The sequence below is a fragment of the Fulmarus glacialis genome, unplaced genomic scaffold, assembly GCF_000690835.1.
Source record: "Fulmarus glacialis isolate BGI_N327 unplaced genomic scaffold, ASM69083v1 scaffold6220, whole genome shotgun sequence".
NCBI lineage: Eukaryota > Metazoa > Chordata > Aves > Procellariiformes > Procellariidae > Fulmarus > Fulmarus glacialis.
The window spans coordinates 1-61,072 of NW_009189449.1; the positions used below are offsets into that span (position 1 = coordinate 1).

The window sequence follows — 61,072 nt, forward strand, 5'->3', positions numbered from 1 at the left end:
CGGGCCGGGGTGGCGCTGAGCCTCTGCCCGCGCTGTTTGAGGGGCAGGGCCGCGCAGAAACCGCCTCCCTCCAGCTCACCGCTCCCTCTCACCCCTCCTCGTCCTCCTGAGGGCCCGGGGCTGCCTTCGTACCCCCACCTCCCGCCTTCCCCGTGGCCCTGCGCCTCGGGGCGAGAGGGGTGTCGGGCCGAGGCCACTCCCGGAGCAGGGCGGCTGGGGGAGGCTGTGATGAGCCCTACCTGTCCTTTGCTGTAGCTGGACAGGGACAGAGGGCTGGTGGCTTGAGGCGAGGGGTCCCAGACTGTCTTTGCCTCCTTTTTGGTGATGGAGAGGCACCTCGGAGGGGGTGAGGACACAGCTCAGCCCGGGGGCTGTCGATGACACTCTTCTGCCCCGCCAGGTAAGGTGCCAGCTCTCTCCCGTTCCTCTGCTTGAACCTGGAGGAGCTACCAGAGTTCCTTTGCCCACAGGTGTGGGCTAACAGCTTGTACAAGGCATATGGCAGCAGGAAAGTAACAGCACAAATACACACATGCAAATACAGGATACAGCATACAAATGATACACACGTAAAGTGCAAGAAAGGGTGCTGCTGGCTGAATCTTATGTGTTAAATGTTGAATGCAAATTTGCTGCAAAGGTTTGTTTACTATTTGGTTTTAGCCCAGGAGTTACATTTGTCTCTCAGGTCTTTCCAGATGCCTTAAGTACAGATTCACTAACGATCAAAGAAACTTCATCCTGTGGGAATTCATCCCTGAGCTGTAGGTTTGACACGTAGCTCAGGAATTCGCTGTTCCTCTGCACAGCTACATCACCTCATAGTCCCAGATGCAACCCTTTGCTTCCAGCCACACTGGCTACCCCTTTCCATCCCATTTTTATAACCCAGAAAGGCCAGACTGGAGTTCTATAGGCCCCTCACCAACAAAAATAGCTTCGTCACTACTCCAAGGACGGCCCTACAGCTGAAAAGTTTCTGCAGTGACCATTCAGAGGGCAGCCTTGCCAAATGCAGTTTAGGAAAGTGAGGAAACATCAGGCTGCTCAGACCATCTGTGAACCCACTTCCTAACATTGCAGAGTCCTCTGAGCTAGTATGGATGTCAGCACCAGCTGGAGTAGATTTAGGATACTGGAGTTACAAACCCTCTCTAGGCATTAACCTGAGAAGGATTCAGCAAAATTCAGGACTTTTTGCTTCCACAGCTGAATTCTCAGCTGCTTGAATGAGCAGATAATTAGGGCTGAAGCAGATGATTTCTAACATGTGAGGCTTTATTAGCTGTGAGCCAGATGCTTTGTATTGTCTAAGTATCAGAAGCGAAGGGAAGAAAATGAATTAACTCCCTTTACTGGATGTGGCTAAAATAATCCCTATTTACATGGGCTTTTATTCTTTACTCAAGTTTCTTGTGAAGAGAAGACACGTTCCCTGCCAGGATGTGCCATAGATTATATGAAACCCCAGACACTGGACCAACTGATCTTTAGCACTCAAATCCAGCTCCCTTTGTTGTCAGTCCACGACTAGTCCACTCCCCTTTTCCACTCAGCTCATACCCAGCTGACTGATATATCTAAGGGAATCCCCACTGAAGGGAAATACCTAACTGCTTTAGTTCCTCTTTTATGGGTTTTTCCAGTGGGGGGTAGGGAGGAGTGCAAAGAAGGGGGTAAACCCTAAGTCAAAGAAAGCAAAGAAGGCTAGCAAAGGAGAGAAGATATTCTACTTGAGCTAACATGGATTTAAAGTACTCTTCTGGGTTATGGAGGCATCTGGGAAACTGAAGGCTGCAAAAAACGATTTAAGCAGTGAAAAGCAACAAATCCTTTTCAGTGCTCTTTAATTGTAGATCTACAGATTGCTGAGTCTTGTTTTAAACCCCAAGGAACGTGCAGCATGGACAGAAATTTCAGGGTGTTCAAGACTTTCTTACCAGTCTGGAATGCAGACTGCATCTCCAAGGTTAAGTCTGCTCCTATTGAGTGTTGTGCAATGGAGAAGTCTGCAGGAGAGCCTGAAATCTATGTGTAACCACCCCAATAGAGACAAAACTCCAAAACGAAACAAAGGCACTGATGTTCTGACGCTTCTGTTTCACAGAATCTGTCTCTTTCCATCTTCTATTCCCTGAGTAGCATATTTAACTCTTCTAGACAATTTTCTTTCGGTCAAGTATTGGCTGAAATTATGAAAGCACAGTTTTCTTGCTTTAGAGCCACTTGCTCTTCTGATTAGTTTGTGTGAGTTCCTGCCCTTCATGCATTTATTTGAAGCCAATGGAAGCTTTGGCTGCCTTAAGGATTATGGGTTAAGGCCCTACATTTGTACTGTTGTACGCCACTGTATGACCTAAATGAGATTAGAATAATAAATCCTGATTTATTATGAGGGCTTTATTTAGACATGTTTTGAGTATGAGGTCTGTCTCAGGATTAATAGTGAAATCTAATATGCCCAGGCACAGAGAAAGCCCAACAATGAAAGGACATTTTTTCCCTTGAGAAAACTGGTTCCCAGCCCTCTGTTTGGCTTTTGCCAGAGTTGCTAAGTGTTGAATGGCACAGAGACGCTGGATCCCAAAGATGGTGACGTAGTCCATGACTTGGAGATGAGCCCCACACCCAGTGAAGGGCGGAAGTATCCCATCAGCAGTATTTTCCAAGGCTAAGTACTCATGCTCTGCAATGCATTTGCATTCAAGAAGCTTCAAATATAAAGTTTTCAGAATCCAAAGACAAATGAGAAATTACAGTTTCAGGATTTACTGGTTAATTCATCCATCAGTTTGAGCAGGCACTACTTTAAGTGCCTGCCCTGTAGTTAAATCAGATTCCTGAACCTGTTCCAAGGGATTGTTCATTCTTTTCAGCATCCCGGCCACCAACTCTCACCATCAGAAAACCTGACATCTTGTCATGTAATGCACCAAATTGGAATGGCCTAAGTATTAGACGCAGAAGGTGTGTGCTTACACCACATAGTTAAATTTCTCTATTCTAATAGCCACATTACTAAAGGCTTCAGAGGAATTTGCCTTTCCAAAAAATTAAATTCAATTGAAATGAATGGACTGCAAGGATGTGAGCTGGTATTTCTGCAGGACACAAAATGAAGAAAGAGGATGTGTAAGTGCTGTGACAAATTCAGGTGAATTAAATCGTCCTGAATTCCACGGTATCTCTACCTTTTGTCTAATTCAGAGAGTCTTAATACTCCCACTCTCCACCAGCTAGTTGATGGATCTTGTTCAACAGCAGATTTCTGTCCCACTTATTTTTTGAGTAGAAATAGCAAGAATTATTTCCTTCAAAATGTTGTTGTTGATATTTGTAATCATAGGCCTCATGGAGTGTGGAGCAAAAGAAAATGTTGACCCCAAATACCATTTTCTTTTTCTTTGGTTTGGCAAGAGGCCTGCCTATCTGGCAACCTCTCCTGGTATGTCTCAGCTGGGGTGGAACTGGATGGACTGGCCTCTCACTTCAGATAACTTTAGGGAAAAGCAACTTTTGAAGAAGGACAGCCTTTAAGGTCCAGATATGATACTTTACTCAGTACTTGAGGTTTCAACCATGAAAGCCAGGTATTTGTAAGAAACATAATCCAAGAAATCAGGAAACCTCAAAAGAATGAAAAACCTGCCAGTGTAACTGAGGACAAACTCTCTGGACTACCACAGTATAAAATCAAAGATGAAGATGGTTCAGTATCTAACAAAATCTTAAATTACTTTACTTTCTTCACTTCCTAGAAGTGCTCCTTTCTGCAAAGCCTTTTCTAAAAGACTTTTTGAACTACACACTAGTGGGAGTCATTAAGCGCAGAGTGCTTTAGTGCACAGTGATTCGCTAACAGTCTTGCCAGCAAATTCATTAGCTGCAAGTGACATCAAAGATGAGAACTCTAGACCTCCCTGCTCAGGAGCAGGGCAGCAGTTCAACTTGCAGAATGTTATCTAGTTTTGTTCATTTCAAGACAAATAGCAGTGGGACAGCCTAGCTAAGAAACTTTTTGAACCCTCGAGCTTCACTCAAGTTTATTCCTTTGGACGATGACCCTTAGAAAGAAAACAGTAACACAAACAAATCGCCTGGAATTGCCCAACATCCCTAGACAGCAGCAGGAGTGTGCTGAAGACCAAGCAGTGGCTGAACTTCTTAAGCACTGGAGAGCTGGACGGGAAGTTTGGTCTATTAAGAAGTTTCTTGTAATGCTGCAATGCAGAGTTTCCCAACCAACTTTTGCTCGCCTACTGGCAAGGGCACACGTCTGCGATGCAGCCTGTGCAACCACTGTTCTTTGCTGTCCCTTGGCAACACCTGACCAAGGGAGCAGCAGCTTGCTTTGGCTGTTTACAACATTCTGCCCACGAAGCGTGAGTTGGCAATCACATCCACAGGGGCACTGAAGGAAACCAGCAGTTTGTTGAGTAGAAATGGATTCCTGCTTCTCTGTACATTTTATAGTATACTTCAGGCATGTGGCAGTCTTAAAATCCTGGTGTTTTTCCTGATGGCATGCCATGGAAGCCTTTACCCTCATTTAGCAGGTTAAAGTCTTATAGCACAAGCTGTGAAGAATTGTTATAGGTCACTGATAAAAAGCAATATAGTGCTTATGGCCATTGTGGGTTAATGTTAGCCACAAGCATAATCAGAAAGTTTGTGCTGAGAGCAGAGAGGTGGTGTGTAACCCACTGAATTTATTATCACTGTACTCTGGCCTCTAGATAGTGCATGTGTGCACTGGGGTTGTGGCGACCAAGAGATGTATGAGGCAGGCCTATTAGTGGAACTGGGAAAGGCTAGGTTTTCCTTGTCTGCTAGAAGGAAGTATGTATCAATCTAGGGGAGGTGTTTTCCTGATCTCGGAGACGGAGCCTTCTGTAGTATGTATTGAAATATATTTTGTTGTATCTATTCTATTTGTTATACATATTGTCTAAACTCCTGTCCAGGCCCTTTATCTTGCCCATCTTTGCCTAATGAATGTGATGGCCTGAGTTCAGACAGCTTCTCTAACAAACTTGCTTCAGTAACTGCTCAGTTTTCCATGTTCTACCCTTGTATCGAGTCAATTTTACTTTTTTCCAGGAAATATGCAGGGTCTAGGAGCAGGTGCTAATTTAAAACTAAGTCCAAGTTTATTTATGTTGAAGCCATAAGATTTTCTTTCTGTGCAAGCTATAACATACCTCTGTACACATACATGATTTTTAGTGCTTGGACATTTCTTATCCTCTCTCCTCTTTCCCATCATTCATTGTATGTTCTGTGTATTTCTATACGTAGTCAAATCGACACAGCCACTTGGTGCTGTGTATCACCCTGGTTCTGTGAACTGTTTATCCAGGATTTCTAAAGCTGACTGCTCCTGGTAAGGGTCTTAAAATCATATCTAGACACCTTAATAGAAGTGACCTGATTTACAGAAGCACTGAGAACCCACAGATCCCTTTCCAGTCAATGGGAGCTCAGTTTGCTTAGCACCTTTAAAATCAAACTGCTTATGTTTCAATACCTAAACATGGATTTTGGAACATAGCTTTAAGTGTTCAGTGTGGGTATTTTTCAGGCAGGATGGGCTTCACTTAGAGATCTTTTTAAAGAACTATCCAAATTTATGTATGCTGTATTTATATTAATAAGCACGATTATAATAATTGTCTTCTTCAACAAAATAGTAGTTCTGAACTCCTCTTGGGGTGAAGCATTAATAATGGAAATCATTATTTTAGTTAGTACTCAGTGTCAGTATCAGTATCTGCACACCCTGAACACTGTGTTAGTTCACTACATGGACTCTTTCACTAAAGGAATCTTTTTTCACTGCTCACCAGACATGTGGGGTCCTCCCTGGGGATTATTACAGATAGCAAGCACTTCTCGTAATCAGTTTACTAAAAATGATAGAACAAAACATGGCAGTGCTCCAGCCATAACCAAGGTATCTTTTAAAAACCTTGTTATTTGATGGTATATGACGCTATACATGGCCTAGAGATATATGAAGCATTTCCACCATGCTACAAATGTCTAAACCACTCAGTTTCAGTTCTCACTTCTCACCCCCGTGAGTCAAACCCAGCAGCCTGCCATAGCACCTATTAATTTATAGATTCAATCCCAAGGGCACATCTGCACACTTGTGAGAAGGCGTGTCTGGTCAGCTGTTGCCACAGTGATGGCACAAATAGACCAACAACCAAGAAGAAAAGAACCTGTAGCTGCATGTACACTTCGGTGAATTGGGGTATTTAAGGGGTTTTATTTTTCCTGTGTACACCACGTTCGGAAGCCTTGATGTGCCTTTTCTTCCATTCTAATGAAATGTCTTATGTTAGAAGAAAAAGAAGATACTGAATGTGTTAGATTTGCTGTGCAAATAGTGTATTTCCTTACAAACACAAAGGTTTCTGCAATGCAGAGCTAAACTGTTTCAGCTTATTACAGTGGTTTGAATTTCATGAGTACTTTAAGGTGCTTAAAATTATTCCATATGAAATGCAGCTAAATAAAGTACTTGCTAAATGGGAAACAAGACAAAAAAAATCTGCAAAGATACGACGTGGCTGCCGCTGCAAAAATGTCAGGTACCTGCTTCTTGTAGAAAATAGAACATTACTTAACTAATTTAAAATCCAGATAATTTTCCTCAGGAAAAAAATCAGCAGTAAACCATTCAGGGGCTGGTGGATTTCTTTGTTTCTTAAGGATGGTAAAGATTCGTGCACAAACATCAGCAAAGGGCAGCTTTCTGAGCTGTTCCCTGCCAATTGCTGACAAAGGCAGTCCTAATGAATCATTCTGAATTGTGATCATGTGCTACCAGCCCACAGTGAGCTGCCAAAGAGGAAGTGCAGCTTGTTTTCTTTCATTTTCTTGATTCCTATGCTGTAGGAAGATGAAAGGAGAAGGAGGAGGAGGCAACAGCGGCAGCCAAACTTAATAAATAATTCTGAGGATTCCTGATATCAAATGGAGGCCCCTGAGTGGGACCCACTGAAAAATGACACCCTTCCGCCGACCCTGACGCCAGCTGTCCCTCCGTATGTGAAGTTGGGCCTGACCATTGTATATACTGTTTTTTATTCACTGCTTTTTGTGTTCATCTACGTCCAGCTCTGGCTGGTCCTTCACTACAGGCACAAGAGGTTCAGTTACCAAACTGTCTTTCTGTTTCTGTGCTTGTTTTGGGCCTCTCTTAGGACTGTGCTCTTTTCATTTTACTTCAAAGACTTTGTCACAGCAAATTCTCTCAGCCCCTTCATCTTCTGGCTTCTCTATTGCTTCCCAGTCTGCCTCCAGTTTTTCACCTTGACCCTGATGAATCTTTACTTCACACAGGTAAGCAACAGATATTTGGTTGATTAAATCTGACAGAATGGTAAAGCATTATTTTGTAAGAATCATGAGAAAAATGTAATTTCCTAATGTACCTTGGCAATGCAAAAAGCAAATTTCAGTTATTTAGTTGGGAATTTTAACTTTTGATCTATATGCAAGTGGTCAGTATTACAATGAAACTGGAGCCTGAAGTGATCATTTCAGGAATGGCAAATATTATATCTACTGTCTATTAAATGGGTGTCATTTCATTTAAAGGTTGGGGAAAAAAAATTATAGGAAAGCTTGAAAACTGGACATCCAAAACACTGTTCTGTTATTATTATTTATTATTGTTGTTACTAGACTTCATAAACCTCCTGGCTTAGCCGACCTGATCTCTGTGTGCAGTCAGAACTATAATTTCTAATTTTGCTGGCAACCTCCCACCCTAGTTTTTCATAAGTTGGCTAACATATTTCTGAGTGCGATTTCTGTTCTGTGTATCACAATCAAAACTGTTGATTGAGTCCGGCTGCGGACCCAAATTCCTGTAATTATCTGTATCACAAATAGCAGTGACTCCGGACCCCAGTAAGTGCTAAGTGCTGTACAGAGATACACCCTCTATTTCAAGGACGCTGTGATGTAAAGGTAAATTAGCTGTATAGTGGGGTAAAGGCAATAGTATCTCCATTTCAGAAAGAAGTCTTGAGAGTGTATCTGTGCTATGAACAGCTAAGAAGCCAGATGAGTTAGGCTGCACAGCACTCCAGGTTGCTGCAGTTAGACTTGCTTGCAAGTATTTAGGTGAGCTTGGGTATCTTGGCACTAGGCTGCGGGATGGGATATTGGCATGCTGAGGCAAAGAAAGGCTGCTGGGCTTGCCTAAGATCTCACAGGAAGCTTGCGGGAGGGCAGGGACTGGATTCTCTATCTCCTCAATCCCACTATGGCGCCTGGAGTGGGAAGCCAAGCCTGCACTCAGATGACCCTTGTCAAAGTCCGCTTTCCCAGTACAGGGGTAGTTGGCCAGGAGAGCACCAGCCAGTGCTGGAGCACCCCTGGCAGTGCTCAGGACGCTTTGGGTGTTGCTGTGTGCCCCACTTGGAACCAGCTCGGTGCCTGGGTCTGGGTGCTTCTGTAGTGCCTACACTGTTTAACAGTGCTCTGTAGTGATTACAGGTTTGTCAATTCTGAACAGCCTGGCTGGAGAGATCAGGCTGCTTGTGAAAGCTGCCATCCCAGACCTGAAGAAGCAGCAATGGCAAGCATGACACCTGTAAGAGGATCACTTGAGTTGTAGAGGGTATTAAATACTTAGAACCACATACACAGTTTTGTGCTTAGGTTTACTTTTCTGGATTCAGTGCCTGAAACACCTGCTAACTCACCCTGCTCCACTTCCTGGGACTTGAGATATATTAAGGGATTATGGGAACCTTTCATCTACATGCTACTCAAATCCAGCTCAGGCATGTGGTGACCTATGCTTTATCCCATAGCTATTGTGAGAGTCATTTGATAATGGTGCGGTTCCCCGGGGCAAACGTCCATCATCATACAGTCTGTCCCCAATCACAGCAGCTGGGACTAAGTCATAGCCCTAGGTCAGATTCTTCCCTCAGACACACACGTAGGGCTGCTGTGGAAGTCTGGAGGCAGAATGCAGCATCCTTGCTCTTTGCCGAGAGAAGCCGAGGCTGGCATGAGCACAGAGAGGGCACAGCAGTCTGCACTATATGCATTACAGTGCCAGCACTCGGGGGCTTAGCGTTGAGGGTAAATGATTCCCTTCATCTAAGGAAGATCTAAAAAGAGAGCATACAGAATGCACACGTATGTCCTTTTAATTTATTTTTGGCATTGCTGGCTGATATCATTCAGGAAGTACAAGTCAGTGGCTGGAAACAGAAAAAATGCTAAGGCTATTGGTTCTGCCTTTGAGACAATTTCTGCTTTGTCACCATGAGTCCTCACGATCTTCCTCTGAGCCCCTCTGTAAAAGAGTGTAATAGTTACCTGTCTTGAAGAGCTGTTGTGAGGCTTTTGAAACAATATCTGCAAGGGACTTTCAGAGTCTGTGATGTGCGTCATAATCTTTAAAGATCGTGGGCCGCTGTAGACAGGCATATTATTAGTATTGTTGTTTGCTTTAGAGCTGGTTGCTCCCAGTGAAATCTCATCTCAAATATCTCCCCAGCCAAAACAAAGCCTTAAGAAATACAAGCACAGTCACTGTAGGAATATAATATAAGACACAGAATAAGTGCACATATTTTTAATTCACTGTTATTAATTCTTTACTTCTAACTATTAAAAGGTGGTTTGGCTTGAAATTCAGCATCTTCTTGAAACTGTATATTTAATGTGCACCTAGCTTTCCACAGTAGGCAAGCAAGAACTAGTGTTAAAGGGGTGGGGAGAGAGAATTTTGTTTTCAGTAATGGCTTATAACCTCACAGACCTGTTCAGAAACAACTTTTATCCTTTTTTCTCTAGAAGGAAAGCAAGAAGGGTCTGCAGCTGTGTCTTATTGCATGAGAAACATGCTATTTAACTGGTGCTTAGCTAGAGGGAAAGAAGTGATCTATGTATAGTACAGGGACAGAGGACTGGAAGAGACCTCATGGGTCTCTGGAATTTGCAGGTGTTTATTATCTGCTGTACAGCACCCAGACATGTGGCACTGCTAGGAAAACTTTTAGACATAGCTGTGAGAAGAAAAAGTGATTCCAAAAATATTGCAAATCCTCCTGGCGAAACAAAAAAACTCATTTGGCAAGCGCCTGAGGGCATTTTTCAGAATAATAAGCACCTTTGAACTTGACAGAAAGTTAGCCACAACTATGCTCCTTTCAATAGGTATCCCAAAGCAATGGGGATGCAAATTTAGACTGTGTTTTATGTGTAGCAAGACAAGTAAGCCATGATGGCGTCAGCACAGCAGGGGTTGTTCCCAGACTTGAACATGACCATCAGCAGGTACAGCAGAAAGAGCTCTAATGCCTTGGGGCAGGTTGCTAAAGTGGGGGACCAGTGGATGAAAGAGAAGTAAAAATCAATCTAGTTTTAACTCAGAACAACTCCTGGGTGATCTTTGGATTAATAGCCAAATTCAGGGTCCTTTACTATGGTCTTGATGGCAGAATAGAAGATAAGGCTGCTGCAGATAAGGCTTATATAATATTAGCTCGTCTCAGAAATCACATACTGCAGAAAATACGTACGGTTTCTAATGAGAGCGCTAAATTTATTAGAATTTATTAATCTTGTGTCTGTATTCATTCTCTTCTAAAGAAAAAAAAAAAAGATGACCTACCCTCTCAGGATAAGCCTCTGTCTACTTAGAAGTCATTAAAATAAATCTCAAGTGAAGATGAGATCCAGTGGCACTTTCATAAAACAGTAGCCCAACACCAGCAAGTAACTGCATTGTACCAAGCCAAAGCAGCTCCCTGATCCTGATCCAAAGGATAGGGAGCTGAAACGTGTGTTTCCACCTTCAGAGACCGAAAAGCCCATGTATATGTTTGCCTCACACCTGCAGCTCCCACAGGTTTGTTTTGCTGCTTGATAAAGCTAAGACTGTAATTTGGCAAATAACGTATTTTCCACTTTAAGTGACTCCAAACAGTGAGGATCCCAGGACTCAGGCACTCTTTTATTTATGTCCTGCCTAGCCAAATCTTCCATGCCCCTGACAAGGGGAGACTGAGATGAGTCTTCAGGCTTTACAGTCAGTGCTGTGGGCAAAAGTGTAAAGAGGCTCTGGGAAATTAAATAAGAAGTTGCCTTTTTTGGTGTGTGTGAGGGGTGGGCAGAGAAGGTCTTCGCTTTGTCCTGTTTGCTTCAGACTTTACATTTCCCTGGGGAACATGGTACAAATGAAGCAGGAGGGAGGCTAGGATGGAAGGTTACAGACAAAAAACAAGGTCAGGGCCAAAGACTGTGAGCCATAGGGGATGCTGGAAATCCCAGGGCTCCGCTGTGGCCAGGCACAGCAAACCATTTGGTGGGCTGTAAGTTTAATCATCAGGTTGGGAACTTCTCCAGGACCTAGGGAACATGGTGATGAGCTAAAGAACTGTGAGGCTGTATGGGTGGAGAAGGGCTGGTAGGCAGATTTACCTCTCTTTCCTCCTCCGTAACCACCTTCCCTTTTCTCTGGCATCCAGATTGAGAAGCTTACCCTGCCTCCCAGGCAGAGCTGATAAAATCAGGGACTTTCAAATGAAGAGAAATTGTGCTGAGTAAGACAGTTTAGAGGGGAGCTGGCCGTGCTGGAAGTGCCTGGCAGGGCGGGGTAAAACCAGCACCAGGCATTCGGAGAGGTTACGTGTATCTCAGTGGAACTGGGGGATGTGTTAGCTCTAGGAAGAAGATTACGAGAACTTCTCATCCTCTAATTACTGGAGATAGCATTTCAAGAGTAATACCACCAGTGAGAGAACAGAGAGGGCTTTTTAGTTAGGAGAAATATTTATTTTTTACACCAAAATACACCATATCTTATAAAGCTTGTTATTAATTTAAAGCATGCTTTAGGTGTACATAGAACTACACAGGAGTCTAACTATGGATGGTAAAGCATGAGCAAATATGTTTGGCGTAAAACGTTGCCCTCAGTATTGGATCTATAGGAGACAAATTGCAACTGCAGACTGGCTGGCTGTCAGCATCTGACATGAAGAGTGAGGTCATTTGACTTAGAAAATAATTTGATAGGAAAGCTAGACATGCAAGTTTACTGTGGCTGCCAGCCCCGCAATGGTCCCTGTCCTTTCAGGACTATTTTTACCAATTTACACAAGGCTGAGTATGGTAGTGAGTCATGTTGCCCATGTCTGTAGGTCCTACAAACTGTGCAGAGTTTAGAAAGTGGAGAGAAAACTTGCATATTTTGGGGAATCTGATCCAAATGAAAGAATGAACATGGGAGAAAGAGCGAAAGGGGAAAGGCCTGGGACTGGAAGATATACAGCAGAGGAAAGGTGTATGTGCTGATGGTGAGGGTTACTGGGCCTGCATGAGGTTGTGGCATATTTTCAGAGTACAAAGAGAAGTTTGCATGGAGTGTGACAGAGGAGGAGAGGGGCCGTGGTGAAAGGAACTGGGAAGGAAAAGAAAGGAACTAGGAAGGAAAAGTACACGCTATGCTCCTTACAGAGCTTTTGAAATGAGAACTGGTAAATAAAGCTGAACTTCATTCCTGTGTAGAGGGCCAGCTTGAAACATATGCAAGCACTTAACACATACCTGAGGCTTTTTGGTCAGCTGAGCTGCGGCTCCTGTAGAAGTGAATTGATCAGCTAGCACTAGTCGAGGTTTGTGCCAGCCATCACGTCAGTTCAGCTAAATCAGAGCATGGACTGAAAATTGCTGCAGTGAGATTTTCTTTTTCTTTTGCTCTGGGAATATGTGACTTGGCTTTGACACCTGTTTCATTGGTAATTAACAGGGCCAGAGTGGCTCCTGATTTAACTTTCATAACCATAGCTGGAACCTCTTAAGCTACAGCAGCCTGGACTCTTTGCCTTCTCTGCTGCCCAGCAGCTCTGCAGACCTCTCTGCGGCCGAGCTGCTGATGGACTCCCATGCCATTCCCACTGCTCCTCTGCTGGGGCCTGGTAAAATGTCTTTAAGGTCAGCTGTTTACATCAGTTCCTGCAACAGAAATTTTCCTTGGCTGTATGAAGGGCTTTCTGGAGTCCTTTTGTACTGCTGCAGTTTTATAAGCCAGACATATACCGCAGGGGAGTGGAGGAGGGAGTGTGAGAATCTCATTTGAGGTTTCCAGTCCTTTGGCAAAAACAAGGAGTCAATACAGGATATTTCTCCTTTAAAGAACAAGTGAAAGTGGAAACGCTTTTAAGAAGAAAAAGTAACCCTTTAGACATTAGAAAATTAGCAAGAAATTTCACTGAGTTTTCTGTGTTGCTGTTCACCTTGGGGCTCTCTGAAAGGTCTTTTTTAAAAAGTCTGCATTCTGCTTGCTGTTTAGTCTATTCTTAGGAATAGCCTGGTTTGCTCTGGTTTGCTGGAAGACTTGCTTAGATGACTCAGATATTGACTGGAAGCTTTCTCAACACTGTTGTGGGGAGGGGCCATTGAGCAACACGTCTCTGGAGCTAAATGACTGTTAAAAGCAAAAAGCGGCACCCACACATGTAAGGTATATTGAGATCAGCTTCTGACATCCTTACTCCCACTGAACAGCCCTTTATTCTGTGACAATCACATTGCTTCCAGCAAGGCTACTCATGAAATAAGGCCCCGACAGTGTTTAAGCAAAGGCGGCAGAACTTGGCCACCTGTGTTTCTGTCTAGCAGTGAATTTGTAAGAGTGTCCATGCCTTATACTGTAGCTTTCATTCTATGTAGCATCCATTTCCTATGCAGTGTTTATTTTCTTCCTTAACAGTCGTTTTACTCTGATAAAATTCAGAAGCATTTATCGGCTGGGACAGGTCTACCAAATGTAGAATCACAGTAACAGCTGTTTCGGTGATCTCACGTCTGGAAATCCTGCTGGATCTGCATCAGGAACATCGTGTTTGGTTTTAGCTAAGTTATCCACGGAGCTTTTGCTGGGTAGGGCAGCCCCAGACTGGTTCATGTGACAGGACTGCTCTGTGACATTATAGGAATGAGTGGATCATTTTGGGGGAACCGCAGGAGATGGTATTCAGGAACTTGCGATTTTCTTGTGGACCCAACACAACTCATTGCCCACTGCAAATTGCTTGTGTTGTGCAGTTCTTTGCACAGGCTCTAAACACTTCTGTTCAGCGCTACTCCTGAAAGCTGTCAAAATTAACGGTACAATATGTGTGAGTAAGTGCTACTCAGAACAGGTGAGGATTGTGGAATGGCCCTAGAGACAAGTTTTACTTGTTTAGTTTCATTGAGGTCAGGAATCTGTTCCCGCCTGCTTGCCCACAGTGTCTTCCAGAATAAGCAGGGTAGGCAACAAGTCTTGTACAAAAAGCGTACGGGAAGTATTTTGAACCCCATCTCTTCTCTAAAAACTGACAGCCCCTCTTTGTGCACCACAGAAATGCAGAACATTCACAAGCCTCTTGTACCTCTTCTTTCAGTAGCAACTAAGTAAAACAACATAAAACTTCCTCCTGAACTCCTGTGAGAATTTATGAGCCAGGAATTTGGAGAATGAATCACAAGAATCTTCTGTAAGGGATACTGCCAGAGATGTTAACTATTTGAAAACAGTATAAATGGTTGCAGAATATGTTTAGAGATTTTTTCCCCCAACTTTTCAATTTTATTCTCAGCTGTTATTTTTCTAGGGCCTGCTGAAAAGCTCAGTGTTCTCTGCTGGTTCAGCTAGTGCTAAGTAGGCTGATGCATCACAAAAATAATTTCCATGTCAAGGCAGCTGTTTATGGTGAATAGGAGTTAAATGACAAGTTGTTCCAGGAGCGCTGGAACAAGTGAAGCCTGATTTTCTCCAGATCTATGTCTCATGCTTGACTTCGAGCTGTTTCCATAACTGGGGCATTTCTTACAATACTTTGCTATGCAGACTCTCTCATACTGGGTGATGTGTAGGATCATTATGGAGGGTTCTCCTCACAGAAGTCATGTATCAGATGCATTTATAGGATTCTTTCCTTCTGTTGGGTCACTAATTTTTAGGGGGGTGATAAAGAATCATGTCTTTGATGCTTTAAGTATTTTTCCATCAGTTCTCTGACCCGAGTATTTTAAGATTAGTGGGGGGATAGATAAACAGGCAGATACATGCCTACACATACGTAATGATCATGTAAGTCCTGTTTCCTTGGGAAAGCAGGATAATCATAGCAAATATTATGCAAACTATACTAAAGGGCATGCAAAACCCAGTGAAATGGATAAGGCAGGAGAACTTGAGGAGAAAACAATTAGGAAACAACCCAGAATAAGTCATACAGCATGTTTTTTTGTAATACTAGCAATCAATGTGCTTCGGTGTTGATTTAAATGAACATTTGTAAACTGAGTGTGTTTGGAAACCATGTTAGCTTATGAAAAAGCAGTGATGCTTCCCTGTAATTTTTTTAATAAATAAGATATAAAATATGCTAATGTATTTTTGTATAATTTCTGATGGTGGTTAAACACCTGTGACTGTTATTACCTAGCTACATTGCAGAAAATATGTCAGTATTTTGTCTTTCCTGTTACAGCAAGGTAACTACTGGGCATGAGTTATCTCTCTGTAAAAATGCATATTGTTGTATAGTGAACAGACAGTCAGCAGAAGCCAAATATACCTCAGAGTAAAACAATGAGTTTGGTTCTCGATGGCATCCTTTTGGCAATGTAACATGGATACAAACATATATATCCAATTTCAGGCCAGGGTATTATGACAGGCTCTTCATGTGAATAGAGCATCTGACCCAATATGCCGGTACGAGCTGGTCTACGTGAGAGATGTACTGTTAGGTCATATAAGAGCCTACTAATTACTTGCCTTTATGATTATACTGGCATTGGTCCTCTTGTGAATATTGATATAAAGGATCTTATTCACAAGCCAGAGTAAGTGAAAATAATGGTGTAGACAATTTGTACACAAGTACATTGTGACCGTCTGCTGAGGGGTTTTAATACTTTGCTTAGAGCTTGCCTGCCATGGATAAGCAATACATGCAAAACTTTTATCTAATGAAACCTATCATTACATTTCTTGTGACTTGTGAGGCAGGATTTCTGCGGATCACAGCGTCTTTCTTTACTTACATGTATCCTATGTTCGATGCAATATTTTTGTGTTTTGCAGGTGATTTTCAAAGCTAAGTCAAAATATTCCCCAGAGCTACTGAAATACAGGTAAGAACTATGCAAACATTCAATGTGGTAAAGAAGAATAGCCACGCTCTTTGAGAAACACTACATTTTTGATAATATGGCACTTATATCTCAGCTATTCATATTTATATACCAATGTTTTATGATGATGGGTCTGAGGCCAGCTTCTTCCTATGCCACTTAGAAGTCTGTGTCATTTCCCAACACAAGCACCATTTTTAGACATTCACATATTTTAAAGGCAAATATTTCATATGCAAGCAGAAAACACTCACCCTGATGGTTTGTTTACAGGTTCTTAACAGTTGTATTGCTAGGTGAATTCAGATCCAGTGCTTTGGTAAAGGTAGCACAGCAATGTATTTATTGTGGTAGGAATGAGTGGGACTGGGTATGTATTAATCCGTGAGGTCAGTGGTAATAAAAGACTCAAAAGTTTTGGGAAGATGAGAGAAGAGTTGTGAAGGGAACTCACCCTGATGGTTTGTTTACAGGTTCTTAACAGTTGTATTGCTAGGTGAATTCAGATCCAGTGCTTTGGTAAAGGTAGCACAGCAATGTATTTATTGTGGTAGGAATGAGTGGGACTGGGTATGTATTAATCCGTGAGGTCAGTGGTAATAAAAGACTCAAAAGTTTTGGGAAGATGAGAGAAGAGTTGTGAAGGGAAAGAGTGTTTGGGAGCTCACAGATAACCTCCCCGGACTCCATAGAGTTGAGGTTATGGTAGCTTTGCATTTAGGTGGAGGGATTTGTTTGGGATCTTGTTGAGCAGGAGGGATTGTCAGGAATTACTTGAAAGCTCCCCAAAAGGCAGTAATGTCCAGAAAGCTGAGGAAGAGCTCAATAAATTAATGTTTATTGTGACAATGCCTTAAGTCTCAGTCGCGGCAATGTTCAGACAAGGGAAGAGAGAGAGGTTGTCTCCATTCAAATTTACAATCTGAAGTCAGGACAGGAAAGCAGAGTAATTTGAAACTGAAATCTGTTATTTGCTGACTGTTCAGGAGAACACAGTACTGTATCAACAGGTCAAATATTAACATTGTCCGTGCTCTGGAAAGTTTGTTCTCCAATTATATTTTGATACAGCTGGAGAGGCGATGATCTGGAGCAAGTGCTTCAGAAACTGTGTTTGGTAGAATGGCATTACAGTGAGAGCAGGCTTGGGGTGGGCTGTTCTTGGGCTGGTGAGGGTGTGGGACACGCAGGGTGTGATGGCTGACTGAGGGATGTGGACTCCACGCTGAACTGCAGCTGATGCAGAAATTGTCAGGATGGGAACAGAGAGGCTGCATCTATTTTGGTGGCCTCAGGAATGCTTTCAAGTTAGTGGGTCTGTGTGCATACCTTGGCCACATCCCAAACCGCAAGGGGAAAGAGCTGGATGCTCCCTGGTAAACACTGTGGCATACAAATACATTCACCCGGCTTTGCTCTCTGGTTTTTGTGGGAAGGAAATCCAGGAGTATGGGCTGGCAGATAAGCACAGCACACATCAGCCAGGTCCCCAGCCAGCCCCCAATGCAAGCATGCCTGCCCCCGATGGTATGTATAGGCAAGAGGAGCAAAGAGGAAGGTTTTGCACAAAGCCTGGGCTGCAGGTTAGGATGGTATAGGGCAGGTCTGTGAACATGTTTCTGGCTGGCTTTAGGGGTGAGAGGTAGAAGCTTTGAACCTCATCTGTTACTGATGTTTGTGGCAAGATTTTATTCCTGAAAACTGCTTGAAAATGTCTTTCTTCAAGCAAAGGGAGCTTGTGATATTTAGTCAATGCCTATGAAGCACCCTGCATGTAGCTCTTGGAGTGTTCCCCAATACAAAACATGTGACTGGAATTACTCATGCACAGACCACTCTCCCCACAACAGCTCCATGTCCACCCTGACTCTTGCCTACTGCATTTCTAAAACAGATCACTCTTGGATCTGGTCTAGCCTTTTCTCTCTTATTCAGCTCTGTTGGTAAAGTGTTTTGTTTTAATATCTAGATCTCTTAGCATGAACGTGGTTAGCCTGTGTAAAAGAGCCATATAAATAAAGCTGACCTTGTTTGCTATCATTTACAGGGCAACTGGTGTAATACGTGCACATCCACAGCGGAGGTTCTGAATCTTAATTATAACAGGCTAGTGAAAGATCATAGAATCACAGGGTGGTTTGGGTTGGAAGGGACCTTTAAAGATCATCTAGTTCAAGCCCGTCCCAAGGGCAGGGACATCTTTCATTAGATCATGTTGCTCAAATCCTGATGGAGAGATGGATGATAGAAAGATCAGCCGGACAGGGGCTGGAGTCTGCACTTACTGAATTTGATTTTTCTTCACTGCTGAATGTTCACTTTTTGATTTCTTTTTCCTCATTTTCTTTAATAAGTGTCAGACCTTATTGCCTGGTATTGGCATTTCTGCAATAGATAATGGCAACATAAACAGGGCAACAGAGAGGTAGGACTGTGGTCTATGTATTGGCACAGGTCTCAGAAATCAGAATCATTTCATATAGGGAAAAAATTGATAAAATCCTATCAGAGATCCAGAATCTTAAGCAAACTTTACTCAGCACAGCCTTCATGATGTTAGTTACTGTGGCAAAAGAGCTCAAGGTGAAGCCTATGCCAGCCCAACTTCATATTTAAACAGTCCTTCTGCACGTCTCCCTGGGCTTGGGGATTTCTTACAGTCACTGGGTTTGGATGAGGCTTGCTATGCTGTGTGTGCATGTCTTGTTACACATGAGCCTTAGACACTGTATGGTTTCTAAGGAAACCACATACCAAATGCAGTAGTTTCCAACAGATTTTCCTGTTAAACAAGGCAAAACTCACAGCATTCATCTGAAGTTTTATTTTAAGCTCAAAGAAAAACTTAGGGGTGCATCCAGCCTGGCAGAGAAAGAACAGAACACCCTGGCATGTGCCTTCCCCGACCAAGCCAGATTACACACAGCTCCTTTTAAGGGACTAGCCCCCAAATGGGGATTAGGCACAATAGGCTTTTGGACAGTCACTGGTGCAATCTGGAAGCACCTCTCCTGCCCTGCCTTTCTGTTTTCTAAAAAACCCCATATGCTTATTCATGCTTTGTAGGTGCCCCTGTAGTTGAGCTGTAAGGATACATTCTGCCTTTAAGTGAGTTAGGAATGCTTTTTGCAGCTGCAGAGACCCTAAAACTGCCCTGAGAGACACAGCCTGCATCTCCATCAGTGCTTATTCAAAAGTTCAGCAACAATGCTTCTATTGTCAAAACAGCCAGCCATTTCCCCAGCCACATCATGTCAATAAGGGGGATGGAAGATCATTATGTGAAGAGCTGCACAACTGACTGGCCATGACAGGTCACCCTGGCACGTATGGGAGTGTGTGGGCATGACAGCGTGACAGTGCTTTTTTTTTGCTAAACTCGGTCAAGGAGGAGCCTGGCCTGGAAGCCTCTAAGCCTTGCTGGTTGCAAGCCGGCATCAAGGGCATGCAGGCTGTGCTGAAGCAGAAGGTCCCTCTAACTAAGCTGAGCAAAAAGAGAGCATGTACTTACTGTCCTGCAAGCAGGCAGCATGTAAGAGCATACCTTTCCTCATAAGCCCAAACCCCACAAGAATATTTTACCTGCACTACAATGGGGAAGCAGAGATGAGACTATTAAATAGGCTTTGGGAGGGGAAGGAAAGGAAGACACATGACTGTCACATAAAGACTTTTGAGATATTAATAAAAGCTGTAAGTGTACCACCACTACAACTGGGAACTGCATTCTCCAGAGGAAGCTATGTGAGAGAGGAGCTTCAGCTAAGTGCTTCCAGCATTAGGCTGTGAGGTTTAAAGGAACTACCTCTAGCTGCTTATCTTAAAAACAGAGCCCTGCCCTGGAAGGTTAAGAATGAGCACAATCTTCCCCCTGAGAGGGAATTTCCATGACTGGCAAGGAAAAGACAGCGTCCTTGCTCACTGCCAGATATAGCTGGAAAGAAGGGCACTGATTCACAAGCAGGGACTTTTAGGCTTTCAGTTCTCCCTGTTACACATTTTAAAAGTCTCAAAGGTATATCCCTTCCTTCTTGCCCTCTGAAAAACAGCCGGCTATGCTTCAGCTTTGTAGCTGCGTTGATGCTATCCCAAAAGTATATGAATGTGTGAAAGAAAAAGATCACCATTGGATAAAGTATTTTTAAACAATCAGAATTTGATTCCTCAGGGACAGTCTGGATGTTTGTTGTCAGCCAAATTCAAAGTTCCCAGCAGGCATGAAAAGCTGTGACCAAAACCTGCTGTTCAGTGACTGCAAATTATGACCCTTATCAGTAATTGCCTTGGTCAGCAATGATAATGAAGTAAGCAAACACCTGAAATGGAAACATGCTGCTTTTTTTTTCTTTTTTTTTTTTTTTTAAGTGAAAAGCTCCACAGCTGTGTGTAGGAGTAAAGAGGAATTAGAAGCAGCTTTTCTTGAGTAAGTGGTATACTTATATTGCAGGTATCAGTGCTGGGTAGGTGGGAAAAAACAGATGGAGAAAACCAGTCCAGCTTCTGGGCTTCTGTCTGTCACATTTCTGTTCCGGCTCTGCTCATGTGGTTGTGCAAATGAATCTTTTGCCTGGCATAGATGGAAAAATGCCAACCCAGAATCAATATGCATATTTAAATTTCTTTATGTTTCTTTCAGGAGGTTGCCCATGACCAAGTTATTTAGGAAAAGGGACAGACAAAGATGCTGGGGAACCAGTATCTCAGAGATTTTTCCTACTGTTAGACACTTCCCTAATTTAGTATCATAGAATCGTAGAATCATAGAATGGTTTGGATTGGAAGGGACCTTAAGGATCATCTAGTTCCAACCCCCTTGCCATGGGCAGGGACACCTTCCACTAGACCAGATTGCTCAAAGCCCCATCCAACCTGGCCTTGAACACTTCCAGGGAAGGGGCATATGAAATCTGATGGCAAACATCAGCAGTCAGTGATGCTTCTCATGGCAGTGGTGGTGTAGTAAAACCATGATCAAAACCAGTCCATTCCAGGCAACTCAACCTTTTGCAAGGTTTCTCCTATCAGTGAGTAGTCAGAGGGTTTGTGCTGTATATGAAGTACACGCTCTAAGAAAGAACATGTGTCTTTTAAGTAGTTTTTAAGAACTGTGCTGTTGTATTTCTGCTGCAAACACTCTTCCATGTTTTGCTGCGTGATATTCGTTTCTTTACTTACAGCTTATTGTGTAACTGTAAAAACAGGTTTGAAATAAGCGAAGTTAATCTCTCCAGCAATCTGGAGCACTTTGTTTTGGGCTCAGGTGACTGGTCACTCTGTCAGCTGTGGCAGCCCAACACTGCAGCTTTCATTGCTCAGAGTGCAACTTCCATCTCATGACTGACACTTGCTGAACAATGTCGCTAAAACTGTTTTCTCCTCACTCTCCCAGGTTGCCCCTCTACCTGGCTTCTCTTTTCATAAGTCTCCTCTTCCTCTTGGTGAATTTAACATGTGCAGTATTGGTGAGGACACAGAATTCAGAGAGAAAAGTCATTGTCTCTGTCCGGGTGGCAATTAATGACACGTTATTTGTGCTGTGCGCTGTTTCACTCTCCATCTGCCTGTATAAGATTTCCAAGATGTCTTTAGCCAACATTTACTTGGAGTCCAAGGTAAGGTACATTTTCAGTTCTTTTCAAGTACCTTCTGAGAGACAAAGGCAGTGTGAGGCAAAGCCACACAGTTCTTTAGATCCCCTGAGAGCTGGAGGCCTTAAACTTCACAGCTTGTGCTTGGCTGGCCATCCTGCTCAGTGTATGAATTAAATACTAAGTGCTAGCAAGGATGCTTTTGGCTAACACCAGTGACCCCAAAATATGTATTTTTGAGGCAGAGTTTACACAACTTATTGGCTGGAGTTTCTCACAGCTGTTTTTCAAGTGGATACTTCTTTCTCCAGATCCCTGTCTGAAGGCCACTTCATTTCAGTACTGCTACATAGAAGTGGCCTATATTTCGGGATCCTTCAGCTTGTCCGATTATTGACTGATTAAGTTAAATGTTTAAGGTAGCAGCATGCTGAAGATAAGCCAGATAGAGGAATATTAATCTCCCTTTATACATTTGCATACTGTCCTATAGAAAATGAGAATGTGTTTTAAATGACTTAATGCATTATAAATTCAGCCAAATGGGAAGAAGGGGGAAAAAGTCTCTCATATTACTCTAAAAAATGTTCTTTAAAGAAATATTGTTAAGTTTACAGCTTTGGACACATTCAGTGTTCAAGGTGTTGGGCGGTATCACGTAAATCTGTAGTGTTTATTATAAAATCAGTGAAGGTGGTTTATACTTACAAATAATGAAACAGGGCTTTCAGAGGTCCTTGTGTTTGCAGTAAATAGTTAAATCTTAAAATAAATTATTAGTTTAACCAATAGCACATTACTTTTACCACAACAAACCTTTCAAAAATGTAACTTTCATCTACTATTTAGAAAATCTTAGAATAAAATTCCTCTCTCCATTTATTTAATCAGATGAAAGGAGTACTTTTCCTGTTTAATCAAATCTGGCCATACCGCACAACAACTGAAAGTTCAGGGCTGATTAGAAGATTTAAAAACACAGCTTAGTTTGTTTTGTTTCTTTCCAGCCTGTCACTTGCTGACCAAAGGGCATGGGCAATGGATTATTTTTTACTAGTGAGAAAAGTTTTTCTACTGCTGCAAATCACAGGAGCGTAAATCTCTGTAACAAAGCAGTGTTAACCTAAGGGGGGTTTGGTAGATTACTTTGTTCCGTTTCCTCCTCCTGCAGGAAACTTGATCTTCTTTACTTCAAGCTATTTCACAAAAACCAAACAAACTAACATTATTGCAGACAGGAAAGGACAGAACTCTCAGCTGATGAAAGTTTGAATGTGGAAATGGAATTAAAGAGTGCTTTGCTCCTTTCTGCTGACCTGAAATGGGAGTTCCTCTGGGGACTATCCAGTAGGATTTGACTACACATACTTAGGGAAACAGATATCTGGAGCTGGCAGTGAAAAAACATCCTGGTTCAATCTGCTACTGTTGTGCTGAAAAAACTAGCTAAAGAAGGAAAATCCTTTCTCTGCAGTGATATGATAGAAGTAGTGTTGGAGGCACACGCGTGCTCTGCGGTGCATGTAGATAGGCATCGGTACTGGCAGCCTTTTATTTGCATCTCCCATCTGCTGGCACGTATCTTCTGACCACATGTGAAAACACATTCACCTCCATGACCCGGCGTGCGGGACCGGCCTGGTTTTCTGTGCCAAGGCTATGACAGCACAAGGACGTGCACAGCCCTGCCCTTAGGTGCCGACTTGGGACAGTTCTGTGCTGGCCAGAAGCATCATGTAGTGGGACATGCTGCAAACTCGGGGCTCCCCCTCTTTTCTGTAGGGGCCTGTGACTGAAAAAGGATTCCTCTGGCTTTACTTTTAGTGCTGAGCTCTCCCTTCCCCAAGCCGCTAAGTATATTTGACTGGCAGCAAAACCAGGACACTTTTACCCCCTTTTTTGTACTTGGTGGGATTGAAGTTTGTTAAATCTCTAGCATATTTAACTATTAAAGAATGACAACTACGTAGGGAAACCTATGTAGGGAAAGGGAAATAACTGACCCCATTCTGCTCTTCACTTCTGCTATCCCCAGTCTGTAAATGCCACTGAGCTGGGATATGGTATGTGCCAGTCAGCAGCTTCTCTCTGCTCTCTCACCCTCGGTTTCCATGACAGCATCACTGACTTGCTAGTACTGAAGGAGAATAGAGAAGTGCCTAGCGAACACTTCCTCTTTGTGGCGTTTCCTGCTTGCTGGTCTTGCCACAGCTTTCACCACTGCCTACTATGTATCGGGCTTCAATTCCCGTATAGCAGCAGGCTCTTGGCTCACTCCTGACATGGCTGCAGGTTATGGCCTGGTAGGCAGTGGTAGTTCCAGTGTGCTTTAAGCAGGAAGTCAGTCAGAGAGGTTGACTGCACTGGGGATTTTGTAATACTCCCAAGCCTGTCTGTTCCCTGAATGAATATTATTTTGCTGGGAAAACAGGCAAGCTAGTTTTCTGCAAGCTTTTCTGACTACTCCCTGAGCTCCTCTTTACTGACACCCATCAGAGAACACCCAGCTAGAGGAGCTTGGCTGGCAGAGCCTCAGGGACAATAGCCACCAGTGTGGGTGAGCAGCAGAGGGGCCCTGGTAGCCTCCTGAAGGCCAGGGATTCAGGACATGGTGACCTGGTGACTTTCCCTGACAGCCATTCTGTTATGTCTGTGCTGCACCTGCCACAGCGCTTTGGACCTCTGCTCCTTGGCTGCAAACCTGGAAGCGAGTAAGTGCAGGGAATAGGGTGCAGACCTTCCTGTCTCCTGCACTGGCGTAAAAGGTCCTGTGAGGGGAGGAGCAACTTCCCTCTTGGCCTCTCTCTCTCACACAGATGAAAGGAGTCCATCTTCGTGGTGTGTGTTTCTGCCAGGAGAGGGAGAGGGCAGGGCTTATGAAGCACATGACTGCCAGGTATTTTGCTCCCCTAAAAGCACACAGCGCTTTAACCCATCTTTCCTCCTGTGGCTGTGCAAAGCACTATTCCAGAGCCAACTGCACAGAGTTTACTTTGAGCTTCTTCCTTCAAAGCCAGTCCCATTTTTGTACATCTGCCTGCCTCTGTGATCAGACTCACACTGAACCCTGTAGCCATGGCTCCTGTATGCCTTCCTTTCTTGCTGCTACAACAACTCCTGTGCTGGAATCTCAGCCCCCCTCGGTGACCCTCCCCACCTGACACAGTGGTCAGGTGTCTCACTTATTCCTCACACTGGATTAGGCTCTTTCCCCTGCTCTGTCCATTCCTAGGGCTTAGGAACTGTTCTGATTTCACACTTTACAGTCTCATTCCTCCCCTTGTGCCCAAGCTCCCACTCACAGACTGCCCTGCCATGGTCACCCTGCCCCTAGGCCGTGCTTCCACTTTGTCTCCTCTGTGTTGACATTAGGTAAGGCAGGATGTTCTGTTCCTGTCTGTGCTGTGTTTAACTGCTGACTGTTGCGATCTGCTCTGTACTCAGGAAATAGGTGCACAGCAAGCAGCTGTAAAAAGATGCAAGGTTGCATCATGCTAGCTAGCCAGCATCTGATACATGATGCTCTATAGCTAACGCACAGCTGAAGGCTGAATTCTCTTGCTCCATCTGATACCAAGTGTAGTTCTTACGTGTTTTGATTGCTCTGAAAATAGCACTTGTACAATAAGTTGTAGGAATTAGTTGCAGCCCATCTTGGTAAGGGCTGGAACTGCTACCATTGCCTGGAAACCACTGTACTGATAAAATACAGGAATATATGTAGTATAGGAAACACTGATCAAAGAAGCAAAGAGAAAAGTCAGCCGCATTAGGCAGAGTAGCATGCATCCTCTAAGTTCATGCAGAGCAATGTTCTTGTCAACTGCCCTTTTGAGTAATAACCTGTGTTTAAATCTCTTCCAGGGCTCATCTGTCTGTCAGGTGACAAGTATAGGAGTGACTGTTATACTACTTTATACCTCACGAGCCTGTTACAACTTGTTCATCTTATCGTTTTCCCAAACCAAGAAAGTCAATTCTTTTGATTACGATTGGTACAACGTATCAGATCAGGCAAGTATGACAATATTTGCTAGTGAGAAAAACTCATTATGTATGTGATGGCTGATTTCCTAAATGTTATGACAAGAGGAATTAATATATTAAAATCCTATTATTTTTTTCTTTTATTCAGTGCACTGAGATTGTTTTGCTCCAGGAATACAGATTTCTGGTAATTTCAGTGTAAGGCGGAAAAAAAAAGCCCAGTGCTAAAAGAAAGAAGTAACCGCTAGCCAAATAATTTTTAAAAAAGCAATCTTTTATTTACCTTGATTTTATCGTTAAAAAAAAAATCCTTTTATTAAAAGAAGACAGGTGTTTTGTCCATTAGAAAGAATGTACTGGACTTAGAGAAGTAGAAAAACAGTACTGTTTCCACTGAAATGCTCAGTTCTAAAGTCATAATCAAATCTCCCATTGCCATCCAGGGCTGTGGAGTTATTTACCTGAATTTTGTCATTAGTGTGATACCTTTGAGGATAAGACTATGATTCTTCCGAACCTTTAATTGCAATTGACAATTAGGATTGACAACTAACAGTGATAAAAACACTAAAGGAATTCTTCGTAGAATATTATGAAATTTGGGCATCCAGCCCCTTTCCCTGCTTGGAAGCACATAGTTAGGTCCCAGTAGTTTTCCTGCTCTGTCAAGGCTGGGCAAAATGGCAGGCCTGGGTCTGGACCATGAGTACATTTTGTTTGGCCTCAAAATCGCAGACACGTGATATCTCCCCACCCTCTCAGCAAGCACCTGCAGACCAAAAGCAGTGTTCCCAGCCATGCAAGGGCCTTGTGTTGCCAGGGTGGCCAAGCAAACCTGGAGCCATTAACAATTTTCTGTTGAGCAGTAGATAAACCTGTAAATAAGAAGTAAAAAGTAGGGTAGGATTGCCCAGAGGACCTCATTACGAGTTAGTTGAGTATGGTCAAGGGACCACTAATCAACCCTGCTGCGGTGCGGAGAAGAGGAGTGCAGCCAGGTGGTGCCACTCCATGTGATTAGAAGACACAGGTTTTAAGCAGAAGGGCACTAGGTTGTGCTTCATTTCCTGAATCAAACATTTTCCCTCCTGTTGTTGGGGCCTGGAGTGTTGCTGCTGCTGCCGCCGACCCCTTGCAGGGGGCACTTCTTGTGCTGACTCCTGTAGTCTGGAGTAACGGGCTGGAACTTTATGGCCAGAATATTTGGTCCCGTTTCCCCCGTGGAGGCAGAGGTTGTTCATAGGAAGCTCAGTGGAATGCTTTAGGCCTTAGGTCACAACTACTGATTTTTGAACATCTGATCTGACTTGTGGCATTAAGGTTGCCTGGATTTTGGGGTAAATGATTTGAGCCATATGTAAAGGGCTTGGAACTAAGGAGGAGGTACTCAATTTGGTACCAGAATCAAGAGTCACTTTTAAAAGTATAGCCCAAAGTTTGTACTGTGGTACTGCCTCAGGTCACCTGTCAGAAACATTACCTTTTTCTCTCCTGTACAAAACACATGAAAGGACAGGATTTGCCCTCTGCAACTATGGTGAGTGGTGGAGGGGAAATCTAGAGAGTCATTCAAAGCTAATGCTAGAGTAACAACATGGTTATTCAAGATAACAATGTGCACCAATTTGAAGGGATCCAAGCCTTAATTTTTTAAAGCCAGATTGCCAGCAATGCCCTTGAAGACCTGGGCATTGATTGTTCCTCCACATATTATTCCCGCCTGGAAAAGGACTGGAAAAATAGTTTCTCATTACCTTGATTTGATCACTTGATCAAATGGTTGCTTGCCAGGCTCTTAGACTGGGAAGACCCCTGCATTAAACTTTTATTTTGCTGAAGGAAAGATAGGAGGAGGAGAAGGAGGGAGGAAGAAAGGTAAAAGGAAAGTACCCAACAAGATAGAATATTGATTTTTTTTTAGTATGCCTTTAATCATTAGCCGGATTAATCTAGCTTTACTGGATGGAATTTCTGGCCATGTTGTCAAGCATTTCAGCCACTTAAATTTAGGTCTTCATAAGAAGATGTGTTGCCTCCAGCACCTTCTAAATTAGCTGCTATCCTTATTTTTAAAAACTTTTCTCTTTGACTTTTCAACAGGCAGATCTGAAATGTCAATTGGGAGACGCAGGTTACATAGTGTTCGGTGTGATCCTTTTCATCTGGGAGCTCTTGCCTACTTCCTTGGTTGTGTATTTCTTCCGTGTCCGAAACCCTACAAAAGATCTAGTAAGTGGAATTTGTTAGTGTATTTGTTAATGTAAAGTTCAGGCAGGTCTGGAGGGCTCAACTTATGAGGGAGGTTTGCTTCTTCATGTTTTGACTTCTCTTCTTTCAATGTGTCCTTGGCAGAATAAAAGCAATGCAAACTTCCCACTTCTTTATACTAAGTCCTCGTGAGAGAAACTCATCATATTTACCCAGAAGGAAGACAAGGTGTTTCTCAAGCAGTTTACCTTAAAAATCAGGAAACTTCTTAAATTTAGGGACATCTTCCCTTTGGGTTAATACGGTACTTCACTGGAGTCAGTAGCAAAGGAGTTTTTGTTATCCAAAACCGGGATCTTTCATCACATAGCAGTGAAAATAGTTGTGTGCTAACTGTTCAAAGGCATGTATGAAATAATAGATTGAATTATTTCAGCCCTGTATCCATTGAATTGTTTCCAATTGCCAAAGACCAATAGCCATAATAAGCACCTGCTGACATTTTTGTTTGCTGTTTCAGCAGAGCAGAGATTAAGGTGTGATTTGTAAGGATAATTCTCTGTAAGCATCCTTAATATCTGGGTAGTTAATAGATGGACAAACATCTTTTTATAGCTGTAGGCAACGTTTCCAGGTTAGCATAGGATATGCTGGTTGACAGGCACATGGGGAATATCAGCCTTACACTAGGATTACCAGGGTAATGTCTCTGTTTTTATAGGCCAAGCCAAACCAAAGCTAATATTCCCCAAGAAGGATATGAATGGTAAATTCACAAGTAAGAGAAGCAATTAATAGAATAACTTTTTAGAGAAGGCGATGGGTTTTATTCTCACCTGCAGGTTTCAGAGACACTGATAAAGCCAAGCTGAACAAGGAAGTAACAAATCCCCACCTGTATAAAGCCCTTCTTACTGTTCACCTGTGATACCTGACATCAGACTAAAAAACCCTGTGGACCTCAGTGTCCATCACAAAAAAAATCTCAGCCCCACTCCTGCTTAGGAGTTAGACAGGACAACTGCAAAGAGAAGAAATGTTTTTAAAGTACAGTCCAGTGGTGCTGCTCTTCTAAAAAGCGACCACAGAGAGATCTCATTTTATTTAAAGTGAGTTGAGTAAGGCTGGGCCTGGTGGTCAAATTTGGATAGTGTGGGAGAAATTCACAAGAGAATGAAAATAAGGGATGTGGTCCAATCTCTCCTTTCAAAAAGCTGATCACATAAAAACTTAGAATCCTACTCAAACGAGAGCTCAAATGGAGTCAAACAGGCAGCATTCTCTTACAAGTCAAAGAGCACTGCAGTAACACGTATAACATTATATTTCTGCACTGTGATTTGCAGAAAGCCTTAAATCTCCAACTTCATAAAGATACAGTTCAGAAGAGCCAATCACTGATATCACTTATTTTATGGACACCTTTTTTAAGATAGACATTATCTTTCATAGTGGATAGGTCATATATGGATTTTTTTCTACACAAGACAAATATTTATGCTAAACAATATCATGGTAAGAGAAAAACTGGAAACAACAGTGTTAGAAAGAAACAAAAAATGAAGGCAAAACTGAACTTCAGTGCAAGCATGCCACAAGAGGGAGACCAAGGGCCACAGGACTTTAATCTAATGTGTTCAGTAGGCTAACTGTTACAGCAGTTAAGTTTAAAATGGTCCAGTGGTTGAAAATATTTGGCCAGAAAGCATGGGGTTAGAATTAAAACAAACCCTCTTTTAGTTAAAAAATCTTGACAACGACTCTGATTTAGTAAAAATCCAAAATGTTCTTTAGTTTTAATAAGGAACAATCCCAAGAAATTGTTGTTCTTTGGTTTTGCATTTCATTCAGGACTTCAGAAACAAAAAGTTTGAGTAGAGGCAGCCTGCATTCAACTCTGTTCAAATGTAAAGCTCCACTCCACAGGCGGTTATAGCCTGGAATGAGCTGTCTCCTTTGGTGCTGACACGGGGTAACTGCGGTGTGTGGTCCTTTGCCTTGCCATACCTTCAGCCAGACAAAGGTTGGAAATGGGGAGATGGCAGAGATGGACCTATTTTTACTTCATTTTTGTCAAAGTTATTTAACATCTAAAAAATAGGGGGAGATTAAACTGCCCTCCTACTTAAGGCCAAGGAGAAGGTGTCATCCTGGCTTATCCGCAGGTGCAGGGAACCCTGTTCACTGGGGATGGAAGCAGTGGATCAGTGGAAGAGGTTCAGCTGGGTCCTAGATGTCCCTCTGCACTGTTTCCAGAATCAAACTGACCTTTTGAATCTTGTGTTTTCTGTTTTGATTCATAGGGAAATAAAAGCAAAATGCTTTGTAAATGAAGGAGTTACATGTACACCCCTTTCCCTGTTTTATCAAAGGACCTTTCCTTGGGATTTGACCCTGACAGCACTGTAGGGTAGATACTGAAATTGCTCAGAGAGGTCCTAAGGGGCTTTTCAGCTGTGGTTTCATTAGGCAGGGTGCCAAGATTCAGCATGATCAGTTCCTGAGGCAAGGGACGTAACACACCAGGAGGGAGGGTTACAAATGTGGGAGGTAAAACCAAATCTCTTTAGGTGTTTTGTATCCTTCAGCTCCTCAGCTGCTTCCCTACTGCTCACCTCAAGTCAGTTAGCTAAAAGCACAAAGTGTCCAGGATGGACAGGAACTCAGCAGACAGGTTAAATGCATACTGGAGGGTGGTTTCGGAAATGGGTCGTATCTGTTAGCTATAAGGAAGGAAAAAGAAAAGCCATTAAGATCAGTAGACTATCACTACACTGGTGGAGAAGAACAGAAAATGCAAAAAAAGTTCTGTTGTCTACAGCAAATGTAAAATTGCCGGGTTTATTTTTGGAAGCCAGGAGGTAAGTCTGCAGTGACTTCTTTAAGAATTCAGGCACCAAGCAGTTTATCTATCTGTTGCGAGTACTGACCGAGGTTTCCCTTCCCTCAGGCCAACGCAGGAATGGTCCCAAGCCATGGCTTCAGTCCCAGATCTTATTTCTTTGACAACCCTCGCAGATACGACAGTGATGATGATCTAGCATGGAATATTGCACCACAGGGGGCACAGGGCAGGTGAGATACAAGAGGGAACCACTTGCTTCCTGTAACAGAAATTGGAGGAGAAAGAACTCTCACATACTGCAGAAGACTAATATAAATTGTCTAGCTCCAATTGCTGCATAAATTCCAGGGGGCGAGGGGAAGCTGAAGTGGAAAGGCAGCACCGAGTGACTGTGGGGATCCAAGGGCCCCACAGAGACTGCAAGGACACGAGAATGAAAACGGTTACATAATTTAAGAATTGTAACAGCATGCCGCTTTTTGAAAAACTCAGGTCAGATTTTTGGGTTGCATGTTTCACCCTCTGTTTCCTCCAAGAGTGGCCTAAGAAGTGCCATTTACTAGTTTAAGTGTGTGAGCAAGGCAACTTAGAAAAACAGCTGTCTCCCTGTCTTCAGGGAGAAGAAGGAAAAGCCCGATAGCGCAGGCAGCAGCTTGTGATGGTGGTAGCGAGAAGCCTCTCAACTTAGGTTGCCCTGTAACATGGCTAAATGTCTTGGGGTGTGCCTGAAATGGAGGGGGCATTTGCTTTCCCACTTGCTGAAAGCTTATGTGAATCCACCTAACTGTCGAAATCCCACACAACCCAGAACTGGCACAAAAAAACCCTGTTTTCTCTGTGTAACTGTGAGCTTTAGGTAAGGATTCCCTTCCAGGAAGGAGCAGTTCACAGCAAGAATGGTAGCACCCAACGCGGAGGAGGAAAGGCACTGCAAGGACGCTATCCTGCCCTGAAAGGAGGCTCAGTCACCTGTTACTCATTTGCTTCTTCCTGTATCTACAGTATGCTAATAGTAGATTAGTACAATCAGTCATCTTAAAAGGAAGGCTAACTTGCTAGCTGTAGCTAACATACCCAGATCTAGTTCTTGTCACTCATTTAGCTAAGATTGTGTAGTCACTGTCTCTGAGCCCAAACCATGATTCAATAAAGTTGGATATTCACTATTTACAGTTATCAGTCATCCTACCCCTGCGTTAGTTTTTCACATAGTAACTAAACCCATTGAGGATGCTGGAGGTGGGGCACCTCAGGCTGGTATCCAGCCTAGAGCTAGGGGCACCCTCCCATCCGCACAGAGGCACGAGGACACCAGCCACACCGGTAACACGGGCAAAAACCAGCCACGTGCGTTGACTCATGCTGCTCGTGGGAGAAAAGCCAGCGTGCCGGAGCTGCTAACCAAGTGCCCGTCCCTTGCACATGGACACAGGAGGTTTAGGTCTGTCTCTGACAGGCCCTTGCAGTGCTAGGATTTGGCATGGATTAGCAGCACCGTTTCTAGGGCTTTCAAACATCTTCTGGATTAGCGAAGCAGAAAGGGGAGAGTCCTTAGTGAACTAGAAGAATCAGGAAACAGTGAGTTGAGAACACTTGGGCCAAAATAATTGACAGATCAGAAAAACAAATAGCAGCCTGAACCCCTGGTTGGGGTTTTGCTTTTTTTTACTTTTGCACTTCAGTGTGAGAACTACATCTACGTAGATTGCATTTTGCCCACATTCGCTAACCAGGTATCTACACAACCAACCTGCCAGTCACTAATTCTTCTGTTTTCTTTTTAAGTTTCTCTCCAGACTACTATGACTGGGGCCATCAGAACAACAGCTTCATGGCTTACATAGGATCCCTCCAACAAGATCCAGCGCTGGACACAGACCGGCCGAGCCCTATATAACTTCAATCAATTACTGCGTTCTAGGACATTCCAATATTAAAACAAATGTTCCCAAAAACAAAGCTTAGCAATTTTTCTTCACGTTTGGGTTTTTAGAAGTGTTCCTATGCACAGATGAATGAAGAACTTGTCTTTGCCACGAGCTTTTCATAGTTCAAGGAGAAGTATAAGCTAATGATTTAAACTTTGAAGACTGTTCTAATTAATACCTTGTTCTAAGCCATGGTATTTTTGGCTTTGAATAGAGTTGTTAGAGGGTATAATTTAATCATTTTATGCTCATTTTAAAAGAGCAAATTTCATGAAGTGAAATGACATAATTATTTTCTAAGTATTTTTATTTTTACACTGTGTGTTAGGTTAGAAATACATGATTATGATGAATATACTGTAAACACATGAATGGTTGTTCAAATGCATGACAGTAGCGATTCTTACATGCACATAAAAGCCTGTAAGGGAAAAATATCAACCCGATTAAATACTGTCTTTTCAAGTTACTGCTACAATCTCAGAGCACAATTTACTCTTTGGATCATCACTGCCACTGCATCAATGTGGCAAGATGGTTGGAGGCTAAAAGTCATCTATATTCTAGTCATGATCTCAAAACACACTGCATTCTTCTAAGAAAGTAAGAAAATTGTATCTTTGCAGCAGCTATAGGGACAGTCTCAGAACGGTAGAGATGGGCATCTGCTCTGGCTGGAGCACTGTGAACTGCAAAACAGGCTGAAAATTTGTAAGTTTGAAAAATTAACGTTATGTGATCATCTCTGTCAATCAGTTCTAGGTGTATTACATAGAAGAGTAAGTCAAATACCTAGCCAGGGAGATGCATACATATAACAGTACTTCTTTCTTTATTTAATAAAAACCTAGGAAGTGCAGTCTGGGAATAGAACAAGAACCAGGAATACATAAAGCAGAAAAACCTTAAGTGGACCTAGAGGATAAATTCTGCATAACTAGCAGAAGGTCAGCAAAGCCGTGCTTCACCCTTGTATGTTCAGGAATAAATTTGGTGGTTTGCAGTGGAAATGGTAGATAAATGCCATTCTAATATGTGACATTTGCACATAGTAAGCCTAAAAATAATTAATACTAATCTACAGTGAGCAGAAGCCCTAACTCTATTTCAGGTCTTTTTATTGTACCCAATACTGACTGGTATGCTCTACCGTGAAGAACTCTGCACCCCCAGCGGTCTCTTTCTCCTTCCCCCCATGAAACAAATACTGCAATTCAATCCACATTTCCCTAGGAGAAAAACATATTTCTTATTGTAATCTTTACTTCTATAAAAGTAGTTCATTTTGAGGTGTACTACAGCATCCCCAAACAGTGGACAGGCTTGATGTTTTCCTCATATTCAACTTCAGGAAGTACAAGTAGAGAATTCTCGTATACATTTCACAGAGAATATAAAGGAAAAAAAGAAGGGATGGGGAGTAGATCTGATCAGGTCTGCTTGGAAGCCAAAAGCATAGTAGTGCCACACTCATATGCCACGTCTTCCACAGGGTCTTTGATTTTTGGGGCCTATGTGGTAAAATCAAAGCACGAGCCTTGCCTCTGGCAGAAGCACCCTGCCAATTGTTTGCCCTCCAGAGCTTCCCTCAGTTTCTTCACTTCTTCCCGAATGTTCGTTGAAGAAAAAAAGGCAATTAAACTATCAGCCAGAGATTAAAAAAGGTGCCACAGGGTTCAGAGAAGAGGATAAATTTTATTAAACCCTTTGGAGTTCTACAGTCATGTTTGTACAAAACTGCCTGAAGACCTAGTGCAAGAAAAGTTGCAGGAATTACATTTTCTTCACAGTAGATATAGCTGCACAGCAAAAATTTAATTATGAGAATTCTGCACTTAAAACAAGCTTACTCCCTATGCCACAGTATGCATGCAAAAAAGTGGAATTACAAGTGACTATAATGAATCATAGCAATTAATTAAATACTCTCAAACACAGGAGATGTAAACAACAATGTGAAAGGCAAGATCTTAAATTTAAATCACTGTAACTATCATCACCTGTGTAACAGGCACTTACCCATCTAAACTGAGGATGAAATATGTGTACCAATTTTTTAGTAAGATGATTTCTTAAAAATGCATCCGTGGAATGAAACAGAAAATGGCAGAAACCCTTTAGGGGAAATAATTTCACATGAAGAGCCCCACTGGGTAAACCAACCAGAAAAAATATTTACAAAATTGATTTTATAAGCTATTCTGAAAAAGGGACAGAATGGACTGAAGTTCATTTCAAAAGAAGCCTTTTTGCCTCTTAAAACAATTGGACTTAAACAGTGGCTAAATTTGGCCATGTTCAAACAGAAACATATTTGAATTCTGCCACATGAATTTCTGATGATATGCTACAATGCACTGTAAACAGCAACAGGTAAGCGGGTTACATTCGTCTTTTGAACAGAATTAAAGTGAGAATGAAAGCCTGCTCATCATCTTAAGCTTAAATGACTGTAAATGACATGTAAATAATTTAAGTTATATAATTTCTACCAAGTGTAGCTGAAAGGTAAATGAAATGAAAAGTGAAAAAATTTTCAAATGAAAACCCAAAAATTACATTCACAAAAATAAGTTGTAGCAGAAAATACTTTAATTTGCATTTCATAGATTCAAACATAGCAAAGATTCAGAAGTGTTTAGATTTCAGTAAGCAGTTCCAACATTGATTTTGATTTTAATAAATATTACATTTTAATAGGCTAGCTATATGGAGGAATTGTAAAGTGATGAATTGCTGATTGCTACTTTATAAACATAAGCATCTAGATTATTTACAACAAATTACAGGTCATTTCCCAGAAAAGCACAAAGCAAGGTCAGATAAAGGCAACCCAACCGTCAAAACACAACTCAGGAAAGTGTGGCACAGTGTATTTCATGCACATACAATGACATACAGCACAAATCATCAGCTGAAGTAGGAAAACACTTTTGTTATTCCAGCTTACGCAAGTGTCTGTTTTACTGTTTTAAATCTATATTTTCACCTTCCTCCTCAGGCACTGAAGAGCAAGTTGTTCAGCAACAGCGCCTGCATTTTACCTATGCAGTTTGCACCAAGTCTTTTTCACCATTTCACTTAAGTCTTCATGACTTGGGAAAAATGAAACATTTTTGTCTTTGTCTTATCACTACCTCTGGGATTACAATCATTGTGTCATTTGTACAAGAAAATGTATTTTTACGCTGAAATGAATGGCAGACAATGTTGACAAGCTGATCTCCAGGGAGCTGGAATTTAAAATAGTTTACCGGTCATGTACAGTGTCTCTAACCTTATTCTTTAGTATAAAAACAGATCTGTAAATTTCTAAAATTTAATTTAACATATAAAGAACTAAGTCACCTGACTCACATGGCAAAACTTCATAGGCAGCATAGTCACAGAATGTACATCAAATACAGTAAAAAAGATGGTGACAGGAAAATTATTTCAACTAGATTTGTAACAGGAAAAATCTTATGTCCTATTTCTACTAAGACAGTGAAGTGAAATGCCTTCCATATTTGATCACCAAGCGAGATGTACCTTCAAATGCAACAGAACTTCCCTGTACACAGAATTTGCTGTTTGGTTGCATTACTGCGTTTTCATTCCTGCGTTTTCATGACACAGAGGAAAAGAAGAAAAACTTCCCATCTCTTTATGTCCTTACCCAACAGTACTAACCTTGCCTGCATTGGGCCAAGGAGGGTTGCAAGGAGCAGGTGTCCAGGATCTGCGTGCCTGAATCTCTCACCTGCTGCCACGAGCAAGTGCATGACGCTAGTATGTGATACCGCTTCAGTGTCCGTAGATTTTAGCCAGGCACAGTGGAAAAATAGAAAAATAGCAAGTTGCATCCCCAGAAGAAGGTTGGAAGCAATTCACTTTCCCCATAATGCAAGGGGAAAAAGGGAAGAAACAATTCTGAGACTCAGGTCCTTCCTGGGGCAGCACAGACAACACAATTTATTTTCAACTAGGAAATCCTGCCTAAAGCTTTAGGCACTATAATATATAATAATACAGATAAATCCCAGCTACACAGCATTCTTCACACAAGTGAGCCTACAGTTTCTAGCCCTTGCAGGTCAATTCAAAAGGCAAGGAATTAATGGCCAACTGAAAAACACACACTTTCAACATATACAATTACTCAGAAGAGTTAGATATTCAGGGTGTAACTCATTTACCAAACACAGCTGTTCACATCTCAGCTACATTACCTAGATTCCCACTTCAGTTTAATGGAGAAAAGTAAACTCTAGGGTGCAAATCACTGCATCCTAGAGCATTATCACACAGAGCTCGGAATAGGCCAGATGAATCCACCTAGAAATCACCTGCCCTTCTCCATTAACTAAAAAAAAGAAGCCTGTGGTGACTTGCTCAGACATGGGTGCCCACAGGCAAGAGAAGCTGCTGGGTAAGAACGTAACATCCCCAGACTGGCATCAGCTTTCTCTAATACCATGTTAAATTATCTACTGGCTTAAACAGGAACTTACAACTGGATACCAGTTTATTGCCAATTTGTGCAATATCACCAAAACTTTGTGCGGGTGGTTTGTGGTTCGTTTTTTTCCCCCCTTCTTTTTTTTTTTTTTTTCCTTTCATTTAGCTTATCCCATTTTGACTCAAGAAGGTTTACTTTCTTGAGAAACAGTATTTTTTATAATAGCAAGTGTGAGCGGGATAGTCTCTCATTTCCAGTCATGTAGAAATTTGAGGCTAGTCTGGAAACAAAGGACAGAATGTATTCCAGCTTTCAGAAAATCTCAGCTGTAAAGGACCACATTATGGAAGCCAATACAGTTACAATCAATTATATAAACAGGTTGCTAAATATCTGGTAGGGTGAAAAAATGTTTAAGAGCACTTTATTTTGTGAAGACTTATTTTTAAAAACAAGAGATGTATCTACACTGTACCAGCACTTCCTACATTCATAACTCCTAACTTCACTTTGAAACATGCTGGTTTAAAAAAAATTATTACTTCATTTTAAATTTAAACCAATATTTGATTGCTACGAATCAGTAATGCTGTTTCTGAATTCTGTTTTGGACAATGGTAAGTTATCATTGACATTTGTGGATAACGATACACGAGTAATTTCTTATTTTATGAAAGTTATGTTATTAACATACCCGTTTTATTATGCTGAATATCCTTTTAAAGAAGATACAGTTCGGGATTGCATAGATAGAGTATGTGGTATTAAATGTCAGTGTGATTATGATTTTTAAAAAGCATCTTTTCTTAAAAGTGACTACAAAAACAGGTTCTTACTTTTTGCACTGACCTTTTAACGTAGCACTAAAACATAACCCAAAAAAAGCAAATCCATTTCCACGGCTCAAAGATTCAAGTGTGCTATTTTAACATTTTAGACATTAAAAAGACAATTTCTGGAAACTGAACTTGTGATTACAATCTAGAAAATAAAATGGGCTAGATGTGAATTTGATTGACAGAGGCTTTTCAGCTAGCAGCACTCCACTAATTGTCTCCCCCTGCCCTTACCCCCACCCCCAAGCAAATGCAGGTAGCCAGGGGGCTCCAGAAAAGTCACTTTCAACTGTGCTGCACCAGAGACAAGGTAGTTATTTTAAAGAAAAAAGGAATCCTGAAAAGCAGCACATAAGGAAAAAAATGTTGATATCCATGTGCTGCAAAGGAGCTCAGTATGAAATAAAATTTTCTGCTCAGTAAATTTCCTATTTTTAAGTAAGTTTCATTATTACAGTGAGAAGTCAGAGCTCAACAAGAGCCTTATTTCCTTTTCTGGGGTGGTTTTTTCTTTTTTTTTTCTTTTTCCCTGTTAGACAGCCAGAATCAGCATACCCAATCCTCAGAATATACTGAAGCTCAGTACTGGGGAGAGGCGAGAGGTGAACCACCTCCCTCAGGACAGGCTACGTCAGGGTGGAGGTACATAGTTTCCATATAAAACAACTGTCTCAAAAAGACAAGGAAATAAAGAAAATTTATGAAGTTTCAATACAATAGAACTGTGAGCAGAGAACTTAAAATATAAACAGATCAGCATAATTTACACATTTAAAAACTATAGATTTCATTCATAAATATCTTTTCTAATTAATAACCATTCCTAGTTTAAACATAAATATTCAAGTTGGGATTTGATTTTACATTTTATCAGTTCATGTGAGTCCTGTAAGGATCAGTTCCTTCTGCTCAATGCATTCATGTAAATAGTCTTCACTAATGAGTTGTGCAAAGGCCTTCATTACCTAGTTTGTTGTAATAAAACTTTAAAATTCTGCAACTCTCTTATACTTGTGGAAAGCCTGTAAAACAAAAACCCCGTAAGTGTTAGTAAGTCAACTGCGAAAGAGAAGTGCAAATCATCATCTTCCATGGGGGTTTTTTGCTTGGGTTTTTTTTTGAGCACAGTTCTGTTCCAAAGATTAACTAAGATACTATTTTCCCTCAAAAGATCTATTATCTGACTCTCCATTTTATTTACATACTATATTACAGGGATTAAAGTTTAGATACATTTTAAATTTTCCCGACTTCATTGAACATCTATAAAAATCTCTAACCAGAAGTAATAATCTTTAATTACATTCTTTTAAACAGGGCCAGATTGTTATATTCAAGATCTGAAGAACTAGCATGACGAACAAAGCAAGTTCTACACATCTTCTAAAGCTGTTGAGATTATTTATTTCATCACTCGAATGGGGTAAATTTTTGCTGTTTTCAAAAAAATAAACAAAACTAAAAGTTTTAACAAAAATAATCACATCATACACAACAATACAAAAGCCTAAGGGCTAAATGACAGCGTTAAAAAATCTCCAAGTATTTTTCTTCACTTTCACTACTTTTGATGTACACACAGTTAAAACGGAAATTTAAAAAAAAAAATGTAGAACAGCTCTACTCAGTGTCCAAAACTGAAGAGACATACCCAAAGTCTAATGCTTAAGACTGTCTGAGACTTAAATCCAGCTTTCACGAGATGGAATTTATGAGATTTGAGATAAAGAGATGAACTGAATCCCAACCCACAGTGATGACCAAGGCTAATAATCAGCACTCCCCATGCTCAGTTTGATGGCATTAAGTTTATCAATATCACTGATAATAATTCAGCCTTTAAAAGCTACAGCTACATGTACAATACCATCTTTCCACAGACCTTGAGTGTTGACACTGAAGTTTTACTGTTTTTCTACTATACAAATGATAAAAACTTACCTTCCAAAGGCATTTACAAGAGCAACTATTTCTTGACGTGTGAGTTGAAAACCTTTTGATGGGCTATTCTCAGGAAGGCTCTGTATTTCTTTCTCAGAAAACAAGATCTTCAGAGCAGTTCCTAAGCCTTGAGTCTACAAGAAAAGTCCAATGTTTTAACATCAATAAGATCACTCCTTCATTTCCCATCTCTCTTCTTCTCAGTCACAGCAGATGGATATGAAAATATGCCTGTTAGAATACTTCCAGCTCCCTCCCGCCCCTTACTTTACACATGCCCCACTGCTGCAGGAGCTGTTGGATCAGATCTCTCCTTTTCTTCTCTCCTCTCCCTTCCAAGTCAAACTAGGTTTTACTGTGAGGTATCACAACACTTCTGCTTTTTCCACCTCCAGTCCCAGTGGCAGACACTGCAGTTTCAGTTTCAACCCCTATTTTCTATACAGAAATAGAACAGAAGCAGCTATTCTTATTTCCCCTTTTAATCGGGCTACAGAAACAACCACCGGATTTTGACAGAAAGTGGCTGAGGCTGGCTGCAAGAGAATTTTATAGGTCAGGAAATCTGGCCCTATTTCATTTTGTGTGAGAAGGAAAAAACAGTAATAGATCAGAAGCATTAACTAGGACAGGGTAGCAGAACTCCAGAAATTCAGCAGAGACCACCAAATTTTTTATGTTATAAATTTCTTTGAAAACTGACCTTTGATAAGCTTAATGCTATACAGCAGTATAGTACAGTAGGCACCCCAAAGTAACAACTATTCTCAGTCTGGACTTAACATTAGTCTTGAGATTTAAAATCTTGTTCTCAGTAAAAAAGGTGTCCAGAAACTGAAATTCTGCTTTTCAACTTTCAGCTTTACTGTGCACCTTTGCATTCATTTGCTGCCTTCTGCATAAACTGAAAATCTGAATTACTTCTTTTTCTTATGCCTCAATTTGTGGAGTTAAATCTCATGCTGAATTTTCTAACAATTAAGCAAGTGCTGTATTTCCAGGAAGGCTTCCCATAGGTGGTTCTACAAGGATCATCTGATGACTGAATACAGATAAGATATTGACTGCCAGTAAGACTTTGCTGTGAAGCATCTGCTTTAAATAGATTTTTTTCAGAGAATACAAACTAGACCTTTTAGTAAACTAAACAGCTGTTGACTAAACAAAATAAACATTTTTTAAACAAATTTTTTTTTAATTGTTTAACAGTGAACTAAACATATGTCTATTTTTAATATATAGGAAGGATATCAAAGACCAACCATGTGCAGAAAGTCTGAATGCTAAAGTAAGAGGCATCCTGCCAAACTGAAATAGATGCTTATCTTCTGACCTTCCCCCCCCGCCCAACACACATACACATAAAAAACTATACCTGCAGTTTGCCCCACAGCCTGCATTTATCACATCCAACACAATCCATTATGCGGGATATGTTCTTGAAATGCAATCTGAATTCTTCCTATCAGTTAAAATCAAAATAAAAAACATTAACTCAAAATACCTCTTAGCTTTACAAAAACAGAAGGTTAATTAATCTAGTACCAGCAGAATATCAATTCTCTATTACTAAAACTGAACAAAACCACCACCATATGTGGTCAGGCCATAACAAAGGTCCACGTAAACCCAGAATCTTGTTTCCAAGCCACTGCTAATAGTTAATTCCTCAAAAAAAAAACCCCAAAATACAGGACATGCAGGGTAACGCTTGGATTCTGTACACTGAGTTTCTACCAACTTGCTCAAAATTTTCTGAGCTGTAAGTACTGTATCTGTGCCCCTGCCCAATTTTTCTCCCATTATTCAACTCCCTTTTGAACCAACCTACCTTTTTGACAAACAGGCAAACAAGTTACAATTCACAAAAGACATTTCCTGTCCAAAGCTATGGGTAGATTGTTGCTTTGCAGCTTCAGTCAGAGTGGAAGCAAGCACAGCACAGCACAGAACTAAGACGATCACAAATTTCAAGGTCAAAAAAACACTAGCTGGGCTGATAAACTACTGGCACCTTTCTAATAGCAGTCTTTCTAATGCTGATGAAATTCCATACTACTACTGAAATAAGTATTAAAAGTGTTAATAAGTATTAAAACAGACCTTTATTGCTGAGCCACACTACAGCTGTGGAATTGTAGTGCATACCAATCTGAACACTAGCATGTTAACACTAGAAGTTGCTAGGTAGTAACAGCACTCACATTAGGTTCCCATGTCTAGGAACTATGCTTTTCTAATGTTAAGTATAATACTATATTACATTATATTATACTATATTATACTCTATAAGGCATCTGTTTTTTAAGCAAACATCACTGGAGGTTTTCTTTTTCAGATGCTTATGTGAAATAGATACTCTACTTAAAAAACACCATTGCATCTACTGCTAATACCAATTCAACTCATCTGCCTCACCACAGTCCTGATGGCAGACCCAAGGCACTAAACCAGAGATTTCAGTCTGCTTGGCTCAGGATAAGACCTTGCATTCATTTACTACAAAGTAGATTAAGAGGCCTCAGATACAACTCTAAGTTTTTATCCCTGTCTTTTCTACTCTCGGTATTATGCTTCTGGTAGGTAGAGAGGTTTTCTAAAATTACACAACTTAATTCCAAAATGGATATTTTGGATGCCATTCAGAAAACTAGCTTTACCTTTAATGACTTGGCTCCTTTTTTATCTCCAGCAAACATGGACTTTTCATCAAAGTGCATATGGAAGGACCTAATAAAGACAAAATGCAAAAAAACCAAACACTGGCATAAACTACAGTGTTCAATCAAGCTTGGTGAGCAGCTGTTGCCATCAGCGTAAAATACTTTTCAGAGTTCCTAGTCTTTGCAGAACAGCTCTTAAAAATTTACTGAATGGTATCAGTTTTACTATTCAATCACTGTAACTTGAAATCTGTTATTTACAGTTTTGTTGAGAATTTTTTTCACTCCATTTCCACTGATCAAGATTTCTTTCTAATATACACTGAAATTGTCTTAATGTTTGCCTTTCAGTTGATCATTGTCTGACCACATCTCAAATACCTAGCAAGATTATTATTAGGGACAGCAATGAAGCCACACAGCACATTAACAATCACAAAAATTAGCGAGAAGGTGAGCAAAGGACCTAAAGAACCTTACAGAGTAAACAGAAGGAAGAAGTGTTGGCTAAAACCCAGAGGTTAAGTCTACGATAAAAGCTGGATTAACTCACTGCATCCTTAAAAGACTACATGTACTATTTTCCTTTTCAAAATAAATCATGTGCATCTTATACTGAAGAATCAGAAAAAGCAACAAATAGGGAGTAGCCCAGGGTGTTGTGGGGGTGGGGTTTTTTGTTGTTTTTTGTTTGTAGGGGTTTTGTTTTTTAAAGATTGATATATTCAAACCTCAAAAATATTCATCTTTTCCCATCAAATGTACAAATTCCTCTTGTTCTCTCCCATTACTTAATTTTATTTCTTCATTCCTCTCTCCTTCTTGTCCTATCCTATCAAGAAGTCATCTATTCACACTTGCGAATATAACTGAGAATTTCAAACTATTGATAAAAAAGAATGCTATGCCTTACTTTGTATCCCTGAAGATATCTAGTAAGAGAGCTTTAGATTCAGCATCCTCACGGCCATTTCCTGTGTAAAGGTCAACAACTGAACGCTCAAAGTACGGTGCAACCTTTGACAAAGCACGCAGCTCTATCAAATACAAGAAATACAAATTTTTGAGCCTCCTTGGTCCTTCTCCTTTTGTTTCAATAGGGTCAAAGCGGTGAGTGAACTCTTTCACATTTGGTCCCCAGCGAGGCTTCCCCCAGGTTTCTACACAGGGGGAAAAAAAAAAAAAAGCAGGGAGAGTAAAACATATATATTTAGAAAAAGAAAACAACTAAGTATACATCAAAAATTTTCAGAAAAAAACAAATACATGTTACAGATATCGTAGAATTCCATTCAGCAATTTTACCTAGACTTAAATTACCTTCAAGAAGATAATTTGCACACAGATGCAAGTTGATGCTAGCATGAAGTCCAGAAATGAGTTTATAAAACACTCTTTTCTCAAGGCAAAGACCTGTCCAGGAAAAAAGACAAACAGACCCCAAACTAGATACTGGAAATAATGTATTAAAATGAATATACCTTGACATTTCAGTGATGCAAGTCTGCATCGTTTAGCTTTCAAGAGTTACAATTACAGTACTTCAACATCGTTAATAAGCCCTTATATCCATCATAGGAAAACTTTACTTCATACTTTTTATATAAAGAAGTACTAAGATTGAAGTTTGACATTTCTTACTTGCTATTTTAGTGTTCTGATAAATACAGTCAAATAAGTATCTGGTCAATTAGTACAGATAAATAAATTGCCACACAAAAATAAGATGCTTACATTGTTTAAGCAATAAATTTGAAATAGTCTTGAATTTTGACAGTCTGGAAACCAGAACTATACTGTGACCCATCCTAATTAGAATTAAAGCTACCACTGAATTAGTAGTGACCTTACAGAAAAACATCAAAAACCCCAGAAAACCTTATGGCATTGGAAAACAGCAAAAATATTTCTTCCCAACTGTAATGTAAATCCACTGAATTTAAATGCACAGAGCAAAACCTTGAAAAATATGACTTTGATGGATACAGACTTCTACAGCGTAAACAGAAACACAATGGCATTGGGTGGCCAAAATGTAATTTAAATGCAGAAATTACTTGTAACACCATTTAGACCCAGAGATAGAGCCTACACTTGGAACTTAGGAGTTTGTTCCTTTCTCAAAGATATGTTTGGCTGACTTCCCTGCCACTCCAATCTCCACAAACAGAAGCAGGAAGAGTTGATGGTGAAGCCTATCTGTGAGGCTGAGATATGGCCTCATTTACAGACATCACAATTTAAAAAGCATGGAAATGTGTATGCTTTCCTACAATAGCACCAGTTAGAGATTTCCAACTAGACAAGTAAAGGCTTATGAAAGGCAGAATGAACTAAGTTTAAAATTAAGTACATTTAACTCATTTACTTTTCTGCACACCTCCAAAACGCAATTTTGATTGCTACCACTGTAATAATAATTTCCATTTAAATATGAATAAAAAGCAAATTGCTTTGCCTTCTGAACACACATTATACTTATGTTAGTTTATGTACTGGGAACAGAACCATCAAAAACTTTGATGTTTTTTAAAGCTGTTTTCAAATAAAAACACTTAGCAATGTTACTAATAATAATGTCCCTACTTAAATGCAGGGACAGAGCGGAATGAGCAGAAAATTCAAAGTAAATGGTATTGAAGGGAACTCCCCCTTTATAAAAGATGAAACACTGAAGGGTTTAAGGCATATACCATCTAAGTGAATGAGAAGATTTCCAAAGACCCTCAAGAAAAAAAAATATTCTTTGAATTACACTCAGAAGTTCTGCACAATTTATTAAAAAGCCTACACTATGAAAAATATTTGGGGAGATGAAAAAAATACTACAGTGTTTCTTCTAGTGAATTTAACATTATATTAACCCATCCAAGAACTTTTACCTTCTAGCCATGTGTAGAAAGATTCTCCTGTAAATACAAAGTATATAGTTAAATGAAGAGTATTCATTTTCAACATTATAGTATCTTTATATTACTATGCATACTAACATTAGCTGCCATCTGGACATCTAAACAATTTAGCTATTAAAGTGAGAATAGGCACTGAAGTGGCTGAACTTTGAGGTTAGTTTAAATCTGTTGGGGTCAGAATAGGAGAAATACAAGAACAAGCATGACTAAGCTACTGGTCAAGGCATTCAGAAGTGTATGGAAGCGCAACCCTGATTATATGCACTAGTGGTGAAAGACGTGACGGAGGAGTGTAATTATATCTGATAGGCTTTACCTTGACTGCTAACTGTCTGAAGGTTTCCTCTAGGCTTAGATCTTTTGCCTGAGAGCTTTCAGTTGACTGAAAAATCTTAAAGTCTGTCTCACTGTAGACAGACCAAATGCTTTTTCTCCCCACTCTCTCCCCACCCTCCCAAAATCAAGGACATTCAAGAAAGTACATAAAAAACCGTCCCTCTTCTGTTAAGGGATCTGACACCAGTATCAATGGGGCTCTGGAGGAGACCCAAGAATGCTTTAATTTATGCATCTCCAGTTATCTCGCTAATAACTATCGCAACTCATATTCTGTTACAAGGATAAGAACCAACAATTGAACTGTATTTTGCTCTTATCCACTCCTTCCCCCTACTCCAAATTATCCCAATAAAAACATTTTCTGATCAATCATCTGCATAAAAACATAACTTTCCTGCCCTCTAATACAATAGCAATAAAGTGAATAAATCAGATGTCCAAAACTCTTTAATGCTTACTTCATTTCTGCAAGTCAAGCAAAATAAGATGACTTACCATCATCTCCTCCTTAGGGGAAAAAAAACAAACAAAAAAAATCCATAAGCATTAAAAAGATAATTTCTACAGCAAAGCAGTAATGAAACACAGGCTTTACTACAAACACTGAAAAAGTGCAAGAAACCTTATTTAACCTACAAAAAATAGGCTACTTTCCATCTTCTTCCTCCTCCTCAAGACCACCTGAGACTAAACACATTATAATAATGAAAGTCACTGAGAATTTGAAATCTTAGTAGCAGCTGATTTACATATTCTTGAAAGCTATGTTTTAGCTTCAGAAAGATGGTTAGGAAGTCGTCTTCTTCAGTTCACATTATTCAACAATCTGACCAGTGTTCCTTTCTGAAATTCTGATCCTTGAGTGAAACTGCTCTTACAATTCTTTTTATTTGTGTATACCAGCAATATATTATCTCAATATTTATAATTACTAAAAGCTATCTTGATTTTCTAATGTGTGGTGATGTTTTATAACTCAATCTATTGACTAATAGTTAGTTTTTAAGGAAAATGAGACACACTGACAGGGGAAAGCCGATTCCTTTGGAATACCAGCTTATAGTTTTCAATTTAAATTTGAAAACTTAAAACCCAAGTCATTGGCATAATTTTTTTTTTTTTAAACATTCTTGCAGATAACTGAGCCTTCCTAAGTATCCACTCTTTCTTCAAATAATGCAATTATTTGTACATGTGTAATACACTAAACATTATGGATGGAAAATGTACAGCTACATTACACTAGGATGACTATGAGCTAAAGCGATTAAATTAAATGCTCTAGGAAAAAAAAAACAAGGGAAGAATACAAGAGTGCCGAAATTTTTGTTGAACTTTAACTCCTTCCCATCCACATTGGAGAATTACTGTAACATTTACTAAACAGTTTGAGATTTACTTTAGTTTTCACGTTAGCTCCCCTGACATTAGTAAGCCTATTCATATGCATAAGATTAAGCATATATGTAATCAAGTATCACAAACCTTAGTCTAAATATTGAAAATGGACAGCTACTTCTAGAGAGGAAATTAAAAAAGCAGAAAGCACACCTACAGACTGAAGATTACTATTTGTATCACTTGTACTGCAATAGTCACTACGTTAGAAGAACTGCATTGGAAAATAAAACAGGCAAGACCCACCCCTACTAGGCGCCAGTGGATTTAAAGGACGATAGACAGATCGAGGCCTAGAAAATAAGTTAGAAAACACAAAAATCAGGTTTAAGCTAAATTGAAGCGCAAATATAAGAAATAGGCTTCCTCTCCCTCCCAATTACTTGAAGCAGTTTTCTTCGTAGATGCTGTTCCACACTCTCCAAGCAGAAGGCCCCTTGTATCCAGTGTAACGTTCTGGATTCAGCAGCAAATCCACATACTGTGCATCTGGAGATCTCTCATCTAAATAGGAAATCTTTTGTTACACATTCTAACTGATCAGTTAAAAAAGATTTAATTTTAAAAAAGTGACACAGAATTAAATATAAATAAGACGTCTCATATAATACTATTCTGTCTTCCAGTTGGGATTGTAAATGCCTTGTACATAAAAATACAGCAATATACACACTAAATAGAAAACTCAAAAGTATATAAGTTATTCCAGAGTCTCTTGTGTGGCCATAATTTCTACAATGTCTGAACGCCTTCTATGTGGCTTCTTCAACTCCACCATAAACACTTGTCATGCAATGTGTTCTCTCACCCTATGCAAAGATATAAACAGTGTTTTGTTTTAAATGGGCTTCAAATTCAGGGCTTATTTGTCCAGCAGTATTTGGTTGGGGGGGTTGCTTTTTTGAAATGGGTATACTGCTACAGGGGCTTCTTAATAAAGACAAGGTCAAAGAAGTGCATCTTGTAGTTGGTACATGTTGTATATGTATTAGCTAAATCCCTTTTTTCCCCAGATACCCTTGTATACTGGCAGAAAGTCTGGATCATATTGCTTAATTGAACAAACTTTCAGCATACTGCAGAACACTCTGTTGGTTATGGCAAGAAACATGTTATTTAAGCAGCATTTCAACAAGTTATACCCTCATCTCTAAAGTTCACTACAAATTCAGGCAACATATCCAATGAAAATTGTGAAACAGTTTAAACTCTGTACGAATAGAAACTTAAGTTTCGAGCTACCACCAGTAAAAAGCAGGAAGAATTCCCTCCTCTTTGAAATTCTAGGTCAAGAGCAACTCATGCTTAAGAAAACCCACATACAATACAAGCCAGTAATCCAGAGACTTATTCATAGGAACAGGCCAAGCAGTGCCACTGAGTATCTCCTCAGATGTCGAAAAAAACCACAGAAACAGAGAGTGAAAACTGCTCTAAAAAGAAGAGATGATTCTGCATGAGCAGTTAAGCATCGCTTCAGCAGTAGTAGCAAAAACAAAGAAAAAAGACAGACACAAGATGCACAACAACACAGTGAGTGCCAGATGTGACAAAGTAAAATTACAGCTTTATTTCTTTTTTTGACAGCATGGCTAATCTAAGCAGTTCCTACACTTCCTGGTCACTTCAGGTCTCCACATTTTCTTCTCATTATCCACATACAACTGAGTCTGTGGGGCAGTGCAACAGAAAGATGGAAAGCTGACCTGGGTTATGACGGTTTTTTCAGCTAGATCAATTCCCTTACCTAGTTTATCATTAAGCCCAACAAAAAGCTAGTAAAAAGTAAAACTGGTGATACGGTTTTGTGCTACAGTTGAGTGAATTAAGAGCCCTCTCACCAGCAGGAAGAGAGGAGAGGAAGAAAACAAGAGTTTCTACCTCCTCCCAGTCACTCCCAGTAGTTATTCTCTCTCACCTCTCCCTGTTCCAGCTCACAAACTCACCTGATAAGCCAGTTCATCAGAACAATTTGGGAGATGGGAGAGAGATGTCAACTTACTTTCCCGCTATTCAAGTAAGCTGAATCAGCTTACCATGCAGAAGGATGCACGCCAGAGCCAGTGCAATAAAAGCACTGGAAGAACACAGCTGGGAGCAGTGCATCCTCCTTCAGCAGGGCATGATGTAAGCAGAGATGGACGTAGAATCAGGAACTACTTAAGTTAGTATTACTTCTAAAAGAAATGCTCCTAAACTATACCCTTCCCAACTGAGTCCTCTTAAAATGTAAGTAGGCAGCTTGAAGACAGTAGAGACAACAGCAGCTTATTGCATGTAACAGTTCAGATCTACAGTAATGCTAACCAACTATTTATTACAGAAACAGCTTACATAGAAAATGTTCACAGATAAGATGCAGCAGAAATGCTTTCTCAGGTGACACCAAACATTAACCTAAAGGCAGATTAAAACATCTTGCATTATGCCCTAAGTCTTCCTACCATAGAAAGCTTTCTAAGGTATTTATTAAAAAGGCCTTTAGCAGTCATTCCTGAACTTGGCAATTATCGTGTTTATCTGAAAAACATTCCTTTGAGCTTTGAATGTTACAAGCAAATAAAAAGACTCATATATGTGGAACAGAGGGAAGACACAATCTAGTATCCTAATGTTTTAACAGTAAGAAAGTCCTTACAAATAAGGGTGAATTTAGTGCCGAGATCATCTGGAAACATAGCAAGGCTAGAAGAGGAACAAACTCAGTCCGAGCATAGACAGTAGAATAGCAACAAAAATAATATAGTAGTAAGAAACTGAATCAGCTGCAAGTAATTTGTCTTATATTTGTGCTAGATGCAACTCTTTTGTGAGAAGAAGATTTTTAAAAAAATATATGCTAACCCCCCTCCCATTTACCTTCTTTTTTACTTCCATAAAAGTCTCCTGTTCACTATACTAACAGGAGGTAGCAGTGAATGTGCACTATTTAGACTACCAAATGCTCCTTGTAAAAAATTGCATTCTTTGCATGTAAGATGATATGAACTGTCACATCTCCATTTAGCACAAAACTAAAACTTTTTTAAAATGGTTATTTGCAGAGAAACTATAATCTTTTGTGTTTTTTAAGAGACAGCAAATAAAACAAACACTCTGAAAAAGCTTAAACATTTTACCATCAAGTTCACAAAAATGATCCTGTGAATCATCGTATCTTGCCCAGTCAATGAAAGCCTCCTTACTTTGGTTACTGAGGGGAAAAAAATATATTTGATTTTAAACTTTTAAATAAACACATCAGTAAGAACTATGGAAAGAAACACAATCCACATACAGCAGTTAACTTGGAACTGAATTCTGAATTACTATATCTGAAACTTGAGAATACATGGAGTTACCGCGTGTTAGCCGCACAGAGATTCAAGCAGGCATCAACTGCAATACTTTAAAAAGTCATCTTAATGTTAGACATTAAGAAAGATTTCACCGTCATTATTTGAACAAACTGTGCAGCGGCAGTGACTTCTCTTCCTTCAGTAAGAGCTTGGTAAAATACTTTCATAGCATACATTTTTAACACTTTTCAAATTACTACTTTAGCAACTGTCACTTCAGGGAGTGGGGGGAATCATCATATTTTCGTAACCTGTACTTTCAATGAGACCTACAATAGTTAGCCTTGCTTTTTAGTAGGAGACTGGATGTCTAAACGCCCCTTCCAAGCTAAATTACTCTATGACTCTTGTCTTAAGCCTTTTAAATAATAATGGTATTCCACTCACCCTAGCATTTTCAAAGGTGTACTGTACCAGAGAGACAAGTACTTTGAAGTTCCCACACTATGAAACACAAACAGTACCAAAAGCTGAATGCTTTCTTCTACGCATATGTGCAGCACAGAACTACTGATGCTACACTACTGACAGCAAAACATAGGCAAAGTTAAGATTGGGAACTCTGCTCCAGGGTGCAGTGAAGCACCTTGAAATAATGAAAACAACCTATTCCATCTGATCAAATTAGTACTAGCTCAATTCTACAGAGCCAATTCTATAACAAGATACATTTCTAACCTTCTGCCAAATCACAGTAAGAGACTTTATACTTGGCATTAGGTGAGGAACTTCTCCAGTAATTACTAGCAGGCAAGATTTGATAATCACTAGAGATACAGTTGATAAAGGAAAATAACCCACAACCGTGAGGATGATGCACTGCTAGGTAGAGAACATGGAGGTTTGCCTACAAAGCACAAACTCTTCCTGCACTTGCAGGATCCATTACCTGCCCTCTCCCAACTTTAATTGTCTATCCTACTCTCACGAAAGGCATTGTCTTTAGCTCTCCATACGTGTACTCAATCTCATAGCCTTTTGCCCTACAGGAGTGGAAGAGAATTAATAGTTTCTTATTTCCCCTAAAAAACCTTGGATAAGGGCTCTACCCAGTTTGGTTTAAAGCACCACACACCAGGCAGAAGCAGTTGCTTTTTCATGGCAGTCCCATTTTGTCAGACGACAGGAGAGTTTCAACTTCTCTATCAGATAGAACTGCTGAAATCTGTGGCCAAAGACACCACGCCTCTCCATCAATAGTGAAGAATTGATTTTTCTATTTCTACTTTTTAGAAGTGGGGAATCTAGTAGAATGGAAGTTTTTCTAAGTGCTGTTCCACACACTTCCCTATTCAGGGGCAACACCATCCTGCAGAATTCCTCCCACCCAACCTTGACTGTGCCATGCAATAAGCAAGATCAGGGAATTGATCCAAGCTAAAAATAACTTTGCCAACAACAAAAGTAACTCACAAGCTCCCTGACCTCATTCACTGAATGATCACAAACAGGCACATCAGTGTAACAGAGGGACAGAATCCCTTAATCCAGCACAGTCATCAAGAACAAAGACTGATACTGGTAAAAAGTAGAAAAAAGGTGGGTTATTTGCAAGTTTCCTCCAACTCTTGATGCTGTAAGATACCTCTTTCAAACAATATCAAAGCGTACTTTAAAAAAAAAAAAAAAAAAAAAAAAGAAAGTCTAGGAATCACTTAACACCTTTACCTTCAGATGTTCTTGCATCATTTCACATTTACTTTCTAATGGGCTACGGAAAGAATGAAGAACAAAAAACAGCACATTGCAAAACCAAGACAGACAAAATGAAATGCTCCTTTGTTACTATTTTTGTATTATTTTTGTAAATCACAGCATACCTTAAGGTACTGTTAACTGCTCCCAGTTTGTTAGCTTGCTCACAGTCTTCCAATTCTTTGGAATTATTTGCTGCTTTTGAATACTGTAACAAAGTTCATATTTAATATACATATGAATTACCTAAAATTCTGAGAACAGGTGCTGTGAAAGGTATTTCTAGGTTTAGCAGTGAATTGGCTAGTATCAGGGAAAATCCTCAGGTTCTAGAAGCAGTAAGTAATTCTGGAACACTTCTTATTTCCATTTTTCTTCACTCAATTTCATAAGGCCAATTTCACTCTGTGGATTTAACTACCACAGAAAATTCAGCTAAATATGTCAATTTTTGTTGGTTTTGCTTTTCTAATTTTTTTTTTTTGTTTAAATTAAATGGAGTTCTGAAGTGTTTCAGATACTTATTTACATTCTTGTAAAAGGACCTTGGAAGACAAGCAGTGTCATACCTATAAACATACCTTGTATTTTGCAAGCATAATCATACCCCAAGTTTCATTGGTCATTTCAGTAGGAAAGTGTATCAGTTTTGGCCATTTTCCCCTCATGTTTCATTTCATCCAATTATTACCATGCTTTAGACATGCACAGGTCTGGAAGACAGGCTTTTCAAGCCGAACTCAAATTTTGATTATTTTAAAGCCAGAATTGAAGTATTTAAGCTGAACTCTGATTCTACAGTATTTTCTAAAAAGTAATCCACTAAAATAGACTTACTATTAGAATACTTCTAAGGAAAACATTTGAAGAATTAAAGATTAAACTCCACTATTCTGCAATAATATGGTTATGTCAGCAGGGAATTTGTTAAGTCTGGCAGCTTAAAGCTAAAAAATCCTTCTAACAGTTTTGGAACATAATAGATAGTATCAGTGCTCTCTTAAAAGTCAAACAAACCCAGTTTCCTCTTTCGTGAGGTTTTTGGGTTGGGATTTTTTTTCTGTGTGTGTTTTCTTTTGCAGACTGAGCCTTAGGTTTACACAGATTTCTACCTTATCACAGCCCTTAAGAAATACAGAAAATTATTTAATGTTAAGTAACTGATAGCTTACATAAAACTAAACTGCTGGCTTCACTTCAGGGCACATACATATTGACATGAAGGATTACTATCCAAAACCAGCTCAAAATAAAAATGTAAGCTGAAAGCTTTGGTCAACCTTCAGAAATAGCAAGCAACAATAATAATTTGATAATTTTTAAAAGAAAGAGAATAGTTCATTTCTGAGGACAGACTTGTGGTCAAGATGCCAGAGGCAAAGTACCACCACAATACTTCTCAAAAAAGAAAGGATTTAATTAAAACTGTTCAGATGAGTAAGCAAGACGACTTGCTTTAAAGATGCATTTGTCAGAACCAATACAAGGAAAAATAGCAGAACCTACTGAAGACCAAAGTAGTGAAGGAGATTAAAAAAACAAACAAATAATTTAAACCTTCTTAGGGGCCTTGCCCATAACAAATATTTACTCTAAAAGGAACTTCTCACTCAATTTTCTTGGATTTGCCAGGTGTGGTGGCTCATTCTTTAGCATCATATGGATGTTAAATGGAAAAATCTGAACAAGGAATGGATCTGACCTAGAATGAAACAGATACTGCTGATGAAATAACATACTGAGATGCTGAAGTAAACATTCCGCATGTGTAGACTTGCAAACCAATCCCCACCCCGAAGTGAAAAAAATTACTGCCAAGAATATAATCCTAAATTTAAGGTTTCAAACAGAATGAACGTTCAAGTCTCAAAACATGCTTCCAGGTTTCACTATTCTCCAGTGTTTAATAGCAACAGCTACTGGATCAGTGCTCTGTGACCACTGACTAATCAGGACAAAGTATCTGTTCCTGCCAAAGCAGGATCTCCTAAGAGCAGTTTCTGGAAGAAAATAGAAAACAGGTGCGCAGGAAGTAAAATACTAAGTTAAATGTTGTAACCTTAAGCTACTGCATCCTGTCCCTTGCTTCAAAGATTAATACAGCAGCTGTCGTGACAGTTCTTTAATGTCTAGCCCCCCAAAATGTGTTCACCACTCAAATGAAAGAGGACTATAGAAAGGGAAACTACTTTGTGCCTCTCCAACACCATTTCAAAAAGCTTATGTTGGTGCCAAGAATTAAAAAAGGGATCCTCTATTGTTAACTGCACTTCTGTGGGGAAGCTGTGGAAGTGTAACCCTGGTCTTTGTGGCTAGATGAGCTTTCAAAAGAAGAGCTGTTCTCTCTATGGTTCAGCAAACAAAAAAATCCCCCACGAAAGCCTAAATAAAGCTAGAAGTTTACAAGCTCATCTACATTAGGAGAGAAGGACAATAGGAAACTGCGCAGAAGCCAAGCACTTAAATCACAGAAAACTTCTCCACAGGATTTTACCCCGAGTATATCTATTCAAGAGATTATAGCTCTCATTATTAAAAAGATGTTTTTCATTGTTTTCACCTTTCCAAAGCAGACACTATGAAAGTGAAAGACAGAAACTGGATATGTATGTCCCAAGAGGAAAAACATCTTTTTTGTTTTGTTTTGTTTTACGCAATACTTCAAGGGTAATCCACAAGATGCAGGACTTTCCCAAATGGACTAAGCACAGGCTTAATAGCACAGTACTTGCATAGTCCTTGAAACAAAACATTCCTACTAAAATGAGTTTGATGTTTCCTTAAAAGGGATATTAAATGAGATTGTTAATTTTTAATTGGCTCCAAGAAAGATCTTCAGCTGAATCATAAGAAGTAAGAAAATGGTGTAGGTAAGATTTATGTCAGTCCTGATGACAGTTTTCCTGCAGAAATATTTTGTTTTCTGACAGAGAAGCAGCAGATATTAGTGTCTTTGCTCTACTACAGATTAAAGGTGCAGAATTGCCCAACTTTCAATACTGTAGCTGGTTGCAACAACCTACAAGACGATTCAAAGGAAACAACTGTAACAAATGACCCGCAAATGACAGCTTCCCAAAGAAGATATCCCAGCTTCTTTATTGTGGTGAAAGCAAAAGGTGGCTGATTTTTCACTTCCGAAGTCCAATTCAATATGCCTATGTGAAGTATCTTAAGAACAGCATACTCTTTGGCTACTAGTTAACATCTTACTTATGGCTCTCAAGACTAAACAATTCAGGAAGCTCAAATGCCTACTAGAAGAATCCTTTCTAGAAGTGTCTTAAAATGCCTCTTTAGGAGACATTACAGTATTCCAGGAGTCAGTTTCTCTACAATCAAGCTTGGAAGAGAACAGAGCCAATGAAAAAGAGAACTGGCAACAAGATTATCCAGCTAAAACTCAAGATCATCTGCCCAGAGATAGTGCCAAAGTTTTCCCAGAACAACTACTGCTGCTTGTGCTGAAACAGTGAATGACTGACATTTGACTCAGGTCAGTGAGAAAAATGTTTCTTCTCTGATCACCAGAAACCTTTAAATGAAGAGGCACACTTTACTTCAGAGTGAGCTTAACAATACATGTATAAATAGGAGACGAGACTTCCTCTTGAGGAAGCTTGGACAGACTTGCCTGCACTGTTCATGACAGCAGGACACAGTCATCAATTCACAGTGAAGTATTCCTCTCAGCTATCTTTAGTAATCTTTCAAGACATAAAGTCCAAACCAATGCCAATGGTCATTTATGATACAGTGAACTACACTCTGGTGAGGCAAGCAGCAACTATGGCTGCCCAGTGAGGTGGAAAGTACTGGGGAGGATGGAGATGTTATAGCTAAGCGAGAGTAAGTATGAGTCTACAACACAGCCAAGGCATTCAACAGGAAGATCTCTCATTTGGGCACACTATCCCATCAACTGCTAAAATCCTTATTCTTGGGCACTGCGTTTGGGATTTGGGGGTGAGGGAGGGTTCTGCTCTGACTTCTTTACTTTTTTGGCTTTGCTAAGATCACTTGGTGATCTAAGAAGGATGGCTTGGAGAGAAGCAAGCAAAAGTCAACAGCAGAGACTGACTACTTAAGCTTGCACTGACCACTTTAGCCTAAATTGTCTTTATACTAATGACCAAATCATCTTTAGATTAATGACCTGCTCAAGATTAGACATGGCAAAACTACATGTAATCGTTCAGGTTCTTTTAATATTAGAGGTTGTGGTTATATATGATTCTTACAAAAGACTGCACCGCTACTGCATCTGTGCATCTTAGCCTATGACTTTATAGAAGGTGGCCTGTACTCAGAAATGAACAAAGAATTTTGCATCAGGCATTCTGTGGCCATGTACTGCTGTCCCTGGTCATTCATTGATTCAGTCTGCACCAGCTCTCAAGCTACGACAGACTTGGAATGACATGACAGTACCCGCTATGTTAGAAACACTATTATACATAAAAGTAAAAATGTAAAGCCACATACAGGAACTGATCAGTTATGTTAACAATTTCATCACTATGCCAAGACTGAAGGTTTGTAATAAAAAGTCACACAGCTAATGTAATGTTAAGATTAAAAAAAAAAAGAAAAATCAGAAAGAACTTAGAAAATAAATGACTACTTACTTTATTAGAGCTCCCAGCCTTAATTCCAACAGGTATTTTGCTCTAAAAACAAAAAATAAATCACAGTTTTTACACTGTTCATAGAAATGATTATGCTTGATTAAAATCTACAAATTAAATATCATTTCTTACAGAGGTCAAAGCAAACTTGTTTTTAAATAATTAACTTGCTCCTTTACCTTCTCAACATGTTATATCCAAAACAGTGCTAGAGCTTAGAAGAGACTTATTCTTCAGGTAATTTGTTTTATTGGTACAATGACTAAAACCTTAAAATACTTTGGTTGTATTTCTGCTTTTGAAATGGAAAATAATTTTATTGTCACTCTTTTATTTAAATTTAAGTTCTCATTAGTAAATATTGTTAGTATAGTATTAGTCACTGCAAATTAGCAAACTTTTTAACCAACCTTTTTCTATTTTATATTATTTGATCCATACCTCAGGACAAGGCTCTACATGACAATCTTTGATAGAACAATGGCCATCATCAGCCCAAAATGGGCATGGTCTCTTCAGGTTGACCTAAACATACAAAAACAAAAGTTTACAATCAACACTTACATAAGGCAACTTTAAAAGGTATCAGGAAATCCTTTCAAATTAAAGGAGAGGATACAAGGAAAAAGGGTTAAATTTAGTACTTTTAAGTTTGGGGGGGTTTTGTGGGGGTTTGGTCAGTTGGTTGGTTTCTTTTAACTACTCTCCCTCTGAGTATATAAGCTGAAGCTTGCTGCAGTGGAATTCTTAGTGATAATGGTCTCCAGTGGACACAAACACATAGTATATTAAAGCACAAATTAAATCTCTTACCACTAATATAACTTCAAAGAAGTAAACTACTACAAAGAAGGCAAATCAGACATATGCAACTCTAAAATGGTTGTACTTACAATCAGTTGTACTTGTACTATACTGATCAAGAAAATACATTTGACGGAGGACAGATTAGTGCACAAGTTTACTAATTCAAGTAAGTGCCTGAATGATTTCAGGTTTCAAGCAATAAAAACAGGCAATCATTACTACTAGTAGTCGTCATAGCTGGTCAAGGAAGAATGAGTATCATAATGGCCTCAAATTAGAGAGCTGATATAGTACAAATATAAATAAAGAAGAGAAACCACTTCAGAAACATTACCAGCAAATCCTGTGATGATTAGTGCTCCTATTTGTCATCAAATGGCACAATAAAGGCAGGGAGTACCACATATATTAATATATACTATGGCAAGAGATTCAAACACTTCACTACACTTCACTTGGATTGTCAGTGTGAAAGTCAGTGAAGAAAAAAAAAAAAAATCCCACCCTTCCTTTACATTAACCTTACACATACTAACAAACATTAATGATAAAAAACATTTTGACCTCATCACTCCTGAACTGAAGAGTACAGACTAAAGCTTTTCCTGCATGATCAGCCAGAAATACTGCAAAAGTACACCATCTTTGAAAGCTAACATTACAAATAAAATACAAAGTATTCATCCTCAGCAGCAACGACTATTTTCCAGATAAAAAGTCAGTTTTAAAACTTTCAAAGTAAAAAAAAAAAAAACCCACAAAAATTACTTCTATTATTTTACTTTGTTTTCCTTTAGCACAGCTTGTACTAGTTTTCTTCAGTTGATAAATACTATTCATGAAGATATTCAACTGAAGTCACTACTTATATCCAACAAAATACATCCTGAATGATTTCCTGATTTGATGTATCACTTCTTATTTGAGACTGTTGCAGATACTGAATTTGATTCTGTAGTCAGACACAGCAAGAGTTCTATAAAATGCACTATAAATTAAGCCTAATATCCCAAGGATGGTATCAGGCCCTAGAGCAGTTTCAACACAAAAATTTAAGAATTATAAATGTCCCTATAAAAATTACTTAAATCTATAAATCTTAAGTCAGAAAACTAATCCTTACGCTAGCTTATGGAAAAAAATACATACAAGCTGTATAGAAAACTAATAGTCATACACTGTAAAGAACAGCATTGTTGCTATACCTAATAGGTTAAAAGATTGAGACTAAATCATCAATTTAGTCTTCAGAAAAACATTCTTCCCCTTAGATGTAGGAACATTTTTCTAATTCATGTAATTTATATCTTATACTTTCACTTTACATACGGAGAAACATAGACAGGAAACAAGGCTTAAACATCTAGTACAGTAGAGCCACAGCAGCCCCTTAGGCAAAGAATTGGCAACTGAACTCTAAATCTCATGCTCTGATGAACTTGGAGTCCACTGCAAGTGGTACCTGAATGGTGCCTGCCATGATAAAAGAAACACACTACTCAATCTTTTAATTTGGAGAAAAACTGAAATCACTGAGCCGTCTTGAACAATTATTTCATTAAAAAAAAACTTTTATGCTTTGAACACATTTAACTGGCAGAGTACATTTATACTGGATCAGTGATTTGCTTTAAGTGGCCTGTTTTTTAGGGAAATACAGTGATAGAAGCCAATGGCTACGTTCACTGAATTGTCAAACCAGAGCCTCAGCACTAAAAAAAATGAATCAAATTCAATTTTTTTCCCCAGCATTATACATAATATACTAAGCATAAGGAAAACTAGGTCAATATGCCTCTGATACAAAGCAGGCACAATATGAAGAATCTGAGATGAATTATAGCCAGATTTTACTGTCCCCCCAGTCTATTTCCCCATCCCTAGAAACATTCAAGGCCCGGTTGGACAAGGCTCTGAGCAACCTGATCTAGTTGAAGATGTCCCTGCCCATGGCAGGGGGCTTGGACTAGATGACCTTTAAAGGTCCCTTCCAATCCAAACTATTCCGTGATTCTATTCTCTTCATTTTGACAGCTAAGAAAGATCAAAACTATGTACCACAAATAAAGAAAAAACCTTTAATGCTTGAAGGATAAATTGTTCTGTGGCACTACGTACCCAAATTAAAGCAAAACAAAAAGAATTCCCTCTTCCAATGTTCTGTCAATACCACAAAAGATCCCCAAAGAGCAAAACTTAATGTTTGACTTGCTCAGCGGTCCTTTATTATACTAAATTCCCCTACCAAACCTTTCAGCAAGTAAGTTCTTTCTGTATTTTCAAAGCATGCATACAAAGTTAACTGCTATATAACATCTGAAGGAAAGACTGTTTTCCAGGTTTCCATTTTGATGTACTTACTCGGCATGACTGGGAATTATAAATTCAGCTTTAAAATGTTAAAGAGATTCCTCAGTCAAAACAAACCTAAGACATTAAGCAGATGGTACAACTTCTTAGGATTGATGACAACTATCTTCTAGTTACAGGTTCAAGCCATGCTAGCACAGATACACTAAAAGCAGAGATTTTAGGTTGCTTCCCCCCACCCCCATTTCCCCTATTCAATCCACAAACACCATCCCCAGAAAAAAAAAGTAAAATTTTAGAATTTTTTGTACTTGTTCACTTATCTTCTTTTTTTAAATAAAGCACAAAAAAGTTTTACGTTTTACATCACCTTCACAATAAGACCTATTATATACAACATTCCCCTCTCACCAATTTCTACTAAAAAAAAGACCAGCAAACATAGTTAGACTACAACCTTCTTCAAAGTAAACTCTTAACAATAAAAAAACATGCTAACACACTTAGGAAGATACAAGTAACTAGGCAGTCACTGTTCTTACATAGAGGAACACTGTACATAAAAGAATACTGCTGTCTAAACTGCAGATTAATTCAGAAAGAAAACCTGCAAATCAAGATATACTAGTCCCAGAATGATTCAAGAGCACTAAAAACCAGTGCACACACATAGACGTCTGAGACAAACTGAGGTTGTATAGCAACTGTACTTTAATCAATACCAATCATGCACTGAATACATAGAACATCCTTCTACTTTCCTTCAGGGTCTGAAGTATTAGATTTCATTATTATCGCTTAGAGTATTATTCAATACTTGCCACAGATTAAAAGTTAGATTCCTTATCATGAGGCTTCCATAGTTTGTGTGTTTTGATGTATAAAACTATACAGAGACAAAATTTTTTATTCCTTTATTTCTTTCACTGAGAAGTATTCCACTAACCATCTAGAAACCACCTAGCACAATTTCAGCAAGACTTTAAAAAGTAAGTTTTCTTTGGCCTTTAAATAAAAACTAGCTAGTCCATTCAG

The 61,072-nt window shown here is 39.8% G+C and overlaps 2 protein-coding genes across 3 annotated transcripts; one reads left to right on the top strand and one right to left on the bottom strand.

Moving 5' to 3' along the window:
- Positions 1–6,841: 6,841 nt before the first annotated feature.
- On the top strand, positions 6,842–33,195 carry GPR137B (G protein-coupled receptor 137B). Of its 2 annotated transcripts, XM_009581996.1 has the most exons (7): positions 6,842–7,353; positions 16,124–16,173; positions 21,563–21,785; positions 25,626–25,775; positions 27,849–27,977; positions 30,907–31,031; positions 32,587–33,195. In XM_009581996.1, exons 1-7 carry the CDS (start codon positions 6,985–6,987, stop codon positions 32,696–32,698), a joined length of 1,158 nt encoding a protein of 385 aa, XP_009580291.1. In that variant the 5' UTR covers positions 6,842–6,984; the 3' UTR covers positions 32,699–33,195. The 2 variants fall into 2 exon arrangements, with proteins under 2 accessions (XP_009580291.1, XP_009580300.1); XM_009582005.1 differs by lacking the exon at positions 25,626–25,775 and having other exon boundaries at positions 6,882–7,353.
- A 5,340-nt stretch (positions 33,196–38,535) lies between these two features.
- On the bottom strand, positions 38,536–57,445 carry ERO1LB (ERO1-like beta (S. cerevisiae); the record flags this gene model as incomplete). Its single annotated transcript, XM_009582016.1, has 14 exons — positions 38,536–39,028; positions 39,948–40,081; positions 41,323–41,409; positions 42,608–42,677; positions 43,524–43,770; positions 43,931–44,023; positions 45,493–45,519; positions 46,357–46,368; positions 47,506–47,552; positions 47,643–47,763; positions 50,379–50,452; positions 52,418–52,500; positions 56,921–56,962; positions 57,362–57,445. Coding segments are annotated over 14 exons (1,182 nt in total), but the record flags the coding sequence as incomplete, so codon positions are not given.
- Positions 57,446–61,072: the final 3,627 nt, after the last annotated feature.

What these genes read in the sequence shown, in the direction of transcription:
- GPR137B (XM_009581996.1), top strand. Translation starts at nt 6,985, where the DNA reads ATGGAGGCCCCTGAGTGGGACCCACTGAAAAATGACACCCTTCCGCCG. An exon ending in TGAATCTTTACTTCACACAG is followed by an intron (nt 7,354 to 16,123) that starts GTAAGCAACAGA and finishes TGTGTTTTGCAG; the next exon opens with GTGATTTTCAAAGCTAAGTC. An exon ending in CCACAGGGGGCACAGGGCAG is followed by an intron (nt 31,032 to 32,586) that starts GTGAGATACAAG and finishes TTTCTTTTTAAG; the next exon opens with TTTCTCTCCAGACTACTATG.